This window comes from Ptychodera flava, chromosome 7 (assembly GCF_041260155.1).
Source record: "Ptychodera flava strain L36383 chromosome 7, AS_Pfla_20210202, whole genome shotgun sequence".
Classification (NCBI taxonomy): domain Eukaryota; kingdom Metazoa; phylum Hemichordata; class Enteropneusta; family Ptychoderidae; genus Ptychodera; species Ptychodera flava.
The window spans coordinates 19,803,668-19,875,756 of NC_091934.1; the positions used below are offsets into that span (position 1 = coordinate 19,803,668).

Below are 72,089 nucleotides of genomic sequence, written 5' to 3' on the forward strand. Positions count from 1 at the left end.
CTGTCCCTGACTTAGCAATTAGTTTTGTTTTCGTAATAAATTTTGTTTAAACGTTAACTGCTGAGTTCACCCTTTTGTTCGTTTTCTCTGCACGTAACACATGCACTGCATGCAGTAGAGTTGCTATCATAAGTACTAATCCATAATGATCGATATGAACAGAGATCACTTCTTGTCGCCATATGTTCTCAACTTCTCAAAGAACAGTGGTTGGTTTGAAATAGTCCCCTAAGGTGTGGAAAGTGTCGAAGTAGCAAACTCTCAGTTGAAACGTCACGAAAAGGCTGGAAAATTCAACATGTCCACAGCCGGCCATTACACTGTAAATAACGGACATCCACTGATCGAAGTTTAACTTACATAAACTCTAAGTGTCTAACGCAGGCAAAGTCCTTTAAACATTACAGTTGTTCTCCTAAACCTCTTCTGTGTTCCCTTCATCGTCGACTGAGAGAAGTAATCGACGATTTCTCCCAAAAACCGTGGGTTAAGTGGAGTGATGATTATCCAGACTCACATATTCCAACACTGGAATTCAAAATGGCAACCTTGGCAAAATTGGCCAATCAGAAGTCTTGTTTTACAACACGTGATGTTGTAAGGTCAAAGTTCGAATACATGATGATCTGTTTGACCTGTGACCTCCTGGCTGCTGCCGCTGCCTTTTCAAACATTAGTTTTGCGAGAATGGGAGAGTATATTACTTTTATGCCAACTTTTATACACTATAAATCAGTCAGTGTACCTCTATGGCCTTCCGACATGTATGATTATGCAAGTAACGATCGTGAGTAGTCAGATTTTAAGCCAATTACCCTTCTAAATGTGTTTGCATGTAGTAGGACAGTTACACTTTCTGATCGACACATGACTGAGGCCTTATTTAGTGCTCGTTGCTCCACGGCAACACAGAAAAACCTTGAACAGGGCCCATGGGCTACATGGCAGCTATTCAGTGGTATGACTTGTAAACCAACAAAAAATTGTAGTTTCTTTCCTGAAATTCGTCACGGCTTTTTTGAAACTTATCATTTAAAAAACATTAATGTCCAGCGAAATAACCTTCATGCATTGATGTTTTTCAGTACATTTATTTCATATTCCAAGGTAATGGTTGATAAATTTGTGCATTCCACAAATTGACCTATCTAATTTTTTTTTCAAAAAATAGTATTTCTCAATCATTAATCCTTTGACTTTTCTTTTTCTTAAGGATAATGTGGTAATTTACAGTACATACCACCTATACTTACTTCGATTTTGTTATTTATTGAGTGATTATGATATTTGGTATCCTGTTGTCTTCATCGTTGGACACATGTGTTAAATTCTGCCTGAAAATATTCTTTATGATTTGTTGAAGAGAATTTTGCAATATTACAATTTAACCAAAATAAAAATTAAAATATGGTCATCCAGAAAATTGGTCATTCTAGAACAATGGTCAACCATAAGTTTATCATTGATAACGATGGTCAGAAGTATAATCATCATCAAACAACATGGTTGACCATGGTTGCCGACAATCATGAACAGATCAGCGATGATAGACCGTGGTCAACTGTGATAGACCAAGGTATTTGACTGCTACTGTGGTCTCATATCATAGCCAACCATGGTAGTTCATGGTCAAACATCAAATACCATCAAATACCCTGTTGATCATGGTACATCACGGTTGACATTTCGCCGGGGAAGTTTCACACCAAGATTGCGAACTGTAGCAGAAGGGGCAATATCTGACTCGCCAATCCTTAGACTTGAGAGTTTCACTGCATCGGATCTGAGACGAGACGAAAACTGAACAACCTCAGTCTTCTAATCATTAAGAGTAAGCATATTGGATTTCATCCAGCAGCGGATTTCGTTGGCGCATACCTCTACAGAAACTCGAACTTCATCAGATCTGCTACAACCACATAAATCTGTGTATCATCCGCATACATCATATGATTAAAACCATGCTGGACGATGATGTCTTCAAGTGGTGATGTGTACAGAGTAAAAAGATTCGGGCCCAGAACTGAGCCCTGAGGAACACCATACTTCATGTGTGTACTAGCTGATGCTGCAGAGCCAACTTTGACGCACTGATTGCGATGGTTGAGATAAGACTTGAACCACGATAGAGGAGTACCTGTGATACCAATACGAAATTGAAGTCTATTAAGTAGTATCTCATGATCAACTGTGTCAAAAGCCGCATGATCAGGAGAACGTCGTTTTTGTCGTTGACAGCAAGCATGATGTCATTATGGACACGCAGAAGGGCAGTCTCTGTACTGTGATGAGCGCGATATGCGCTCTTGAACTTGGAAAACAGAGAGTGATCACTGAGGTAACTGCTCAACTGCGATGCAACAATGCGCTCAAGAACTTTAGATAAGAATGGTAGATTTGATATCGGTTGGTAACTCTTCAGGATGTTTGGGTTGAGGTCAGGTTTTTTGAGCAGTTGTCGGATGACGGCAGATTTAAAGTGACTGGGCACACTTCCAGATGACAGCGATTCATTGAAGAGATGAGCCAGGAATGGCGATAGACCACTGGCAAATTTCTTGATATAGTTTGCTGGCAGTACACCAAGATCACATGATTTCGGCGCTGCTCGTTTAATTAGGGTATAAACCTGGTCTGCAGACACATCACTGAAAGCTGGAAATGTATGGGATGGTAAAACGCAGTCACTGTCAACACTGACACTGGGTAAACCTTCGCGAAGTTTAGAGACTTTTGTGTTGAAGTAGTTCATGAATTCAGATGGAATTTCCTTCGATGGAATTTGCCAAGGTAGCTCTTTGGCGTGAATTGCCTTCGCATCAGTCAACTCAGCGATGATCTTGAACAGCCTCTTATTATCTGCCTCTTCAAAGCGAGTCCTATGGTAGTTAGCCTTCAAATCATCACAGCGGCGAAAGTATTCATTCCGTCTTGTCAGGAAAATCTGACGATCAATCTCGAGGTTTGTGGAGCGATATTTTGTCTCCAGTCGTCACACAGTTTTCCGTAGCAATAGTAGCTTTTCACAATACCATGGAGCTCTTACTTTATCAGTCACAACTTTATGCTTGATGGGGCGAGAGTGTCAAATATGTCCGTGACTGAGTCGATGTAGAATTTTGATAGACGCTCAATGTCGATGTCATGTGGATAGGTGTAGAACTTAGCAGCGATTTCGTCTCGCAAGTCATCGTTGCTCATGTTACGGAAATTTCGCCGTGAGATCCTAACCTTACTGTTTGCCGGACGCTGAACGGTCAAACCGAACCGTACAAGACTGTGATCACAGTTCATTGAATTAGTGATATTGACGGAGTGGAGAATCTGGTCTGCTGAACGTGTAATAACTAGGTCTAGGATGTGTTCCTTGTTATGTGTAGGCGAGAGAATGTGTTGACGCAATCCCATAGAGTGCAGTAGGGTGGTAAACTTCACTGTATTGGGCAAGTTGCCGTCATCAAGATGAAAGTTGAAGTCTTCAGCAATGACAATATAGCCTAGTGACGGTACAGCAGATTCCAGTAGTGTGGAGAACTCGGTGAGAAAATCATTTGTAGTCGAACCGTTTTTCTTTGATTTCGGCGGGCGGTAGATGGTGATAATACACACTGTCTGACTTGATGATTAAAGTTTGATGTCCAGAGATTCAAAGGAATTGAATGAACCAGATTGTTTTTCTGTAACACGCAAATTGGAGCGAGCGATCAAAGCGACACCGCCGCCTCTTCAACTTGAGCGAGACTGGTGGTGAACATTGTAGCCACGGACCGCTGAATGAAAATCGGCGATTACTTGTTCGGTTTGACTCTTGAGCCATGTTTCCGTTATGACTAAGATATCGAGATTATCTTCGATCAGAGTTGATGCAATGACGCCAATTTTCCAGTCATTGAACGTGCTTTCCAAAGGGCAGCGTTCAGTTGCAGTTTTTGAAAACATGTGGATAATCAATCAATAATCAAAATCATAGAAGGTGATAAATTAACAGGTCCTTTGGTATCAAATACCAAAAGAAAATATTTACGGGATAATGAAGAACTATTTTGAACCACGAATACAATTCATAAGTGGTGGTACCAGGTGTACCCTGCCTACCCTGCTACACCCGTCGTGCATGGCTCTGAAGTATCAAAATCATAAAAGTACGTTATACGGCTTACCCTTTAGGATGTGTTCGTATGGTAGCATTTTAAATAACTTAATTATTAATTGTCATTCAATATCAAAGCTGTATTACATTCATAAGCTGTCACTGAAAAGCTAGTAATATTTTAATTGTACCTTGCAACATTTGTACTAGCGATCATAGGAAGCTAGAGTTCTTTTGCAATCAAATCAACCCTTTGAAACCTGAAAACCCTTTGTTGGCTATTGTACAATGATACCATACGTTGTCCTGACATATATATACTATATGTCCTGACCATATATATACATCACCCCTATATAATTTGAAATTCATAATAGTGCTGCGGAAAAAACAACTCAAAATGTATCGATTGACCTTTTTGCAGTTTTTATTTAAATCCTCTATTGTGACATAGAAAGTATTAGTACAAAAATTTTGTTCTTTCTATATTGTTCATTGAAAAACTTATATTGTTTGTTGATTTAAACTATTCTATCTTGATCGTACTGATCGTTCAAAGAAATCTTCATCTTTCATCAAGCCCAATTAACTTATATTATCATAACTAATAACAAACATTCCCAACTCATGTTGAAGATTTTTCGTGAATGTTTTATACCATAGACACACAATTATTATGTGATTAATTCTTGTAATGACACATGGTTCGTTCCAAGCAATATGTTGTATTTAATCTTGCCTATTGCAATTATTTCTGACGTGGACAAATGTAGCTTTGCTTTGATTTATATTGTCATACGATGCAAATCAATATTGATTACTAAATCAGGGAATATGTCCTTTATTATAGGAAACTTAGAAGAGTTTTGTTGCCAACAAAACATTGCTCTGATCGGGTCTCAGTTTCACGGAAAATCATCAACTATCAATACAATTAGCAAGGTAGATTTAAAGTCTCAACATATAGTATTTGTTACATATATTACACTTACCTAAGTGCGTGTGCACTTGTGTGCGTGTGTGCGTGCATGAATGCATGTATGCATTCACATCTCTCATACACACGTACATACATACATACGTACATACATATATACATACTTTCATATGTAGATACATACACACATCAATAAGAGCCTTTAAGTTAATAATAATGATTTATATAAGTATTATATAGAAATGATAACGCTAATGAAAATAGGTCAGATTTCCGTGAAATTTTAACTATAACGATATTTTGGGTCGAGCAAATACGATATGGATTTCATTGGCCCAGGTTTCCATGATTACCATATTAGGGGTTGAAAATCTCAGTTATCCCATTAAAAATTTCTTTGATTGATATGAAAATTATCTAGTGGGAGAGTTTGGGTCAGAGAAAAAAAAAAAACAGACTTATTTTATGTTTCAAGCTACCATGGTAACTATTTTGGGATTGAAAATGTTATTTTTTCCCTAATCCCTATTAAAGAACTATTGGTTGATGTAAAAAATTGATCATAAGGGTTTTTTCTTGTTAGCACACCAAAAAATCACACTCATTTTAATGTGAGATATTCCCGTGGCAACCATTCAGGAGTAAAAATTACCCGTTTTTAAAGACTCCACCTAAAATCCTGTAATCAACAGAATGTATTAAATTAAAGGGATATTATGGGTAACAAAGACCAAATATCTAGTGTAAATATCGAGTAATCAATAGAAATATTATACTAAAGGGATATTGTGGGTTAGACAGACAAACTATGATATCCATTTTTACTGCCCTGTTTCAATAGTCACCTATTTTAAAATTGCAATTTTTTTTCCAAATTCCATAAAAAGTAATCCCAGTTACTATGCAAATGCTATCCTAAATGTATTTGTCACAGCATGAACTCAATGTTCATTTTTGTTTTATGTTGCCATGATAACCATGTTGGTGAACACATTCTTTTTTATTTAAACATAATTCACACTTTTTACTTATATTTATGGATTTCTAAGTAACAACTAGTATCTCAAATTAATGTTATGAACCCAATTCCCCTTATCACCCAATGCATCATTATTTATCACAAGCAGTAACAGTAGTGCACAGTTTTTTTTGTTTTGTTTAAAACATAATTCACTGTATTTTTTTATTTTATGAGTTTATAATGAATGACGTATTAATGTTCATTTTATAAGAATTTCTTTTGATTTCTTTGCCTCATTCCAGGAAGAATAATGAAGACAAATTATTTCTGATTGTTTAACTAAAGTAAAATTGTGGCCCTGTAGTGGTTCATTATTTTTTGTATGACCTGGTGTGACCCCGTAAACTCTATGATTAGCTAGATCTCCCCTTTCCATGGTAGCAATGGCTAAATTTGCACATGGTGCCTGTATACCTTTAAACATTTTGTTTTAACCCAGCAGGCCAAGACAAGGGGAAAATATTACAAGTTAAATGTTTCATGTTAAATACTGCCCAGGGCCTGCCCTGGTAGGCCACTCGGGCTACCAAAATGGCCACAGGCGGCGTGAACTTTAACTGGAAGGATTTCCTAAACATCCTACTTGTTACCTTACAGACTCACATGTGATGTCCTGAAAAGTATTCTCTGCAGTAATTCCAGTTTCTGTCAACATGCAAAGCTCAACGACATGATATTGCATGAGCGAGACGTAGTATACAGACTACACATTCACGCGCACGTTGACTCGATTGTTCATGCTCATATTGGCAGACTACACTGACAAACGAGTGCGCATGCGTGAAGTTATATTTGCAGCACAGATTTCGCGAAAAAACTTGTGCCTTTGTTCTATTTCCATCCCAAAACTTCCTCGATTGCTTACAGTTAATGCACATGAACAAAACAAAAAAAACCCGTCAGGACAGGGAGTGGGTTTATGGTTTTCGCCACAACTGCAAATGCCACGCTGAAGATACGTTTACAAGGCATTCATTCCAAATACTCACACGTGTGTTTGTTTCCACGCTTCTCAAGTTGTTGCGCATATGCGCACTACGTTTTGAAGCGATGTTACAATGGCAGAGACTCTCCACAGTCGCTAAGCCTTGTTCCACAATGGGCCTGCATTCGAACACCTATTTTTCAGAATTCCCACAGCTTCAATGAATACAAATTTTTTACTATAACCCAAAAGGGATTCGAACCCCCACACACTCACGGCAACATCGCCTAGCTGATAGGCCTCACACAAAACCAGTCGGCCACTGCTTCCAACCCAAAAGAGTTGGTCACAGTAACCGACTTAGATGTTGCAATTCTGTGCGCGACCGAACAACACGGTGTGCGTGGAGCAGACGACACACAGACACAGTACACACACAGACACAGTACACACACATATAGTAATCGGAAAAGCACGAAGCTTTTTACTGAGCTATCAGAACTGTTATTAGATTTCTATATAATACTTATAGCCCCTAAACTTGTAATAATTAATATAAGTATTATATAGAATTATATTATAGCTTTGTCAATACCAGTGAATTTTGTGACGTCATACCCATACATTATTACTGATAATGTATTCCATTATTCAGCATGTCGGCCCCACAGCGAGCAAGTTTTGTTTTGGAAACGAAAAAAGGACTGCGCATTTCAAATTAGGGAAAGTATCGGATAAACCATGTAATACACAAAACTATAAATCTTGATAATGGTGCACAATATTGATAATAATGTCTTACTGTACGATTTATCACATTATTTTGAGTCCTCACGCATGCACTTGTCGTCTGTCTGGCTGGCGCTCAGCATGCAGTCCCCGTCCGATACGCTGGTTGTACTACTATGTTTGTTTACAACATGGTTCGCTTCGTTGCCGTATAGGTGAAACAGAACTCAGTACGTTTGCAAACTCCTAGACGATACTGGGTTTGACACATGGCATATTATGTATGTCAGTGGCCATGTAAACGATGCAAGCGTGAAAGGCTACTCGAACCAGCCGTAAACGGGCCAACAACGGCAGCTTGCTGTCATCAACCTTGACCGGAAGTGTCTACAGAAATTACTACGGAGCCATTCAAAGTCTCGGTCCAAGGTCAGCTACTACCAACAATCATCACTGCATGAAAACCCTATAATACTTAATGTATTTGCATGGATTATTACCTGTATTTTAGCTGAAGAGTGCATATACAGATGAATACAGTCAATAATCCATTGCTTGTATTCAGCAAGCCTGTATTCATATGGATTCATGTGAATTCACGTGTATTATTCTATAATACAGTCAACTTATTAGTGTGAATTTGTCTATATTATTGCCTTTTCATGCAGTGCATGACGACCATGGACTCTCCGTTGATCTAACATCTCGGCCACCTAGTTCTGATGTACTGACTGTAATCGGAGACAACTTTCATTCATCGTTTTTTTTCACCTTGTCTGTGGTTTTACCTTGCCTTGTTCTAGATATCGCGACGGTACAGAAACCCCCCAATATGTTTGTCAACTGTACCTTGCAAGCACCGTTTGCATCAAGTTTTCTCATTTGCCAAAATAAAATAGCTCTTCTTAATAAGCCATTGAAATTAAATATATAGACACAATTATTATTGAAATATAAACATTTAAATGACAATATTGAACTTTGTTGATATCGTTTGCAATGAATGCTTTACTACTAGCGACATAATAATGATCGTATTGATCAGCTGATACCATGGCATGCAGCTCGATGATCATGCTGATGCTGATGTCGATGCATTAACTTTCCGTTTTCTTCATCTCTGGCATTTCACCGTGTCGGCTTTTTGAATGGCATGATATTTAAAGGTGATGTTTCAAGTTTGATATAGACGGTAGGGATGCAGTTCCTTTTAATTTCCTTCGAAAATACATCGTTTTTCAATTCAAAATTGAACCGTGAAAGTGTTGGTCATTTTTTGTGCCGAACGTGCGTGTTCAGTGCAGTGCAGTGTGGAGTGCATGTGATGTGTGCAGAGTCAGGACGCTCACTGGCTTCAAACTTAGTTTAAAAGTTTAAATTTCTTTTTTTATTCGTTTTCTACAACTACAAATTCACTGGCATTGCCAAAACTATAAAATAATAGCAATAATGCACCCCCTCCCGGCCCATAATGGACTCAAGCAAACTTTGCACTCCATAATGTACTCGGCTTTGCCTCGTACATTATGTCGTGCAAAGTTTGCTTTCATCCATTATGGGCCGGGAGGGGTGCATTATTGCTTAAATAACAACGTGAAGAATAATAGGTTCAATTTCCGTGAAATTTCACCATAACACCAAATATGATATCGATTTCACTACCCTATGTTTCCATGGTAACCATTTTAGGGGTTGAAAATTTCAGTTTTTCTAATATCCAAAGGAAAGTTATTTTGATTGATATGAAAATTATCTAGCAGGGGAGTTCGGGTCAGAGAACAAAAAAAAAGACATATTTTAATGTTTTGAGTTGCCATGGTAACTATTCTGGGATGGAAAATGTTACTTTTTCCCTAATTCCTATTAAAGAACTATTGATTGATGTAAGAGTTGATAATAAGGGTTTTTCTGGTTAGCACACCAAAAAAATCACACTCCTTTTAATGTGAGATGTTTCCATGGCAACCCTTCAGGAGTAAAAATTACCAGTTTTTCAAAGTTTCCATCTAAAATCCACTCTGCATGAAACCCTATAATACTTACTGTATTAACATGGATTATTGCTTGTATTTTAGCTGAAGAGTGCATATACAGATGAATACAGTCAAGAATCCATTTTTTGTATTCAGCAAGCCTGTATTCATGTGGATTCATGTGAATTCACGTGTATTATACTATAATACAGGCAACTCATTAATGTGAATTTATCTGAATTATTGGGTTTTCATGCAGTGCCAGGAATCAACAGAATTTGTTATATCAAAGGGATATTTTGGGTAAGAAAGACCAAATGTCCAGTGTAAAAATCCAGTAATCAACAGAAAATTATACCAAAAGGTTATTTCGGGTTAGAAAGACAAAATATGAGATCCATTTTTACTGCCCTGTGTTTCCATAGTACCCTATTTGCGTTGTAAAATTTCATTTTTTTTCCTAAGTCCATTAAAAGTAATCCCAGTTACTATGCAAATGCTCTCCTAAGTGTATTTATAACAGCATGAACTCCATGTTCATTTTCGTTTTATGTTGCCATAGTAACCATTTCGGTAATTACAGTTTTTTTATTTAAAACCATAGACCCTCTACAGAGTCTATGTTAAAACATAATTCACAGTTTTTTTATTTTATGGATTTCTAAGTAACAACTTTTAACATTTGTTCTATAATAATAATAATAATAATAATAATAATAATTGTAATTTCTTTGCCTTCATTCTAGAAAGAATAATAAAGATAATGTATATTAGGGCCATTTTGGTCAAAATTATGTTTTCCGTTAATTTTAGTGTGTTAGAATTAATTTTACATAGACCAGAAATAATTTTTCAAGCATTTTTAATTGTGTTTCATGCAGTCATCCCAAATAAGTGTTATATAGTATATTACTAACTTATTATGCATTTATCGAATTAAGTTTATGCCTTCAAATTAATTTTATGTCCTGAAATTAATTCTACTAGTATCCGAACCCAATCCTCCTTATCACCTAATGTACCATTATATTTATCACAAGCAGTAACAGTAGCGCACAGTTTTTTTGTTTTATTTAAAACATAATTCTTGGTACTTATTTATTTTATGGATTTATAATTAACAACGTATAATAATTTTCATTTTATAATAATTTATTTTGATTTCTTTGCCTCTTTTCTGAACAATAATGAAGACAAATTATATATTTCTGATTTTTAACTAAAGTAAAATTATGGCCATGTAGTGGTGCATTATTCTTTGTGTGACCTGGAGTGACCCCATAAACTCTATGATTCTGAGTATTAAATTTGAACATGATCCCTGTATACCTTTAAACATTTTTTTAAACCCAGCAGGCCAAGACGAGGGGAAATATTACAAGTTAAATGTTTCATGTTTAATATTGCCAAGGGCTCGAAATTAACTTTTTTCCCCTGGTAGTCCACTTTGGCAACCATATTCTGAAGTTGGTAGCCCGGTGACACTGGCTGGTAGGCCATGCATATTTTAGATCAGGGGTATCTTTTTTCGTTAACCAGACAAGAAAGGGCTATTTTACAAGGTTCTGCCCATGAAGTGAATTTTCTAGTCTTTTGATGTGTATACTTGCACACCTTTAATGCCCAAGGAAACAGGTGTAATGGACGACAGTGGGACTCAAAAGTTTTGTGACCTATAAACAACCCGTTTCACTCTCACAGTTGTATGCAAATTTTAAAAGTCGCCATGACAACATGACAACAATATGGCCTTTTCAGCACTGAGACATACTGTAGCAGGGCTAAAATAGACCATGGCCCTTCTGTTGGGAGGAGGCATAATTTCCGTGTCATTGTGATTGATACTTATTATCAAAATGCAACGAGAATGCGTTTTTATTGGCCATCCTGTGCCTGTCATTCAAGTACGTCAGTTCAGATATGGAAACTTTGTTGCAAAGTTCCACCGCACTGCCGTCGTCTCCAGAACAAGTCATACTATGGCAAATTTCTATGCCCAGCTGGGTTTGACTGAATTTATCTAGCTTCACCAAAGCTCAGTGACTTTGAAAAAGATTCTTTGGAGGGAATTTTGACCGAGGACGAGTGTAAGCAAGCCCTTTCAGCAATTTCAAACAACAAGTCACCGGGTACAGACGGTTTCCCCGCAGAGTTTTACAAGTTTTTTTGGCCGGATATGGGTTGTTCTGTTGTTGATGCTATAAATGATGCCTATCGCTCTGGCCATTTGTCGGTTTCTCAAAAACAGGGTATTATCACTTGTATTCCCAAGCCCGATAGGAATAGATTTTGTTGAAGAACTGGCGGCCTATCACCTTGCTTAATACAGATTATAAAATTGCTTCTGGTGTCATCGCCAGTCGCATGAAGAAGGTTTTACCAAATGTTATTCATTCCGATCAGAAGGGTTTCTTAAGGGTAGATACATAGGTGAGAACACAAGGTTAATCTATGACGTGTTATTGATGTCACAATTAGATAATGTCCCAGGCTTGCTCGTTTTGTTAGATTTTGAAAAAGCTTTTGATACCTTGTCCTGGAAATTCATAGAAAAAGTTCTTCTCCGGTTCAATTTTGGTACTTCATTTCGTAAATGGGTGGAGGTTTTTTACGTAAACATAACAAGTTGTGTTAATGGTAATTTCTCTCATTTCTTCTCTTAGAGCGAGGTGTTCGTCAAGGTGATCCCCTTTCACCTTATCTTTTCATTACATGTGTGGAAATTCTCGCACATGAAATTCGAGCAAACCTAGGCATTAAAGGTATTAGGTTAAGAGAGAAAGAGTTTTTACTTGGTCAATATGCAGATGATACGTTTTATTCTTAGATGGTTCTAAAATTCTTTGAGAAACTTTTGTATGTTTTGGAGTCCTTTTCATGTATTTCTGGTCTCCGTATAAATTATGATAGAACTAAGTTAGTATGGTTTGGCTTCAAACGCCACTCTAGAGACGTTCTCCTTCCAGACAGAGATCTAACATGGACGGATGATTGTTTTAATGTATTAGGGATAAGATTTAGTGTAGATATTGAAAGGTTGGAAGAGTTAAATTTCTCGCAAAGGGTGAAAGATGTGTCACTGTTGCTTGATAAATGGTCATGGCGTCCTTTCACTCTGTGTGGGAAAATAACCATTGTGAAGACGCTTGCATTATCTAAGTTGATTCATATTTTTTTTATTCTCCCCCACATGCTGGAAAACTTAATGCATTCCTTAATTCGTACCATTTATAAATTTATTTGGAGCTCAGGACAAGATAAAATTAACAGATTAAGGCTCTGCTCTGACTTTAAGCAAGGGGGTTTGCGGATGACACATATTCCAACTTTTGTACAAGCTATTCATGCTTCTTGGATCCATAGATTAATGCATAATCAGGATTGTCAATGGGCTCATCTATTTCAAGCCTTGACGGGGATTAGCCCTGATTGTCTTGTTTATTTCTCAACAGAACAAGTGGGAGAGTTTGCTAAGAAACGTTTTATTAATCATAAATTTTGGTATTCGGCCTTATTCAGTTGGTCCAATACTCTTTCTAAGACAAGCAGTGTTGGTGTGCAAAATCATGTATCTGGTTTAATCCTGAAATCAAAATTAACAATAATACAGTCTTTTACTATAATTGGTACCAACATGGGGTTATTTAACTTTTCCAATCTAGTAGATGAGTCTGGTTCATTCTTGGGATTTGCAGATTTTTGTAACAAGTATAATTTCACACCAAATTTTCTTGAATACTACGTTTGATTAGTGCCATACCAAGGTCTTGGGTGAGAGAGATACGTGGGCCGGGAGTTTTAAATCAACAAGTAACATCGCATCTAAACGTTTTCCTTCCAAGGGGTTCTTGCAAAAAAAGCTATGTAATTTTATTGGAGAAATATATGGATGAATTCCTGAAGCCTATGAGGTGTCTACACAAGTGGGAATTGCTTTTTGGTAAACTAAAGTTTAACATGTATTTTGCTCTGCCTTTTGCCATTACAAGAGATTGTAGCTTGCGTAATTTTCAATTCAGAATTCTCTCTAGAATCCTTACAACCAATAGGTTTTTGAAAATTAGACAGATTGTCGACTCAGACAGGTGCAGTTTTTGCGGAATTTATACGGAGAGTCTTATTCATCTGTTTTTTGAATGTGAACATATTCTCGAGTTCTGGCATCAGATAGAGTTAAAACTTCGAAATTCTTGTGGTATCACCAGTGAATTCTCACCGTTAGAAGTTCTCTTGGCCATAACTTCTAAGCCCAATTCTCCGTTCACAAAGTCACAATTGTATGCGGTGAATTATTTTCTCCCGTTAATTAAAAAAATTCTATTTAAATGTAGATATGCAAAAGTCACGCCTAATTTGGCTAGTTTAGGTTTCTACTTAATTACTGTGCAAAAATCAGATATTGTACAAAAGAATGTGATGGAAAATGATCTTCATAGTCAATATTGGGATATGTTCATTGGATTCTTGTAATCTGTAATAAATGTAATGTACGCCTTAAAAAAAAAGTTCCACCGGCCAGTCGTTTCCAGAACAAAGTCATACTATGGCAAATTGACTGCATTTGTCTAGCTCGTCCCTAAGTGACCGACGCATCTGTCAACCTTTCAGCTTGGTGTAAAACGCATTTATTGATTCGCCAAAGGCCTGTGGACTCAGTGAATCCGCCATGATGAGAGTTTCTCAAATCAAAAAAATATTGCCGAGCTCGAATACAAAGTCTTCAACGTCATTGTTATACAAGTGTTAGCATTCCAAGGTCTGTCACCCTGATTTTTTCAAAGTTTGGAGAAGGCCGGCATTTCCATCTGAATGATTGAATGATGTGAAACGCAAAATTCCATCGCATATTATCTGGCAATATGTACAGTAGAAATACTGTATACCGTCGCTCCAGGTACGTATAAGCTTATACTCCACAAAATGGCCACAGGCGGCGTGAACTTTCTGAAAGGATTTCCTAAACGTCCTACTTGTTACCTTAGGGACTCACTTGTGATGTCCTGAAAAGTATTCTCTGCAGTAATTCCAATTTCTGTCAACATGCAAAGCTCAACGACAAGATTATAGCATGAGACGTAGTGTACAGACTACACATTCACGCGCAGTAAACATAATTGCGCACGCTCATATTGGTAGAGTACACTGGAAAACGAGTGCGCATTCGTGAAGGTGTATTTGCAGCAAATAAACTGGCATAGACTCTCCACAGTCGCTGTGCCTTGTTTTGTGCGCGCCCACGACTGCCACGATGGGCCTGCATTCGAACACCTCTTTTTCAGAATTCCCACAGCTTCAATGAACTGTTATTAGATTTCTATATAATACTTATAGCCCCTTAACTTGTAATAATATAATAATAATAATAATAATAATAATAATAATAATAATAAAACAAGGCAGTATTGCTGAAGGCAATGAGTACTTGGGCCGTGATAGAGTAATTTTGAGGACAATATATACTACTATTCAAATATGGTCTTGAATTTCCTCCTGTCAATTAGGCATTTGATTAACTGGTTATTAAACGAAGCAATGGCATGACAACGGCAAAATATGTCTAGCAACTTTTGTGGAGTTTGAGGCAGGGGTTCTTTATTTATAATGGAAATTGCTTAAACTCCTTAAATATTCAAATTACAGCAAATTTCTTTTGTTCTCGATGGTAGATGTCTAATAAATATTAGTATGTGCACAAATAACATGGTGTTTGTTTAACTATATTTTGGTGGAGATTTCAGAATCCGATCGTGACCACCCCCTCACAAAGTCTAATGGTGCGTCCCTAAGTGAATTGTTCTGGCATTGGGAAGCAAACTCAACATTACAGGATTTTATTAGAGCCAGTTAGAGGGCCCTGAGAGGTAACTGCAAAATATTCATTATCTATACAAGTTGAATAGTTGTTTGAATGGAAATTGTCAGTGAAACATGGTTAATTTGCCATTCTATTGAACAATGAGATGAACTGAAAAACACAACATAATTGGCTTTTAAGGTTATTTTTATTACAATTAGCAAAATGTCACCACAACAGACACTGCATTTTTACAATTGGTAGACTTGCTTTGTTTAACACTGCAGGATTACCGATTAATATACTGTCAAGAAAATGGCCGAGTTAGCACTAATTTGGTGTATCCAGACGCAGATTCTGAAGTGATTGCATGCATGCATGCAAGCTGTTGTAAAACGATTCACTGACAATGACATAGTCCCCACTTGTAATAGGAGTTAGTCTTGATGGGGCAGGGAAATGTGGTCATTAAGAAGTATCACTGAAGTGTACATGTTGAGATCTATGGGCACGTAGGTCTGTGTTGTTGTTCCCATTTGAAACATCAGGCATGTCTAAGTTCTGGTTCTAAATCGGGAAAAAAGATCAGACCTCTAGCTGTATTGGCCAGCCAAGAAATACATATGTGCGTAATAAATGAGGTACAAGATGTGACATATTAGGGTCTAATATCTTATCAAAATTGAAGGGTATAGAACTTGTGGTTACTGAGTTATGCATATATATGTATAATCAAGGTCAAAGGTCATCAACACTGGACAAAATGCTTGATATGCGTTTAGCATATTTATGTATATTGACGTATATGGAACACAATACTAATTGCATATGCAGCGTATATATTTTTGTATATGGAACATTCCAATACGTTGATATGCGTATCGTATTTCTATGAAGATCATGAGTATACGTAATGCAGATCTTTGCACACTAAGTGTACACTGTAGTTTTGCATTTTATTAGCATACGTACTGTATACTTAATGTATTTAACACATGTACAGAATCAGTATTTGTGTATATATATTGTTGTATATCAAGCATTTTGCCAAGTGCAAGGTCACGTGACATTTTGAAAAAAACATTGTATTGCTAATTAATCCCTATATGCCAAAAATCAGACTTCTAGCTCTATTCGCTTGCCCAGAATTAGATATGTGCATAATTAATGAGGTGAAGCGTGTGTTGGCATAAGGTCTCCCATCCTACTAAATATAAAGAACATAGCACTTGTGGTCACTTATTCATTGGCATAAACGTATATTTAAGGTAAAAGGTCATCGAGGTCACATGACATTTTGTCAAAAAATTTCTACCCTATAGTTATCCCTATATACCAAAAATCGGACATCCAGCTCTATTGGCTTGCTCAGAATTAGATATGCGCATAATTAATGAGGTATAATATGTGGTGTCATAAGGTGTCCCATCATACCAAATATGAAGGGTGTAGCACTTGTGGTTACTGAGTTGTGGACAAATATATATATTTGAGGTCAAAGGTCATTGAGGTCACGTGACATTTCTCAAAAAAAAATGTATTGCTAAGTTATTCCTATATACCAAAAATCAGACCTCTAGCTTTATTGGCTCGCTCAAAATTAGATATGTGCATAATTAATGAGGTACAATATGTGGTGTCATAAGGTGTCCCATCATACCAAATATGAAAGGTTTAGCACTTGTGGTTACTGAGTTATGGACAATAATGTATATTTGAGGTCAAAGGTCACCAAGGTCACATGATATTTTGTCAAAATGTCTGAGATATCTGCGTGAACCGATGGACTCACTGATGGACTCACGGACGGATATGACCCAATCTATAAGCCCCTGGACTTTATCCGTGGGGACAAAAAACTGTGTCACTGCATCCTTTAGGCAATATGAATACGATGAGAAACTAAATTTTTATTTTTCTTGGCCTTATACATGGGAATCTATGGAGAACTGCCTTATACATGGGAGTCTATGGAGGTTTAAACTAAAAAGTCCTCTAACACGGCCAAATTCGATCGCATTGTGAAACAAATCGACGTGCATCTGTATGGGGTTGGGTACTATTCTTGTGCAAAGTTTGAAAGAAATTGACCGGGGCATGTGTGAGATATCTGCGTGAACGGACGGACGGACGGACGGACGGACTGACATGACCAAACCTATAACTCCCCCAGGACTTCGTCCGTGGGCACTAAAAACAACGCAACAGTTATTACAGCTACACCGGCGGTAGGTTCATATCCAGATCCCCGTACGGTCTGTCGCCGTCGCTTGAAAACAATCTCATAAACCTGGCCATATGGGCAATTGTGTATGGGCAGCTAGTTGCTGCGAATCCGTAGCCTCTGCCACTCGGGTAGCTTGGTCACTGGAGTGGTAGGCCCCACTCCCAGCAGAACACGTCAAGGAGTGGCAGGGCTCGATTTCGCAGCAAGGCAGCTGCATGCTTGACTTCCCGGAGAAGGCGAGCTGTCACGTTCAAGCTCAGGATTATTTGTCGATCAAATTTCAGTAAATTTACCTTACCTAGATGAAATTTTGTCTATAGGGTGAAATTTTGCCGAAGTTTGACAAAATTACATCGATTTTTAGGTTCATATCCGACATTTTGATGTTTGAGTGCAGTACAGAAATAAGTTTTGAGGCAACATGGCTACGACACCCATGTTGACCCCTAGCCCTGCGTACGATGCTATTTGCTACAGCTAACCACGGTCCCTAGCAAGAGAGTTGCCGACATCGACGGTTATTTACGAGAAGTGAATAAAAGACTGTCATTTTTGGAAGCGATCGAGTAGCTGAGGTAGGCTGGGATACGACTTGGGCCCAAGAACGCTGAATTTCGGCAGTAATTTGGCTTTTTACGTCAAGTCCCAAAATGGATTTGAAGTCACCGACCTACGTACGTATGGATCTTTGCAGGGCTGTGGTGAGCGGGGCGATTAGCTGTAGCGGAACACACAGCATCGTACGCAGGGCTAGTTGACCCCAAGTGAAAATGTGTTCGCGATCAAATCTTCCTATATTTTTTTCAGAATTTTCGACAAAATCATTGCTTCTTAAATCTTTTGTAAAATATAAAATACTAAAATAAAAATGCGATGTGCCATGTCTCCAGATTTCTAAAATATCGTTCGTTGACCGTTCGACGGAATACTCATTTTGCAAACTTGTGACGCTTGAAATTCAATACTGACCGCCAAATAATCTTAATGAGACGAGATCCAAATTATCCAACCATTCGCGTTAGAGTTCAGCTTGCTTAGAGTATCATAACATTCTTCGGCCTTCGTTTAGATCGACCCTAATTCTCCCATTTAGGAAATAAATACACAAGCTACCTTGACAAAACTTCGTGCACCATCCAGGACCAAACGCACTACAAATCTGTCTTGACGTCACATCTCCTTACATGGTAATCGGCATACCGTATTTTTTAGCAAAGGAGACACAGAATACGTCGGAGTATTCAGTTTCAAAACGTATTACATTGTGTGATGTTGTCAAAAAAAGGTAATGTTACTGCAGTGGTATAAATTACAAAACACAAAAGTTCAAATCAGTTTATTTTGGACTGGCTTTACCCAACATTTCATATTGTTTCTTATGTCAGATTTGACCACGTGCTTACTGGCGACCCCTTTACATGCAAATTTTGTGTCAAATGGTGTGTTCTCCTGAAAAAACAAACGTACGATTTCTAAATGAAGGAGGCGAAATTTGCCCTCAAAACTCGAAACCACCCCGTATGGGGTGTACCTAGCTATTTTGAACGAGCTTCTCGAATCTGCAGCTCTATTTCGAAATGATGGTCTGGTTTTCTCAGCTCAAGGATAAGTGTTCTCCATCGCTGTGGGCATTACTATTCTCAACTGGGGGTACAGTTTCCAGTCGTAATGTTTTTCATCGTGTCCGGGATATAAAACCTCTCCTTTTCCAATTTTACTTTGATTAACACTAGTCCACATCTTGTCAGCGATTAAACATGTTTCAAGTTTAAATGTTAAATTCTGGTCTCGAGCCCTCTTGTTCGACCAAACTGAAATTACCCCTCCCACTTTGGCTCGTCCAGTGGGTGTAGCAAGGGTCGTGCCATCGCCTAGGAAACGGAGGGTGCATTAATTGTTGCATTTCGATGCACATTTTGATTATATTCAGAAGATTTTGTGGCAAAAACTCAGATAGAGAAGCATTATATTCACATCTCACTTATTCAAGACTGGCTGAGAGCAGCACTTCCATTCAGTTAACATCATTACGCCATTTATTATGCCAAGAAAGATGAAGCCAAGACATTTTGCCCTCCCTGGTCTCAGCCAGAAATGGTTATACCTTACAGTTTTTTCCCACGGAATGAAAACAAATGTACTTGGGCTGAGGCCCAAGTACAATAATAATAATAATAATAATTAATATACGTATTATATAGAAATAATAACGCGAATAATAATAGGTTCAATTTCCGTGAAAATTTCACCATAAAGGTATTTTGGGTCGAAAAGACCAAATATGATATCGATTTCAGTGCCCCATGTTTCCATGGTAACCATTTGAGGGGTTGAAAATTTCAGTTTTTCTAATATCCCATGAAAAGTTACTTTGATTGATATGAAAATTACCTAGTGGGGGAGTTCGGGTCAGAGAACACAAAAACAAGACTTATCTTAATGTTTTGAGTTGCCATGGTAACTATTTTGGGATTGAAAATGTTACGTTTTCCCTAATTCCTATTAAAGAACTATTGATTGATGTAATAAATTGATAATAAGGGTTTTTCTTGTTAGCACACCAAAAAAATCACACTCATTTTAATGTGAGATATTTCCATGGTAACCATTCAGGAGTAAAAATTACCAGTTTTTCAAAGATTCCACCTAAAATCCAGTAACAACAGAATATGTTATATCAAAGGGATATTTTGGGTTAGAAAGACCAAATATTCAGTGTAAAAATCCAGTAATCAACAGAAATATTATACCAAAGGGTTATTTTGGGTTAGAAAGACAAAACATGATATCCATTTTTCCTGCCCTGTGTTTACATAGTAACCTATTTGCATTTTAAAATTCCAATTCATTTCCTTAGTCCATTAAAAGTTATCCCAGTTACTATGCAAATGCTCTCCTAAGTGTATTTATCACAGCATGAACTCCATGTTCATTTTTGTTCATGTTGCCATTGTAACCATTTAGTAACCACAGTTTTTTTTTTATTTAAAACCAGTGCGTATTTTAGATCAGGGGTATCTGTTTTCGTTAACCAGACAAGAAAAGGCTACTTTACGAGATTCTGCCAATGAAGTGAATTTTCTAGTCTTTTGATGTGTATACTTGCACACCTTTAATACTCAAGGAAACAGGTATAACGGACGACAGTGGGACTCAAAAGTTCTGTGACCTATTAAGAACCCGTTTCACTCTCAGAGTTGTATGCAAATTTTATTTTGATGCCGTATGTTGTGGGTTCGAATCCGATTGAAAACTATCCGTATTTAAAAGTCGCCATGACAACCTGACAACAACATGGCCTTTTCAGCACTGAGACATACTGTAGCAGGGCTAAAAATTGGCCATGGCCCTTCTGCCGAGAGGAGGCATAATTTCTGTGTCATTGTGATTGATACATTATTATCAAAATGCAACGAGAATGCGTTTTTATTGGCCACCGTGCCAGTCATTCAAGTACGTCAGTTCAGATATTGAAACTTTGTTGCAAAGTTCCACCGCACGGCCGGTCGTCTTCGTAATTTCCAGAACAAAGTCACATTATGTGCCCAGCTGGGTTTGACTGCATTTATCTACCTCGTCCCAAAGTGACGGACGGATCTTTCAACCTTTCAGCATGGTGAAAAACGCATTTATTGATTCGCCAAAGGCCTGTGGATTCGCTTATTTTTGCACAAGTGCTACATGGACATACGAAAAAGTTCGACTCACCCTTGCCCTCTCGATTGTTGAATACAAGCCACGGTCCATCATGATGAGAGTTCTCGAATCAAAAACTGTAGCCGTGCTCGAATACAATGTCTTCTCATTAAATTACGTCATTCTTGATATATTACAATTGTTAGCATTCCAAATCTGTCACCCTGTTTTTTCAAAGTTTGGAGAAGGGCAGCATTTCCGTCTGAATGATTGAACGACGTGAAACGCAAAATTCCATCTCATATTATCCGGCAATATGTACACTGTACAGTAGAAATACTGTATACGCTCCAGGTACGTATAACTATAAGCTTATATACTCCACAAAATGGCCACAGGCGGCGTGAACTTTCTGAAAGGATTTCCTAAACGTCCTACTTGTTACCTTAGAGACTCACATGTGATGTCCTGAAAAGTATTCTCTGCAGTAATTCCAGTTTCTGTCAACATGCAAAGCTGAATGACATGATTATAACACGGGACGTAGTGTGCAGACGACACATTCACGCGCACGTTCACTCAATTGCGCATGCTCATATTGGCAGGCTACATGCTCATATTGCAGGCTACACGCACCAAATTCACGCATCACTGGCAAAAGAGTGCGCATGCGTAAAGTTATATTTGTAGCACAGATCTCGTGGAAACTCATGTCTTTGCTCTATTTCCATCCCAAAACTTCCTTGATTGCTTACAGTTAATGCACATGAACAAAATAAAACCAACAACGTCAGTATACGGAGAGGGTTTATTTTTTTCGCCACAACTACAAATGCCACGCTGAAGATACGTTTACAAGGCATAGACTGTCCACAGTCGCTGTGCCTTGTTTTCTACACACGCCCACGACTGCCACGATGGGCCTGCATTCGAAGGCTACGCTGTGCAGCTCAGCAGCTGTGACTCGAGCACGCGCTGCCAGACAGTTTGCAAGTATATGAATATTCATAAGGGTAGTGATGTCAAAAGGAACACCTAACTGGGCGGAGAGAATATATGTACGACAATTAGAAGTCACCCCTATTGACAAAATTAAAATAAACAACACCTCTTTTTCAGAATTCCCACAGCTTCAATGAACTGTTATTAGATTTCTATATAATACTTATAGCCCCTAAACTTGTAATAATAATAATTAATATAAGTATTATATAGAAATAATAACGCGAATAATAATAGGTTCAATTTCCGTGAAAATTTCACCATAAGAGTATTTTGGGTCGAAAAGACCAAATATGATATCGATTTCACTGCCCCATGTTTCCATGGTAACCATTTTAGGGTTAAATTTTCAGCTTTTCTAATATCAAATGAAAGTTACTTTGATTGATATGAAAATTATCTAGCGGGGGGAGTTGGGGTCAGAGAACACAAAAACCAGACTTATTTTAATGTTTTGAGTTGCCATGGTAACTATTATTGGATTGAAAACGTTACTTTTTCCCTAATTCCTATTAAAGAACTATTGATTGATGTAAAAAATTGATAAAGGGGTTTTTCTGTTAGAACACCAAAAGAATTACACTCATTTTAATGTGAGATGTTTCCATGGCAACCATTCAGGAGTTAAAATTACCAGTTTTTCAAAGATTCCACCTAAAATCCAGGAATCAACAGAATGTGTTATATCAAAGGGATATTTTGGGTTAGAAAGACCAAATATCCAGTGTAAAAATCCAGTAATCAACAGAAATATTATACCAAAGGGTTGTTTCGGGTTAGAAAGACAAAATATGATATCCATTTTTACTGCCCTGTTTTTCCATAGTAACCTATTTGCGTTTTAAAATTTCAATTTTTGTCCAAAGTCCATTAAAAGTAATCCCAGTTACTATGCAAATGCTCTCCTAAGTGTATTTATAACAGTATGAACTCCATGTTCATTTTTGTTTAATGTTACCATAGTAACCATTTCAGTAACCACAGCTTTTTATTTAAAACCATGCATATTTTAGATAAGGGGTATCTTTTTTCGTTAACCAGACAAGAAAAGATTCTGCCCATGAAGTGAATTCTCTAGTCTTTTGTTGTGTATACTTGCACACCTTTAATACCTGAGGAAACAGGTATAATGGACGACAGTGGGACTCAAAAGTTCTGTGACCTATAACCCGTTTCACTCTAAGAGTAGTATGTAAATTTTAAAAGTCGCCATAACAACATGACAACAACATGGCCTTTTCAGCACTAAGACATACTGTAGCAGGGGTAAAATAGGCCATGGCTCTTCTGTCAGGAGGAAGCATAATTTCTGTGTCATTGTGATTGATACATTATTATCAAAATGCAACGAGAATGCGTTTTTATTGGCCTTCGTTTCCTGTGCCTGTCATTCAAGTACGTCAGTTCAGATATGAAACTTTGTTGCAAAGTTCCACCGCACGTCGTCTTCGCAATTTTCAGAACAAAGTCACATTATTTGCCCAGCTGGGTTTGACTGCATTTATCTAGCTCGTCCCAAAGTGACGGACGGATCTTTACACCTTTCAGCTTGGTGAAAAACGCATTTATTGATTCGCCAAAGGCCTGTGGATTCGCTTATTTTTGCACAAGTGCTACATGGACATAGGAAAAAGTTCGACTCACCCTTGCCCTCTCGATTGTTGAATACAACAACAGTCCATCATGATGAGAGTTCTCGATTCAAAAACTGTAGCCGTGCTCGAATACAAATGTCTTCTCATTAAATTACGTCATTCTTGATATACAATTGTTAGCATTCCAAATCTGTCACCCTTCTTTTTTCAAAGTTTGGAGAAGGCAGCATTTCCATCTGAATGATTGAACGACGTGAAACGCAAAATTCCATCGCATATTATCCAGCAATATGTACACTGTACAGTAGAAATACTTTATACGCTCCAGGTACGTATAACTATAAGCTTATACTCCACAAAATGGCTTCAGGCGGCTTGAACTTTCTGAAAATATTTCAACGTCCTACTTGTTACCTTAGGGACTCACTTTTGATCTCCTGAAAAGTATTCTCTGCAGTAATTCCAGTTTCTGTCAACATGCAAAGCTGAATGACACGAGACGTAGTGTGCAGACTACACATTCACGAGCACGTTCCATCAATTGCGCATGCTCATATTGGCAGATTACACTGGCAAAAGAGTGCGCATGCGTAAAGTTACATTTGTAGCACAGATCTCATGGAAACTCATGCCTTTGCCTTTCCATCCCAAAACTTCCTTGATTGCTTACAGTTAATGCACATGAACAAAATAAAACCAACAACGTCAGCATAGGGAGAGGGTTTATGGTTTTCGCCACAACTACAAATGCCACGCTTAAGGTACATTTACAAGGCCAATTACACTGGCATAGACTCTCCACAGTCGCTGTGCCTTGTTTTCTACATGCCCACGACTGCCACGATGGGCCTGCATTCGAAGCCTACGCTGTGCAGCTCAGCAGGTTGGAGCAGGCGCTGCCAGACACAGCGACTGTCGTTTTTGCAAGTATATGAATATTCATAAGGGTAGTGATGTCAAAAGGAACACCTAACCGGGCGGAGAGAATATATGTACAACAATTAGGAGTCATCGCTATTGACAAAATTAAAATGAACAACACCTCTTTTTTAGAATCCCCACAGCTTCAATGAACTGTTATTAGATTTCTATATAATACTTATAGCCCCTAAACTTGTAATAATAATAATTAATATAAGTATTATATAGAAATAATAATGCGAATAATAATAGGTTCAATTTCCGTGAAAATTTCACCATAAGGGTATTTTGGGTCGAAAAGACCAAATATGATATCAGTTTCACTGCCCCATGTTTCCATGGTAACCATTTTAGGGGTTGAAAATTTCAGTTTTGCTAATATCCCATGAAAAGTTACTTTGATTGATATATGAAAATTACCTAGTGGGGGGAGTTCGGGTCAGAGAACACAAAAAACAGACTTATCTTAATGTTTTGAGTTGCCATGGTAACTATTCAGGGATTGAAAATGTTACTCTTTCACTAATTCCTATTAAAGTACTATTGGTTGATGTAAAAAAATCATAATAATGGTTTTTCTTGTTAGCACACCAAAACAATCACACTCATTTTAATGTGAGATGTTTCCATGGTAACCATTCAGGAAAAAAATTACCAGTTTTTCAAAGATTCCACCTAAAATCCAGTAACCGACAGAATATGTTATAGCAAAGGGATATTTTGCGTTAGAAAGACCAAATATCCAGTGTAAAAATCCAGTAATCAACATAAATATTATATCAAAGGGTTATTTTGGGTTAGAAAGACAAACATGATATCAATTTTTACTGCCCTGTGTTTCCATAGTAACATATTTGCATTTTAATATTTCAAAGTTTTCCAAATTCCATTAAAAGTAATCCCAGTTACTATGCAAATGCTCTCCTAAGTGTATTTATCACAGCATGAACTCCATGTTCAATTTTGTTTCGTGTTGCCATGGTAACCATTCGGGTTTTTTATTTAAAATCATGCATATTTTAGATCAGGGGTAGCTTTTTCGTTAACCAGACAAGAAAAGGCTATTTTATGAGATTCTGCCCATGAAGTGAATTTTCTAGTCTTTTGATGTGTATACTTGCACACCTTTAATACCCAAGGAAACAGGTATAATGGACGACAGTGGGACTCAAAAGTTTTGTGACCTATTAACAACCCGTTTCACTCTCAGAGTTGTATGCAAATTTTAAAAGTAGCCATGACAACCTGGCAACAGCATGGCCTTTTCAGCACTGAGACATACTGTAGCAGGGCTAAAAATGGCCACGGCCCTTCTGCCGGAGGAGCATAATTTCTGTGTCATTGTGATTGATACATTATTATCAAAATGCAACGAGAATGCGTTTTATTGGCCATTGTTTCCTGTGCCTGTCATTCAAGTAGTCAGTTCAGATATTGAAACTTTGTTGCAAAGTTCCGCACCGCACGGCCGGTCGTCTTCGTAATTTCCAGAACAAAGTCACATTATGTGCCCAGCTGGGTTTGACTGCATTTATCTACCTCGTCCCAAAGTGACGGAGGGATCTTTCAACCTTTCAGCTTGGTGAAAAACGCATTTATTGATTTGCCAAAGGCCTGTGGACTCGCTTATTTTTGCACAAGTGCTACATGGACATAAGAAAAAGTTCGACTCACCTAACCCTCTCGATTGTTGAATACAACCACGGTCCATGATCATGAGAGTTTTCGAATCAAAAACTGTAGCCGTGCTCGAATACAAATGTCTTCTCATTAAATTACGTCATTCTTGATATACAAGAGTTAGCATTCCAAACCTGTCACCTTTTTTTTCAAGTTTGGAGAAGGGCGGTATTTCCATCTGAACGATTGAACGACGTGAAACGCAAAATTCCATCGCATATTATCCGGCAATATGTGCACTGTACAGTAGAAATACTGTATACGCTGCAGCCAGTGCAGGTACGTATATACTCCACAAAATGGCCACAGACGGCGTGAACTTTCTGAAAGGATTTCCTAAACGTCCTCATTGGTACCTTAGAGACTTACATGTGATGTCCTGGAAAGTATTCTCTGCAGTAATTCAGTTTCTGTTAACATGCACACATTTATAGCTCAACGACATGATAGCGCGAGACAGTTCTACGGTACTATACACATTCTCGCGCTCCCAGGCTCAATTGCGCATGCTCATACTGGCGGACTACGTCACCTGTGTTTTGCTTCCGGCGCGGCCGACTTGGCAACTTAGGTTGAGCAACAAATAACGAACAGCCGAACGCACTCTCAGTGATGGCGGCCACCGTATTGTGTGCATACCGAGACGATCGCTCGCCGTGCGCGTGTTGATCCTCGAATTCTGACCCATAATCATTTAAAAAATGCATTCAAATGTGATAGTGAAAGCTGTTCTCAATTAATAAGGTGGCATACTCAGCATAGCTGGATGTTTATCGCTAGTTTACCTTAGACCTCGCGACATTTGCAGGAGAAGTTTCTTAGCACGGACAACTTGATAACATAAAGCATGGCGGTCTGTAAGTATTTTCATTAATGTGTTGTGTAATTTACGAGGTTCAAATTTAAGTAAATCAATTTTAACAAGATTGAAACCGATTTAACCGTGTCCGCAGTGATTTAATCTGTACATTTCATGGCGTGATTTGTCATGGGTTATTTTTTATGCGTGTGGGTTTTTTATTTACGTCCATATGTGCGTTGCAGTTGAGCATAGTTTTTCGGACCATCACGCATGTCTCCCTGGTAACGGGTTTGTTTACACACTGACATATTTTCTGGCGTCTTTTCAATCGTCTGTTGGCCTAGACTGAAAATGTCATTCGAATTTCATGCTCGTGTGCTAAAACACCGGTGTCGTATTTGTGCACGGAAAATAAATGGCACAAGTTATCCATGCTCCAATTTTATCGTGGAGTTAAAGAATTGTTTCAGAGTACAGTTTTAGTGAAGACATTCTGATGTTCACCCGTCTAATTTTTGTTGTCTCTGTAAGAGAGTCATTGCTTCATGGCAGCAGGCAGAAAGCAATAACAAAACCTATCGGCCAGGGACACACGTAGTGAAATGGTCCAGACACTGTAGAGTACGGAGATGTGCGGTGTGTGATGCATTGTGTAAGGCAGGAAAGAAAAAGAAAGACAGTAAAAACAGGGCAGACCAAGTCAGTACCAAGGCAGTGACATTTCTGGTATCACTGGCAAGGAGACAGGAAAGACGGGAAACTACAGAAACACAGATTGAAACTCATGGCAGTACAAATCTAACAGCAGCTGGTAAAACAGAGGGCAGGAAAAAAGATGAGAAGATTCATTCCCTTGCAGAGACAGAGGTTCAATGATCTCATTGAAGAAATGGAGTGTCCCATTTGAAAAGACATAATAGATGGATCAATACAACTTTTGTGTGATGGACCACATGTGTGTTGTGCTGAATGTTTGTGTCAGTGGTTGCAAGTTTCTTCATCCTGTCCTGTTTGCCGTCTCTCTATTATGTGTGAATCTATTGTAAGTCCCCCCATTGCCTTTGCAAACATGCTATCAAATGCCACAGTCACATGTGATTATGGGAATGTCGGTTGTAAGTCAGTTGTGCCACTGCAAGATCTGCAACACAACACGGAATGGTGTGTTTACCAGTCCATTGCTGGAGACCACTGCTTCTCGTCAGTGAGCCCATTTCCCATCAGAAGCCACCATACTCCAGTCCCCATTCCTGACCAAATCAATACCGAGACATCAAATGATGAAACATCAAGGGATAGGCAGAACAATATATGTGCAGTGAAGGCCGCAGAAATTGTGTTGCAGAATGTATCAGCGGTGCATATGCTGCTACAGTATGAAGAAATGGCAACAACACTTGTCAAGAAAAAAATAGAAGCAAACAGAAGTGATGATAGTTTGATAAAGGTTAAAACCAAGGGCCAGGTGAGTTTTTTACCGGCATTACTCTTGCTGATCTATACCCACATATCAATATACAGTTAGATTTTGGAGTAAATTCTTCTGATAAAGCTATCATGGAATATGATAATTTGTAAATTTGTATTTGTAATAACATTTATTTGGTTTTGTAGTACATGTGTGACCTGGTAGTGGTTCAACAAATTAAACAAATTAATTTCATCAAGTAATGAGCTAGTCCAATTTCATGAATTTATCACCCACATATACTTTTGAAAGATAAATTTGGTTTTTTCAATTTTTGGTGTGATTTTTTTCAGCCATTGTGTTTAACATATACACCAAAGCCACGAAAAACAACCTCAGAAGCTAGCACTAGGACAAGACGTCAGAGGGTGTTGCAGTTAAGTCAGAGGAGAGACATTGTCAGTGGTGGTGATGCGATGCTGCAGCTGAGTGAGAGGAGGTGAGACACCAACAAAAGGACAAGGAGGAAAATCCTCCAGATCTTGGGACTCACTCCTGACATACCTCCAGGTGCTGGCCTTCATTTGGAAGTTGCTATGGGAACAACATGGGCTGCCAAGAGGAAATTACGGCGTTACTTCAAGGCATGGCATGTGAATATTGGAAGTGAGGTATGTTATGCAGGTCATTTTCCCCCACACTCATCAAGGTCACTGTCCTTCTTGACCTCACAACCATGAATTTAATAAGTCATGTTTGGAATTTTCTGGAAATTTAATTAGTTGTGTAAGAGAGAGAATTTTAGAAGAGTAATTAGCATGTCAATAAAAGTTCTAGATTGTTCTTATATGCTCTTATATAAGCACATGAGTATTAATATTGGGACAGCAGGCTTGCAGTCAGACTTTTGGGATTGTGTGCAAACTCTATTATGATCATGTAGAGAAAGACTGTGGATAAGTAATCTTGTTATCACATATTACTGAATATATGTGTTACTGTTGTTTTTGCATCTTGTTCATATTTGTCTTCAGGTCTAGCAAACTTACCCGGCATGGTACAATACCTACCAGTGAAATTTGGATAAAGTTAGGTGGGGACAAGGGTCAGGGAACCCTGAGAATGGTTTACCAAGTTGCTAACATCAGTAATCCAAATGTAGCAGATAATACAGTGATTTGGAGTACATTTGCAGCACCTGATTCCTATTACAATTTAGAAATAGCTTTAGCTGTTAACAGAGGTCAGGTAGACAAACTGGATGGCACAAAGTGGAAGTAAGTCTAAACATGCATACTGTGTTTTACAAAACAATGAACAGATTGTACCATATATCTATTTTGGTACAATATTAGGAAGTTCAGATACATACATATTGGTTATCCAAGTTTAATACATGCATTATACTGCTGATCCAAAAATCTGAAAAACAATGTGCAAATCTGACCAAACTTATGCAGCATAAATATGATACCTACATTAAATAGTACAAAGGGCAAAGTTGTTTTCTTGCATGTACAAAATGCATTGATGTGTAGAAACATGGGCATTAATTTAGAATGGTGTGGACAATTGTCTTACATTCCACTTTGATTTATTTCAGGGACAAGACACTATTAGCACGGATGATGGGAGATTATGAGTATCTGGCCCAGAGTTATGGATTGTCTGGACCAAATGGTATGAAATGTATACTTGCATGCTATGATTTATACGTGAGAAAAGTTGAGGCACTGACAGGACAGGCAGTTTATTGTGTACACTTCAGTTTTACCTATGATTTACATGTGTACATCCTTGACCTATCAGTTTGCAATATGTGCGACTGTTAATAATCAGCATGCATTGTGTATGATATGCTGTAGAACACAATTATGATAATTTGTTGTAGTTTTTCGTTGACTTAAGACATTCACAGCTAACATTGATTAGTCAGATAAATTTAAAGGAAGGGGTACACAATGGGTCAGATCTTGATAAATATTTGCAAGCTATTGACAAATGATTGTTTTCCTCTGTAGAAATTCTTGTGTTTATTTCTCAATTTAATTCTTACACATAGTATTAATATGTATACTGGCAATGCAAAATGTAGTAACCATGAATTTCTTTGAAATAAATATTTAAATTGATAAGTTTGCATATTACAGGTACATCCTCTCCAAGAGTTCACACATGCACATCAAATTGACTTCATGAACACCAGTCATGTCTATACCTACTAAGGTTTTTAAGTAATTATGTCAGTTTTTGTTCCTTGTCTTCCTCACATTGAAATATTTTAGGGAAATATTTTTGCGTATGCTGTGTGATCAGCAAGGAACAAACACAGTTGCTGAAGGAGGAACAGCCATTGTCATCAATGAAGAAGAGAACCCTTGATGATATCAGAAAATGTCACAGTGAATTTCTTTCAACTGGTGGAAACCTAAGGCATGCCATGCAGCACTACAATAGTGTCAGAAAGCCACTTTTCAATGTACCACTGCACAGAGTATGTACTAATAAATTCAATCCACTATGTTGTTTGCTTCCATTGACCAACTAAACATATAGCTCTGTTCTGTTTCAATCAGTTCACTTTACCTTTCTCTGAACAGTTCAACAGACCACACTGTGACCTATCTACATGTGTGCATGCCACTATGTCCATAATGGTGTAGACAAATAGAAGTTTATTAGTGAAGCTATATGCGAAAACAAGTTGACAATGAAGCCAGCACATATGTCAGTATTTGTGATCAATCTAGTTGTTGTATATTTGTATGTAGTGTTTTCTTCATAAATAGGTAGGTATGAATTAAAGTTACAAGATATTGTCATACATTAAAAGTAAAAGATACATGTGCTAACCCTTATATTTTATCACAGGTTGCAGTGCCAGGGTTGCACATCAGTTCTGGCTTGTTTTAAAAGTTTTTCACCATGATGGAAGCTAGCTGTGCAGTACTGGATATCAAGATCATCACGACTCTGGAGAGAGATGATGACATTGATGAAACCCGTGCTGAAGCCTGCTGGATTTGACACATATGTAGCCATGTTGAAACAAGTCGAGACATTACAGTGTGAAGCGAAAGAACTCCAAGAAGAAGCTAAGACCTTGGCTGATAGTGTTGAAAAGGCTCTCCTTGCTGATGATGACTGTGACAATGATGATGATGATGACGACAACAGTGAAGATGATGGCAGACCGCCACTAATGACCTTGGGCAAAGTTAAAAAAGCCCAGGAGAAAGTGCAGGAACTCAGTGAAGAAGCTGACAGGAAGGTTAGTATTTATGAATAGAAGATCATAGTACATTAACAAAATAAAAATACATGATTTTGTGATAATTTTGAAATCTTGTGAGACACAATTAATTTAAGTGGCAGTGAGTTGCTAGCCAAGTCACTTTTTATCAAACTGGAAAAGTTGCCATGTTAAATAAACTGTAATGTTTGTTTAGCATGGTGTTAAATTTCCTGTATCATGTGAGAACACCCACAGATAACCTGTCTAGCAACCTGAGATCCCAGAGGGTCTCCTTCATCTTTGAAAATGGCATATTGAGAAGTAAGATCATTTTTGTGATGATAAGCAATAACATTGTCAATCTCAAGTGCACAGTCATGTCTATGCTGCATTTTCAGAATTTTGGCTTGTGCACATTTGTAGTGCAGTCATTTCCAGACAACACAGTGTTTATCTTTGTTTTCTTAGATATCTGAAGCTACAGACGTAAAAGCGAAACTGCCAAAACAATGTGGTTTTGTAGTCTGCGGTATTGACCAAGCTCTGCAGTCATTTGGTGTTGGACGTCATTCTTACCACGGGCAGGCATTCATTGACAATCATGTGAACAAGTGCTGTAAAGTATGTGTTTTACAACTGTACACTGTTTTGTTGCTAAAGTCATTAAAGGTTCAGTATTCTGCTTGTCATGATTTTCAAGCTTTCAGTGTTAGATTTATTGTGTGTTATATATATACTACAGAAGATGTATTTCGTCTACATTATTTTGACCTACTTTCAGTGAAACAGCTCTGTTTGCTTCTTTGAAAGAAAGTTATCATATCCTTTTTTTTATTTTTGTGTTTCAGGAAGAAAACATTCAAACGTGCAAGAGCGTCATCAGGACCACAGCAAGAATATGCCCACAGCTGAATGAACAGGCTGCACACATTTGTGGTCTGTATAAGCCAATATTTTCAAAATTTGCAGCCTGCCATAATCTTTAGAGTACAAGCAATAGAATGTCAGTTGAACATATTAGCAGTTATTCTCAGTTCAAACATATCACATTTAATGGCGTATTACAGAGAACACTTTCCTTATGAAAGTGTACCCCAAAATGCATATGTTAGAAGATCATATCGCCCCTCCGATTTCAGGGTTTGGCTTTGGTTTCCTCACAGAACGGTGTAGAGAGTATCCATCATGAGATTAGGAAGGGAAACATATCACATTTAATGGCATATTACAGAGAACACTTTCCTTATGAACGTGTAACCCCCAAAATGCATATGTTAGAAGATCATGTCATCCCTCAGATTGAAAACACAGGGTTTGGCTTTGGTTTCCTCACAGAACGGTGTAGAGAGTATCCATCATGAGATTAGGAAGGGAATGGACCGGTATAGTAAAGTACCTGGCCATAATGGTTTAAAGAAATTAGAACTTATGGTAAGGGAGCATCATGTGATGACAATCCCAGTCATGTGAAATTGCCAAAAACACAAAGGGGTTCATACAGGACCAAATAAGCAACCTGAAATAATGATGGCCATAGTGATAAAAGTAAAGATAAATCATGATAAAATAAACATGTAAAGAACAAATTAATTAAGTCAATAACAAACCAATATGTAAATAAAAACAATGAAACCTGGTTCTTTCTATGAATCATATTTTTACTAAATTGATGCTTGTATTTTAGTCCCCACAGATACCGTCCTGGGGGACTTATAGGTTTGGTCATGTCCGTGCGTGTGTCAGTGTGTGCGTTTGTCTGTCCATGCATCCGTCCGTTCACCCAGATATCTCAGAGATACATGGAGCGATTTCATTCAAACTTGGCACAAGGATTACTTGATATGTTATACATATGCACGTCGATTTGTTTTGTGATATGATCCAATATGGCCATCGTGCGACCATTTTATTACAATTTTTTTATGTACGGCGCCATAACTCGGACATGTTTCAACCGATTTTATTGAAAGTTGGTACAAGGACATTGACCTTCATCATACATATGCACATCAATTTGTTTCACAACATGATCCAATATGGCTGCCATGGGGCAATCTTATTACAATTTTGTCATGTAAGGAGCCATAACTCAGGCATATCTCAACCGATTTTATTCAAAGTCGGTACAAGGACATTGACCTATGTCATACATATGCATGTCAATTTGTTTCATGATATGATCCAATATGGCCGCATGGCAGCCATTTTGTTACAATTTTTTCATGTCCTTAGCCATAACTCAGGCCCGTCTAAATGGATTTTATTCAAACTTTGTACAATGACTTTGACCTATGTCATACATATGCACGTCGATATGGCTGCCATGCCACCATTTTGTTACAATTTTTTCATGTACGGAGCAATTACTCAATCATATCTCAACCGATTTTATTCAAAGTTGTTACAAGGACATTGACTCATGTAATACATATGTATATCGATTTGTTTCACGATATGATCCAATATGACCACATGGCAGCCATTTTGTTATGTTTTTTTTTCATGTCAAAAGCCATAACTCTGGCAAGTCTCAACCGATTTTATTCAAGGTTGGTACATGGACATTGACTTATGTCATACATATGCATGTAGATTTTTTAGACAGTAAGATTAAATATGGCTGCATGGCGGCCATTTTGTTACGATCTTTCCATGTTCAGAGCCATAACTCAGACATCTTTCCACCAGTATCATTCAAAGTTGGTATAAGGACATTGACTTACGTCATACATTTGCACATTGATTTGTTGAACGGCATGTAGCAGTATCATGTCAATTACCTAAGTTTCATAATTAGACTGATATGTCGAGAAATACTGCATCGGATTTCATGAAACTTGGTACAGATGTTAAGCTTACATTGCTTTAACAATGTCAATTTGTATTTTTTCAGTTTCTATGTACCTTTCTTTTCGTTTCCTATATTTTTTTTTGTTTAGCTCTTTATTTCTCCCTTTTTTTTAAATGCAACTTTGTGGGATAAGTTACTTTTGATATTCAGAGAGTTTGTAAAAGATGTTTGCCCGAAACTTTGTTTATTTGTAATTTATTTGAGTCTTGTCACTTCAAGAAATAAAAAAAAATGTTTTATTCTATATGCACGTGCCTGTTTTGATCATTTATGTTATGGTTTGAAGTAATTTTTAATAACATTACAGTTAATTTGCCATTGTGCTGTTAAAAAATCACCGTACAATACAAATAAGGCAATAATACATTGATTTCTGCCTATATGATGAAAAAGGTGCCTCTCTAATTTTTGCCGTTTGTGGCGCTGTTCTGTGGCTTCCGATTGAATGTGTATCCGTAAAGTTCGCACACAAGTTAAAAGTCTGGGCCTGCTGGTATCGCTTTAAACTGCTTAGAGTCACTTTTCCGACAAGCATCTAATTAATTACTCCTTGGCCTAATGATATCCCTCTCTCCGTACAGTATGATGCATAATTCTGCGCTGCACGTACAACATTAGAAGAAGTCACCCCTTTTGACAAAATTAAAATAAACAACACCTCTTTTCAGAATTCCCAGACTTCAATGAACTAGTGTTATTATATTTCTATATAATACTTATAGCCCCTAAACTTGTAATAATAATAATAATAATAATAATAATAATAATAATAATAATAACATAAACAACAACAGCAACAACAAGAAATTCTACAGCTGCAAGTAGCTATGACCTAGTTTCATGACATCTCCTTGCACAGGAGCATAAGTAGAAATACATTTTTGCTCCCAAACGTATCCCTATGTACCAGGAATCAGACCTCTACCTGTATTGGTTGCCATGAACTAGATATTCAATTAATTAAAGAGGCATAACATGTGGTTCCGTATCGACTCTCACAGTCCGTGCATAGTAAGTATGACTATCTTATCTCTGATAAGCTTTTACTGAGATATTATCCATTTCTTATGTCAGTGACGTACATGGTACCACTTCATGGCTTGACCACTGTATTTCGTCATTCTCTACTCACCAGTGTATTAATTCGATGTCTGTTTTATATGATGTTAATATCTTCTGATCATTTTCCACTCAGCATAGTTCTCGATACTGGTACATTGCCGTCATGTGAAATCTCAATAACAACAATAAGCAGTACTCTGGGAAATCTGTAAATTGGTCTAAGGTAAACTGTAATCAACGTAATGAATATCGTAATATCTCTGACATGCTTCTTGCTGAGGTTCACATTCCTACTGATAGTCTTTGCTGTAAGGATGTACAGTGCCATAAAACAAATCATGCTCGATGTATTTCTCAGTTACATGATGATATTATTGATAGCTTGTATTCAGCAGCTCTTCAGATTTCACCATTTATTCGTGATAATGTTGATCATACTTTGACAGGGTGGAATTATTACCTCGAAGACATCCTTTCTGTTGCTCGGGATGCATTTAAACTGTGGCGTGAAAGGTGGAAAACCAAGGAATGGGCCCCTTTTTGAATTCAGGCGTCGTACGCATGCGATATTTAAATATGCTTTAAGAAGTTGCAGACGTAATTAGGAGCAAATCAAAACTGATGCGGCTGCGAATAGTTTATTTACTGGTAATTGTAATGCATTTTGGCAGTCAATCAACAGAATTAATGCAAAGACTCCGCCTAGAACCAACACTGTAGATGGCTGCAGTGGTGGATGTCATTATCTCTGAAATGTGGCGGAAACATTTTAGTGATCTCTTAAATGTGGTGCACTCGGTTAGAGACAAAGAATTCGTGTTAAATAAGGTTAACGATTGCATCCTTGATCAAATTAGTTTTGTATCACCTAGTGATGTTCGTAAAGCCACTCTGCTGGTCCAGATTCTCTCTCATCTGAGCATTTTTCTATATGCTAGTAATAAGTTATTGTGCTTTCGAGCATGTTTCTCACTTCAATGCTTACTCATAATGTATGTTCTCCCAGATTATCTGAAGTTTTGTTAGTGCCCATTGTTAAGGATAAGAACAAAAACGTAAGCGATAAGAACAATTATCGCCCGATTGCTCTGTCTTCTATTACTTCGAAAGTTTTTGAATTAGTCATTTTGAATAAGATTGAGTCGTTTCTTGGATCTTCACCTTACCAATTTGGTTTTAAAACTTGTCATTCTACTGATATGTGTATGTTTGTCCTGAAAGAGGTCATTAGCTATTATAGAAGTCATGGTAGCAATGTTATCGTTACTTTTATGGATGCTTCTATAGCTTGGATCGTGTGAATCACTGGTCATTATTCAAGAAGCTGATCAACCGTAATGTTCCTATTTGCTATGTGAGATACCTTTTAAGCTGGTACAGAACGCAAGAAATCTCTGTTCGATGGGGCTTCTGTATTTCAACATATTTTACTGTTAAAAACGGTCTGAAGCAAGGTGGTTGTATTCTCATTAAATTATGTCATTGTTATACAAGAGTTAGCATTCAAAGTCTGTCATCCTGTTTTTTTTTAAGTTTGGAGAATGGCGGCGTTTCCACCTGAGTAATTGAACGACGTGAAACGCAAAATTCCATCGCATATTATCCGGCAATTTGTAGAGCAGAATACTGTAAACGCTCAATGTACGTATAAGCTTATACTCCAAAAAATGGCCACAGGCGGCGTGAACTTTCTGAAAGGGTTCCCTAAACGTCCTACTTGTTACCTTAGAGACTCACATGTGATGTCCTGAAAAGTATTCTCTGCAGTAATTCCAGTTTCTGTCAACTTGCACATCATTTTAAAGCTTAACGACACGCACGAGACGAAGAAGTTCCAGACTGCACATTCACGCGCACATACACTCAATTGCGCATGCTCATATTGTCAGCTGCACTGGCATAGATCTCCACAGTCGCTAGCGCTGTGCCTTGTTTTGTGCGCGCCCACGGTGGGCCTGCATTCGAAGGCTACGCTGCTGTGCATGTGAGCATGCGCTGCCAGACACAGCGACTGTCGGGTTTTTGCAAGTATATGAATATTCATAAGGGTAGTGACGTCAAAAGAAACACCTATCTAACTGGGCGGAGAGAATATATACTAGCTGGTAGACCTATAGTATACGCTGTATGTTTTTATTTTTAATTTTTAATTTTATTTGGCTATGGTACTTGTCATTTCTTTTTGATTAACGGATGTGTGCTTTCATAAAGTACCCGGATCAGGCTGAAATCCGACCGGTCACTTGCAAGAACGTCCAGACCCTGGGCTTTGCGTCGCGATTCGCTTCACGTCAATACCTGCTGGGATCGCTTAAACTGCTTAGTGTCACTTTTCCGACCAGCATTACCCCTTGGCTTAACGATATCCCCCTCTCTCCGTACAGTATGCCGCATAATTCGGCGCTGCACGTACGACACTTACAAGTCACCCCAATCGACAAAGTTAAAATAAACAACACCTCTTTTTCAGAATTCCTACAGCTTCAATGAACTGTTATTAGATTTCTATATAATACTTATAGCCCCTAAACGTGTAATAATTAACATAATATTATAAAGAATAATACGCGAATTAATCCCTAATTTCTATTAAAGAACTGTTGATTGATGTAAAAAATGAAAATAAGGGTTTTATCCTGGTTAGCACACTAAAAAAAATTACACTCAATTTTATGTGAGATGTATCCATGGCAACCATTCAGGAGTAAAAATTATCAGTTTTTCAAAGATTCCATCTAAAATCCTGGAATCAACAGAATGTGTTATATCAAAGGGATATTTTGGGTTAGAAAGACCAAATATCCAGTGTAAAAATCCAGTAATCAACAGAAATATTATACCAAAGGGTTATTTTGGGTTAGGAAAGCAAAAGATGATATCCATTTATACTGCCCTGTGTTTCCATAGTAACCTATTTGCGTTTTAAAATTTCAATTTATTTCTTTAGTCCATTAAAAGTAATACCAGTTACTTACAAATGCTCTCCTAGGTGTATTTATAACAGCATGAACTCATGTTCATTTTTGTTTTATGTTGCCATAGTAACCATTTCGGTAACCACAGTTTTTTTATTGAAAACCATAGACCCTCTAGAGGGTCTATGTTAAAACATAATTCACTGTTCTTTATTTTATGGATTTCTAAGTAACAACTGTTAACATTTGTTCCATAATAATAATAATAATAATTTTAATTTCTTTGCTTTCATTCTATAAAGAACAATAAAGGTAATGTATATTGGGGCCATTTTGGTCAAAATTATGTTTTCCGTTAATTTTAGTGTGTTAGAATTAATTTTACATAGACCAGAAATAATTTTTCAAGCATTTTTAATTGTGTTTCATGCAGTCATCCCAAATAAGTGTTATATAGTATATTACTGACTAATTATGTATTTATCAAATTAATTTATGCCTTCAAATTAATTTTATGTGCTGAAATTAATTCTACTAGTATCCGAACCCAATCTTCCTTATCACCCGATGTACCATTATATTCATCACAAGCAGTAACAGTAGCGCAGGTTTTTTTTGTTTTATTGAAAACATAATTCACTGGTACTTATTTATTTTATGGATTTATAATTAACGGCCTATAATAATGTTCATTTTATAATAATTTATTTTGATTTCTTTGCCTCATTCCAGGAAGAATAATGAAGAACAGTTATTCTGATTGTTTAACTAAAGTAAAATTATGGCCATGTAGTGGTGCATTATTTTTTGTGTGACCTGGCGTGACCCCATAAACTCTATGATTCTGATGATTAGCTAGATCTCCCCTTTCCATGGTAGCAATGGCTAAATTTGAACATGGTCCCTGTATACCTTTAAACATTTTTTTTAAAATCCGGCAGGCCAAGACAAGGGGAAATATTACAAGTTAAATGTTTCATGTTTAATATTGCCCAGGGCTCGAAATTAACTTTTTTTCCCTGGTAGTCCACTTGGGCAACCATATTCTAAAGTTGGTAGCCCGGTGACACTGGCTGGTAGCCCCATCTTTTTCGTTAACTGACAAGAAAGGGGCTATTTTACTGGGTTCTGCCCTAGCTTTGATATCACAGTGGTACTTGTGGCGTGTATTCAGGCGCCAGGTCATTGGGGTCATCGCCACAGTCCCCAATGACAGAGCCACAAGTAACCGCTGCAATATCACAGCGAGTTCTGCCCATGAAGTGAATTTTCTAGTCTTTTGATGTGTATACTTGCACACCTTTAATGCCCAAGGAAACAGGTGTAATGGACGACAGTGGGACTCAAAAGTTTTGTGACCTATAAACAACCCGTTTCACTCTCACAGTTGTATGCAAATTTAAAAGTCGCCATGACAACATGACAACTAATATGGCCTTTTCAGCACTGAGATATACTGTAAGCAGGGCTAAAAATAGACCATGCCCTTCTGTTGGGAGGAGGCATAATTTCCGTGTCATTGTGATTAATACATTATTATCAAAATGTAACGAGAATGCGTTTTTATTGGCCATCGTTTCCTGTGCCTGTCATTCAAGTACGTCAGTTCAGATATGGAAACTTTGTTGCAAAGTTCCACCGCACGGCCGGTCGTCTCCAGAACAAAGTCATACTATGGCAAATTTCTATGCCCAGCTGGGTTTGACTGAATTTATCTAGCTCGTCCCAAAGTGACGGACGCATCTTTCAACCTTTCAGCTTGGTGAAAAACGCATTTATTGATTCGCCAAAGGCCTGTGGACTCGCTTATTTTTGCACAAGTGCTACATGGACATAGGAAAAAGTTGTTGAATACTCACTGTTTCAGTGAATCCGCCACCATGAGAGTTCTCAAATCAGAAAATGTTAACGAGCTCGAATATAAATGTCTTCAACGTCATTGTTATACAAGAGTTAGCATTCTAAAGTCTGTCACCCTGATTTTTTTCAAAGTTTGGAGAAGGCCGGCATTTCCATCTGAATGATTGAACGACGTGAACGCAAAATTCCATCGCATATTATCTGGCAATATGTACAGTAGAAATACTGTATACCGTCACTCCTGGTACGTATAAGCTTATACTCCACAAAATGGCCACAGGAGGCGTGAACTTTCTGAAAGGATTTCCTAAATGTCCTACCACAGTCCTACTTGTTACCTTAGGGACTCACTTGTGATGTCCTGAAAAGTATTCTCTGCAGTAATTCCAGTTGCTGTCAATATGCAAAGCTCAACGACAAGATTATAGCACGAGACGTACATTTCACGCGCAGGTAAACTCAATTGCGCATGCTCATATTGGCAGACTACACTGGCAAACGAGTGCGCATGCGTGAAGGTATATTTGCAGCAAATACACTGACAAAAACTCTCCACAGTCGCTGTGCGTTGTTTTGTGCGCGCCCACGACTGCCACGATGGGCCTGCATTCGAACACCTTTTTTTTAGAATTCACACAGCTTCAATAGATTTCTATATAATACTTATAGCCCCTAAACTTGTAATAATAATAATAATAATAATAATAATAATCTCTGTTAAAGTCCGAAACATATGGTTTTGCCCTTTTATATCACCATGGACTGAATACTCTGGCTGTAAAGCATACAAAGTAGATGATGTATCGAAAACTGTAAGTCAAAACGTAATATATCATGACATGTCCAAAAGTTACAGTCATGAGCTCTGAAATATATTTGCTTCTTTATGTCCTTTTTTTCTTTGATCACAGGGTCTTAGAAAATACGCAAAGCACCTGTTGCACAAACATTCACACCAGCAGTATCAGGCACAATAAAGTACACACCACACGAAGTGTATGTCAACAAATCGTCATTTAAGATATGGGATGTACCCGGAAAGGCTTTGACTGTGGACGGTAAACAAAACCTTAAAGTAACTTTCTATAACATATTTCAAGGCAAGGAAATGCCAGAAAAAGAGATTGGGGAAAGCACAAGATGGATAAGTCGACATCATCGTAAAATTCACGCCGTGGTCCTTATTCACAAGGGAACGGCAGAAGTTGATAGGTTACCTTCAATTGTGCTGTCATCTACAAGGTACTCAGGTAAGATGAAGAAGGTATTTTTGTTTGTCTACATGATAGTTAGGCCAAGAAACTCCTATGGGCACAAACAAGACGTCCAATGTCGGAAATTGATTTTGTGAATTTTAAGTTTCGTAAATGAGCAAACGCAACAAAAGGTAACACTCCAGGTAAACCCTATAATACTTATTGCATAAGCATGGATTAATGCCTATATTTTAGCTGAATAGTGCATATACAGATGGATAGAGCAAGATTCCGTTGCACGCCAGTATTCATGAGGAGTAATGTGAATTCAAATGTATTATCTACAACATAGGCAACTCATTAGTGTAAATTTATCTGTATTATTGCTTTTTAATGCAGTGTATTATGTGGCATAATTACAATACTTACCTCATTCTGTCACAGATAAATCTCTTAGTTTATGTTGGCCGTTGTTGGTGTTGCTTTAGAATTTTGACAACAATATATTTCATTTTATCCTTTATCGAACAACAATTCGATCATCTTATAGGATAAATTGATGAGGATCAATAATTTGTTTCGATATGAATATCTGGATAGAAACTATTCAGAAATATGAAGATTAACAAACAGTAACACGGATAACATTTTTCGGAAGATTTCTTCTAGAACACAAAAATAATGTAATCTTTTAACTATTCCTGGTCTTGGTTCAAAGGGGCTTATTAAATTTCCAATGCATGTCTATATCTTTTTCCCTAACAGGAAGAGGAATACCATTTTCATTATCATCACTCACGTCGATAAATTGACCAAGTCGAATTGGCGGACATGAAAAAACAGCTATCTATAGCCATTGGTATCGATCAAAAATATTATTTATGCCATCGCAAATAATGATAACAGCGAAGAACCGAAGGAGATGAAGACGATGAAGATCCACAGAGGGAAAATTATATAATCTCAATGCTGGAAAAAATATTGGCATCAGCAATGTTATATAGAAATACCTTGGAGAGGCAGAACCTGTGAATATCAGTGACATGTGTAAACCTATGATTCATGCCTACTAATACTCTGTTTTTTCTATTGATGAAGGGTGCACGATTATGTATAAACTAAGGCTGTAGAAATATAGCTTTGTTAAAAGTTTGTACTGTAGCTTGTAAATGTTTCTTAAATCAGTTGGGCTTGTTTTGGTATAATCTAAGTATTATAACTAACCCTGCATAGGACTTTCTCTTCAGATATCAAGATAATGCTCTAGAAAAGCTCCTTTCTTCGGGTGCTATGAAAGAGATATCAGCTGATTGTATCTAATTCCAAGTATTGTTATTTTAACTAAAGCTCCTTCCAGGAACAACAAGTAAATTTTCATATGCGATTGACGATTAGCAAGTGACCGTTTGATATTTAGCGTAAATTCAGTTGGACATCTGGGAATAGTTGCATGTTGTAAAAATATAAGATTAGATGTCTGGCTATCAGACATTCATTAAGATATAGAAATCATGAAAGGGGATTCTCTGGCATTGATAGGGTTTGATGGAAGATCGAAATATTTCTACTAACACTAATGACGGACTTACGCGTATATTGTCGATCTATTCGAGTACACTAGCGGAAAAATCCGTTTCAAAATTTCTTTCACGAGATTCATTTTGAAGTAACTCTGAAGGATCCCAAGATAGGAGGAGCAGACTTGTACTCAGTTTCGATGACATAAAAAAACCATTAGAGAAATGTAACCTTGAAATGTGTAGCATCTGTATTTTGTGAACGATTCTCAATGACTTATTTGGCAGTAGTGTTATGCATTAAAAATTTTGACGTGATTACATTACAATGCCAGTGTATGTGAAGAGGGGCAATTGACAGCAAATATTTTTCAGAGTAGTTTCTTTGAATGTTGAAATACATGTACTTGAAGCTGTAATTGTTTTTTAAATGTGGCAAGCATTACTTTGAGTTAACAATTAGTGTTAAAGCATAACAATCAAACATTGTCAATATTTTTCATTGGCTTGTAGTCTTTAGAATATGTATTAGATCAAAGACGGCTTATATTGCATATCGCTAATGGCTGCTTGTCAACAAGTGTGTCTATCTGTAAGTGTGTGTGTATGTATGTATGTATGTATGTATGTATGTATGTATGTATGTATGTATGTATGTATGTATGTATGTATGTATGTATGTATGTATGTATGTATGTATGTATGTATGTATGTATGTATGTATGTATGTATGTATGTATGTGTGTGTATATGTGTGTCTGTCTGTCTGTCTGCATGCATGCATGCATGCATGCATGCATGCATGCGTGTATGTATGTATGTATGTATGTATGTATGTATGTATGTATGTATGTATGTATGTATGTATGTATGTATGTATGTATGTATGTATGTATGTATGTATGTATGTATGTATGTATGTATGTATGTATGTATGTATGTTTGTGTGTGTGTATGTGTGTATGTACCAATGTACCAATATATGTATAATACGGACACAATCGAGATCTTGGTCATCTTGAACAACATCCCAAGCAGTGTTGTGATCTTTCACATCTTATGTGTTATTAGTGGTCGGATAGCTGAGATGCAAGAGCCTGCCAAACGGAATTTGCTAAAGCTCCATTGTTTCCCCAATTAGAAAAAATATAGTAGAACAAACATAGTAGCCATCATAGGTGCAGCACTGCCTCTAAGGTGTTCCCCTTATTTTCGAAGGTCTTATTTGCTACGGCTGCTTTTTGGGGCAGTTGCTTACTCAGCTCTCACATGACCGTTGGGGAGGATGTCTAGGCTATTATCGGTGATCCAGCACTTCCTGATGAAAGGATTTTCTTTTTTTTGGTCGATCGATAAAAAGAGTTTTCATTTTTTATATTCTGTATTAAATTGACCAATATAGTATCCTAGCTTCATGTAAAGGGTTCCTCGCAAACATACACAGAAGTGCTAAAAGCAATAAACAAGATATGGACGAGATCTTCTGCAAAACGGTGAAGAAGTAGCTGAAAAAACAACTATGTGTCAGTCAATATGGCCAAGAGTTATCTGGGGCCTTCATTCTGACTGAGGACAGAGTAGACACAAACGAAAACGAGGATGCTAAGGAAAGACATGGTGTATTTTCAAAATTGAAAAAAGGTTAATTTTCGTTGTGTGTGTATATAAATCGAAAAAGAACTCTCGCTAAACAAAGATGTTACAGAATTAACCGTTTATTAAGTAACCAAACTCGATTTTTTTTACGAAAAGTTGGCTAGAAAGTCAATTTTTATATATACACTTAACTCTCCCATCCGAATAATTATACATCCACAGACTTCATCTTCTTTTTCTGCCTTCCAACATTGCACAACAAATCAGAGGTTTCGGATGTTAAATCTACTTGCCTGAAGGTAAACGAACAACACCTTCCGATCTAAATTGGGAAATTTCGTTGTTGATCAAATCATGTTATTGAATGTCAAAAACTGCAATTTCGCACACTCTATGATTACCTAGCATTTGTAGGCATTACAATCTGACAAATAGAAATACTTGAACTTAGACTTCAAAAATGATACTTTTGCAGGAAAGACCCTTCTTTTTCTGTTAATTTCAAATGACTTCTTTAAACACAAAATAACCTGAAATTGCTGTCTCGTAACTTTAATTTCAAAATTTCAAAAAATAATACGTATATTGTTGGAATTCCGGAGACCCATTTCCACTTTAACTGACGTAAAATTGTCATCAATGGGATCCTTGATTTTATTGGCAGCCTCGGTAGCTGACATTCTTAAACACCGGCGACATAGGTCAGTCAACGCTTTAAGAAGAACAATTAAGGTTTCGATAAAGGATATATGATTGTTGTCGGACACTATTCAAGTGACGCTTACAAGATTCAACTGGCATGGTGTGACTGTACCTTGACCCTCTTTTACCAAATATCTGATATGAGTTGACCTTTGGTGCCTTTCACATTCGTTGTTGATCAAATCATGTTATTGAGTGTTAAAAACTGCAATTTCGCACACTCTATGATTACCTAGCATTTTTAGGCATTGAAATCTGACAATAGAAATACTTGAACATAGACTTTGGTATCTTTCTCTGTCAGATTTCATTATAACTTCTTTAAAAAACAATATAACCTTGAATTACTGTCTCATAACTTTAAATTTCAAAAAATGTCATCAATAGCATGTATATTGTTGAAAACGAATTTTGGAGACCCACTTCCATTTTAACAGAGGTAAAATTGTCATCAATGGATCCTTGATTTTATTGGGAGCCTCGGTAGCTGACATTCTTAAACACTGGCGACATAGGTCAGTGAACGCTTTAAGAACAACAACTGAAGGTTTCGATACAGATATACGATTGTTGACGGAAGCTACTTAAGCAACGCTTACAAGTTTCAACTGGCATAGCGTGACTGTACCTTGACCCTCTTTTACCGAAAATCTGATATGAGCTGACCTTTTGTGGCTCTTTTTTCTTTTGGACCCCGTTAAGTGCTCAAATATTCAAAGCAATAATTTTGCTTAGAATTAAAAACTATTTATCATGATATAGTATCCTAACGTCTATGGCATGAAATCGAGCGTTTGCAATTTTATAAGCTGACATAAATGCGCCTTATCCACTTCCTTTCCCACAGATTAAGCAGGCTTAAATTCGCTAGGGGTGTGACCGGCACAAACTTTCACATCCTAAATTCACATTTGCACTGTTTATAGGTCATGAATGTCAAATCTACAAATACGTCCTGATGCGTGTTTCAGGAGGATGATTTGTAGCAATTTTGAAAGTGGGTACCCTACATAATGATCTACGTTGTCGTTAACATACACTTTTGTGGTTTATGGAGCTGAAGCTAGAGAGAGAATATGTTATATGGGTTTCGAGCAGGGTTACTCAACTATGTCGAAGTTGCTAGCAAGTGGTGTCATTCAACAGACTTGGCCATTATCACCTCTGCCAGTTGTCAGTTTGTAAACGACTTGCTCTGGTAACATACAGGAAGTATTCCTAACCAAAATTGGGTGCACGCAAAACACATCTCAGTGACCATAAGCAGGTGGCATGTAGGTGCACCCTAAATACACCTTCCAATAAATCCAAAACTTCCTTAAATTGGCCACCTTTGGTGTCTTTTGGGAGCCTTTTTGGGTGCATTTAGGTGTGTTAATAGGTGTGGTTCAGGTGCACCTAAAAAGCACCCACTGGAAAAAGTACAGCTGTCTTTCGGGTGCAGCTCAAACTGACTTGAATTGGCCACTTCAGTGCCTTTTTGGGTGCCTTTACAGGTGTATTGGAGGTGTTTGTATCAGGTGTGTTTGGGGTGTCTTATCAAGATAATTCCACGGCAAATTTGAGTTTTGATCAAAAACCCACTTAAATTTGCTATGGAAATTTTATGATGCCCTTCACTTATGACCCCAGATTCTTGTATCATACTAATTTATTGCGCCATTTTGCCTTCTAAAGTACACGGACCTGTCCGCCTGACAACAATATTAGATCGGTTTATTGATAAAACGTAACCTTATTTCAACACAGATAGACTGAGTATTATATTTGAAAAAGTCCATGTACACCATGTAGTCACAAGTGACAAGGTACTTTGTTTTTCCTGAAATGTTAGTTCAAGCTACTTTGTTTTCTGTAAATGGCTGATCAAGCTACATTATATTTCTGTAAATGGTAGTTTCAAAACAATAGTTGTGATAAAAGGCAATATCGGAAATACACAGAAAAGCAACCTAGCAGCCAATATAGCTTCACTGTGTTATGTAGATAACGGCTATTTGAGACAAATGTAATGATGAGGGTGAGAATCTTTGATACCTAATTTTAGAATGGTCTGAGATAAAATGGCAAAAATAGCTGCAAAAATACATAATTGAAGATTTTAGTATACTAAGATCATCCCTATGAACATGTCAATCAAAGCTAACAGACAAGTACTTTTTAAGAATATAATTTATTGACCATAAATGGCAAATATTACTCCGAAAGTACCAAAAGTACCATTTCATCATAATTTCACTAGATCATATTAAATTAACTCCTTTAAACCTGTATACGAAAATTTCAGAGCTATCAGATGGGTAACTTTGGAAATACACATTTTTGACCAAAAATGGCAAAAATTGCCCAAATAATAAAAAATTGCAGATTTCATCATTATGTCAAATATTATCATTAAGATCATCTGTAGAAACCTGTATACCAAATTTCAAAGCTATCAGACGAGTAGTTTTTGAAGTACATATTTTTGACCCGGAAATGGCAAAAATTGCCAAAAAATACAAAATTATAGATATAATCAGAAACTCAATAGATATTACTACGTTCATCTGTAGAAACCTGCATTCCAAATTTCAAAACTATCAGACCAGTACTTTTTGAGAAAAAAATTTGACAAAACTAGCAAAAATTGCCCAAAAATACAAAATGATTTCATCATAGTTTCATAATTACAATTTAGTTTATCTATAGGAACCCGTATACCAAATCCCAAGCTATCAGATGAGTAGTTTTGGAAATACACATTTTTGTACCAAAAATGGCGAAAATTGCTCCAAAAATACAAAATTATAAATTTCATAAGTTATTCTATATATATTACTAAGATCATCTGTAGGAACTTGTATACCAAATTTCAAAGCTATCAGATAAGTACTAGTAGCTAAAACATACACTTTGGTTTCTCAGGAATACACCTGGTTTCTCAGGAAGTTAACAGTTTCTTCTTGACTTGCTGCAATCAATCGTTCGCAACCATCAAAAGAATGATTATTATCTTGGTAGTGCAGGCATGGTTTCTGTTGAGCTTTGTGTGATTTGGAGTTTGAAGTGCTGCTCTTCTTGCTCCCTTGGTTTGTCTTCTTACTGGTGCTTGTGACACTGGTGGCGAAAGATACTTCCACTTTATCTTTGGTTTTATTCTTTTTCACTGGGTTGTCGAGACTAGCCATTGCCTGTCTGCTGTAGTCCGGGCATGGCAATCTGGTAGCCTCCGACTTCACCAGATTGACGAGGTCTTCAAAACTTTCTTTCTTTTTGGCTTGTCGTATCTTCGCCGTTCTCTTACTCCAAGAATCTTGCATAAAGTTAGGAAGCTTCTTGACAATTTGCTCCATATTTTCTGAATGCTCTAGTACTTCTAGTCCATCAACACATCGGGTTGCTGTCTTACATCGATTCAGGAAGACGGCGAATTGCCTAACGAGGTAACGTTGTCTAGCTTGATTGGAAGCCAGTCTAAATTCTTCCTAAAGTAGGCGTTGGCTATCTTGTTCGAATCACCATAACGCTCTTCCAGCTCCATGGCACCTTGATATGCTTCACTTGCATCTATACCCGCATACCCTTGAACTATTTCATGGGCTGTACCTTCGGTGAACTGTCTAAGAAGAGTGAGTTTGTCTTTGTATTCTTCAGCAGTTGGTACAAGTTTAGTTTCAAACTCGTCTATGAATGATCTGTACTCCATGATGTTGCATTCAAACTTCTTTATCACTTTGGACATTTCTTTGTTGCTCTAATCATTGCCCGTTGTGCCTCATCATGTGTCATCTTGCTTCTGTCGGAAATTCTGGAAGCAGCTACGCTGGCTGCATCTTCTGAAATGTCAGACCACTGTCACTCTCACTTTCTTCTGGACGGTGACCCCTTTCATTCTTTTCTTTATCCATCATTCTGTCATGAGTAGCTTTATTCGTCTTTAGCCGAAGCTTAGTATGCTGTCCCCCAAGTAGACCTTTTCTTTGGGAGTATCAGTCGTACGATTTTTGCCTCTGTCGCTGGAATGCCCACCAGTTGCTATTCTTTCTTCGAACACGGGGTAGTCATCTGGTGGTTCATTCTTAATACTATGCGGCAGTGGTCGATTTCCATTCAAACCAATTCGTACCTGGAAAGGACTTTTTTCGTGCCTCAGACATAGTTATCTCGATGTTTAGGGCAGCTATTCTTCCTTTGATTGTAGATCTAGCTCCGCCTCTTCTATGGCTTGCCTTTTGGTTCCTAGATTTAGCTGTGCTCTTTTTTAATGCTTGCTTCTCCTTTAGTATCGCTGCCTTTGCCAAAGGCTCTGCTTTCTTTTGTCTTCTTCCATTTGTCTAGCAGCACTTTCCATGGCTTAACTTAGGTGAAGATCGCAAGTCCGATGGAAATATCCATTAATGAGAAATGTAGTGCGCAAACAAATCCTTTAAGGCTCAAAATAATTTGTCTGCGACTACTGTGCAATTGTCATTTATAAATGATATTCCGTAATACGTTCCTCCATACATAAGACGAAGCAAATATCCGATCTAATCATCACGTAGTTTATTCAAATACAAGCAAGTCTTCTAGAGAACGTATAAAAACGTAATGGAACGATTAACTGAAATAAATCAGAAAATACAGAAAAAACAATAACTAGGCTAAATTCACTCTCTGTAATGACTCAGGCGTCAAAGGTCAAGTCAGTGGGTCAAGTCATATGACCTGTCTCATTTAGCGCCCTCTAACGGTGACTGAACTCTTATTTGTTTACAATATCTCATTTGCATAAACAGTCTTGACTTACAGAGCATAAACAATTTGACTGCTTTGCAGCCGTTATAACGAAATCAAAGTTGCAAGAGAATACATTCACTAAAGCAACTAAACTACTAAGTCTTAGATCAAACATGAATTATTTCCGATCAGTGTCTGTACGAGTGTTCTTTGTCCTTGGTCATTGTCCGTATAGATTTGCCTTGCAGGGGCGACACCCTTGTATGCACAAGGCTAATAGAGTTCCTTGGAAAACTCATTCTGCTGTTAACTCAATATACAATAAGATAGAAACTCACCGGATATTTTTGTGGGTTCATAGACAACTGTAGCACTGAACAGGCTGAAATCTGTTCCACAAAAACGTCTTTACAAGCAATTCTGACGAGGAAAAATGTGCTCCGATTTCCTTGACTTAAACCTTTTGAGGAGGCGTTTCCCACACTAATGGATGTTAGGCCACCTAGTGTCTTTCTATGAATCACGTTGTGTAATTAAAGTAAACACTGATTATCAATGAACTCAGTCTTCAAAACGTGTGATGGGTCAACACACTCTGCACTGATATCAATTGAAATGTGTAATCTCTTACTCCAGATATTGAACAGAGAATTTTGGCCAAAATTAAGCTATGACATTTGTAATTACGACATGCCTTTCGCAATTACGACATGCCATGATGAGATGCAAAATGCGAAAATATGCCATTATGCGATGCAAAATGCAGACATGCCATTATGCGATGCGAAATGCAGACATGCCATTATGCGATGCAAAATGCAGACATGCCATTATGCGATGCGAAATGCAGACATGCCATTATGCGATGCAAAATGCAGACATGCCATTATGCGATGCAAAATGCAGACATGCCATTATGCGATGCAAAATGCAGACATGCCATTATGCGATGCGAAATGCGGACATGCCATTATGCGATGCAAAATGCAGACATGCCATTATGCGATGCAAAATGCAGACATGCCATTATGCGATGCGAAATGCAGACATGCCATTATGCGATGCGAAATGCAGACATGCCATTATGCGATGCGAAATGCGGACATGCCATTATGCGATGCGAAATGCAGATATGCCATTATGCGATGCGAAATGCAGACATGCCATTATGCGATGCGAAATGCGGACATGCCATTATGCGATGCGAAATGCAGACATGCCATTATGCGATGCAAAATGCAGACATGCCATTATGCGATGCGAAATGCAGACATGCCATTATGCGATGCGAAATGCGGACATGCCATTATGCGATGCAGAATGCCGACATGAGGAGTAGAAGCTTTGAATTAGGCTACCTTTTCCAGCAAACTAGGGGGTCACCTCATATCCACAATGCACCGGTGCATTCGCAAACATGGTCGGCCTCGAATAAGAGTTGTTGATTTGTACGATCCTACGGTCCCTTGAGCTCCTTGAAGGGTCTATGGTATTACGAACGAGCATCAGAGAAGTGCTTGTGTGGCCTTCTGTGGTAAGCTAGCAAGGACACCAGTTACTCAGAGTATACATATATGCCTCCATGTCAAAATCAAGCAATCCGTTGAACTCTGATTTTATAAATCGCCATGTACGCTCGAGCATGGAGGTAGTAGGAGCATTCAATCTCTACTTCTCGATCTCAATTCATAACGTATGGATGATCAGTTTCACGATTTCTTCCAAAGAAAATGTGTGAATGTCCATCGTCTTCTTTCTAACTCGAATGCTTTTGGAATAATCGACGACGATGTTGTCAGCCCTGTTCAGCTTGTCATTGGCGCCATTGATGTTCTGGCTAGCTCTGTGAATGATGGTTTTTATTATTATTATTATTATAAACTTTATTTCGGACTTAAAAGTCCATATAAATGTTGTGAAATGTTATTACAGACTCTTTGAAGAATTAATTGTTCTCTTGCATACTGGTTGAAAAGAAAAACAATCAGTCAAACAAAAAGAAGCTTATTCCAAACCTTAACTATATCAGACTTGAAGAACAATAAGTCACATGTACGTACAATTGTATTACTACTGTTCAAAAGTCGCTCTCTCAAACCATAAATCTGTTTACGCATTTGAGCGTCAAAGTTATTGATACTATTAGATACAAACATTGAACTCGCACTACTCCGTTTTTCATAACCCAATAAGAGTCGTGCAGCATTGTTGTATGCAACTTCAATTTACGCATAACAGCCACAGAGTAATTACTCCAGAGTGGTCCTCCATATAGCTGGTAACAATACGCTTTAAATAGAACACACTTAACATGAAACGTACACTTGCAGAAATTTCTCATCAACATATTTGCTGAAATGTAAAGATATCTCGTCTGTCGCTCGATGTCATCGTCATCTCTAAAGCGATCAGATAAGACAACACCAAGGTATTTTTTCTTAGAAACAACTTCTAATTTAACACCGTTGAGATACACAGAAGGAATTTTACATATCCTACTGTGATTAGGAAAAATACACATGCAGTTAGTCTTTTTGCTATTAAAAATGATGTCATGTACACCACCATAGCAAGTGCAAACATCTATCAATTTCTGTGTACCTTTTGCAGAAGGACTAATTAAGCAGATATCATCTGCACACAGTAAGTGATTTACAAAAACACCACCGATATTACAGCCTGTATTCGAATTTGTTAAGAGAATACTCAAGTCGTCCATATAAACATTAAAAAGCTTAGGTGACAGTATACCACCTTGCTTGACACCATTTGTCACAGTAAAGCTATTCGATGTAAGAGCACCCCAGCGAATAGCAATAACTTGAGTAATATACCAACAAACAAGGAATCTAACGATAAAAACAGAATATTACGCTGAATTAACTTGAAAAGTGTCCAATGGTTAACTCTGTCAAAGGCCTTAGAGGCATCCATGAAGGTAATAAATACATTGCTGCCATAACTTCTGTAAAAATGAATTATTTCCTTCAAAATAAAAACACACATATCAGTGGAGTGACCTGATTTGAAACCAAACTGGTAGTCTGTCGTCCAAAGATATGATTCAATATGACGCAATATTACTAACTCAAGAATTTTAGAAGTACCACTACAGAGAGCAATAGGTCACAGTTGAAGCCTGAGTACCATTATTGAAACCAGCAAATTCCGAGGACGGCCCTCGTTCAGCATTACCAAGGATCAAGTTCCAACTGTGTAATCAAAATGTTTTGAGGGCTGCACGTGACATTTGATGGCATATGTGTGTGTTTGCAGGAAAACTGAAGCATGATACGTGCTGCCCTTAGATGTGAACAACTAACATGTTATCCTCCTGTTGTTTGTGGCTGATATTAACAGTGATGGTCACAGTTGTTTGTAAAGGTAGCTTACTGTATTCAAGCGATGAAAATTTTGTGTAGTTCATTAAGTGAATTAACATGACCAGTATGCAGTCTATGAATTTTGATGTGAAAAAAGCGCCTGGCATATTTGAACAAGGAGCAATGTTTGGGACCATCTCTAATGAGACATGATTGTACCTGTTGTGTACACAGCGAATAAAGTATTAATTGATGTGCAAGTGACAGCACTGTGTCTGATCCATGCGTAGTATTTTTGCTATATATTTTACAAAGGGTGGATAGCCACAGTTATTAAGACTTGGAAGAACAGTACCACACAATTTACAATAACAATAAATATATGCATTTATTAACAATCGCTTAAACTTCATTCAATTTTCACAATACTCATACAAGTATGAGAACAGATGGCATTTGTGACTCTACCTCAGTGTAGATCTATAAACATAGTCTTTCATGTATCATTGTGTAGCAAATAACAAACATAACTACATGAAGTCATACTGTACTGTTCCAAGGGTGAAAAAATTCTGACCAGTACAATAGATGGTTAAATGTAAAGTATTCTCGTATATTTTAAAATTGAGTGCTGTGTCATGGTATCAAAATTATCACACACTTTACATGCAGTAAATTTGGCTTGTGTGTACTTATCATAAAATTGTACAAAGTGTGGTATTGTCTTTCTTTAGATATAGTAAGTGGTTAGTCTCTCTTTCCCAGACTTTGTTTGCTGCACTGATATTGAAATCCAAATTTAATCTTTAAAAATCTTTGTCCTAAGTGAACTGAGTTTCCTTGTGTCATCCTTACTTTGAGCACTTTCAAGTTGGCAAAGGCATTTACATCGGTTACATTGTTTGGCAACCAGTTGGGTTTTGCGTTACACCTACCATTACCAGCGAAATCTAAATAACCATGACATGGTGTTCAGAATTCATCTTTAGAAAAACCAAAAACCATTTAAAACTTTGCTCATAGTATCATCATTGCAAGCATCTGAAACCATGGCAACTGCCTGGGCCTGCCAACGCAGCTTGCAGCTTTAATTTTTTATATAAGTTGTCGTATATAATATGAGTATGATGTGTACATTGCCAACAAAACTTTTATCTACTGATTTTTTGGCATCTTGGTCTTTTGTCAACAATAAACGCACTAGCAATGGTGATAATCTAATGACAGCAGCCACAGATTAGCAACTTACAACTTGCTTGCTTTCCTTAGTGCAATAGGCAGTCACACTCATCATGAAACAGCATGAGATTATCACAGGACAAATACATGACACTATGCATGCAGTTATAGCCTGTATAGAGGAAACTAGGGTTAATGATACAGTGTCACAGAGTGAAGAGAACAACCTCAACAAGAAATCTTCAGAAAACCAGTTTTATAAGACCAAGACCCTTTTGGTTGATGGTATAAATCTTCATTGGCAATACATATCATACCAAACTATCAAAATAAACAACAACAACAAGAAACTTGTGGTGGGACCCATACACCCCCAACTCTGGTGGCAGTATGGGCCACACTTATACCCAGTGATATGGACTTAATAAGTTTGACATGTGTAGTGATTTTAAACCAGGCTTAACTTATTCAAGGGGAAACCTCATCAGTCTTGTTCTGCAAGCATAGGAAGCACATAGTATGTAATGCCATAAACTGTCAATCACTAAAAACCTAGCAACATGTGTGAATTGATAGATGTTTGCAATTTCTTTGTATCAGATATGGTTCAAATATATGTTTGCTCTTTACCACAAAATGCTAAGAATAGGGATAGTATAAAGTGTATGATTTACTAGACTTATCACAAGGCCCGAGTAATTACATTCTTGGATTTGCATTCACACATGCATATGTTTTGGAGGTTTCATGAACAAAGAACACTGTATTTGAACACCAGTAGGACTTTACCCTTAGCTTTTTGCCTACAAATCTATGAATTTTAGCTACTACTCTGTGAATATGTGACAAGGTAACATATTGTAGGTACAGTATCTGTCGTAGTTATATTGGTATGCTTGTCTGTCTGTCCATCAACTGTGAAAGTTGAAAAGTGCTGTATTCATTACTCTGATAGTTGCTGTGAAGGTATGTAAGGGGACTGGGACAGATTATTTTGTGTAGCATTGGAGATATGCAAATGAGCTGTACAAACTGCAAAAATAGTAAATATAAAGAGAGATTTCGAAACCTGCTCAAATAGCCTCGACATTTAGTGTCTATAACCTCAGGGGTGATTTGAGCCAGATTTGCTCAAATTGCAATGAAACTACAAATGTTTTAAATTTTTAGGCAATTTTCTCCATTCTGAAAATTCACTTTCTTAGGAATCACCTGTGTGATTAATTAAAAATTTTTATGCACCTCAAATGCAAATAATTGACATGATATTTCTACATATATTTGCATGACATAACCCTACTGGCAGATCGACATCTGTTACACATGAATTTGATACAGCATTTCTAGACATATCAACTAATTATGAAAATTCATTAAATATGCAACATAGCAATCATTGACTTGATACTGCTTAATGACTTCTCACAGTATTACAGTACTGGAAGATCAACATCTGTATCATGTTTCATCAAATTTGATGCAGTATTTCTGGACAAAGCCCCTAATTAGGAAAGTTCATTAAATATGCAAAATAGCAATTAATTTGAATGACACCACAAAGTGTCTTTGCAAACTTATATGACACTGTGTGCTAAAGATCTATACCAAGTTTCATCAAATTTGCTGCAGTATTTCTATACATATCACCCTAATTACAAAAGTTCATCAAATATGCAAATTAGCAATTAATTGATGCAATACTGACTGTGTGCTATCAGAGCTCTGTGTGACAAACATCTTCACAAAGTTTCATCAAATTTAGTGCAGTCGCTTTAGAAATAGAGCTCTTTTTCAAAATGTCATTGTCAATGACATAGTCCCCGCTTTCTCAATAAAATGACCGTCACACGGCCATATTTTGTCAGATCGCAAAACAATTTGATGTGCATATGCCTGACATAAGGAGTAACCCGTGTACCAAGTTTGAATGAAATCACTCCAGACGTCTCTGAGACATCTCCATGAACGGATGCACGCATGCACACGACCAAAACTATAAGTCCCCCTGGACAGTATCGGTGGGGATATAACACAGAATCTTTCCGCACAATTTAGCAGCATTCTTCAGCAGTGACATGAAACAAAAGTTCAGCATTTAAGTTTGCAACAATGTTACTAAACATGAAACAATAGAGTGCAAATGCATGTGTTACATGTAATTGCAAGACATTGGTGTCATATCAGTTTTAATCCATGTGCAATTGCTTTACCAACAAGTTCAAAAAGTTCCTGACTTATAACTGATTGTTTTAGTACTTGTAACAGATGTTCCATTTTTCCCTCATACAAAGGTTCCTCTGTGTTTCTTGTCAGTGTTTGAAATGTCAGGTGGAAGAACTCTCTGAATGGATCCCAAACATCCACTGCAGCCGCTTCCTTAATACCAGAAATTAATGTACAGATGGATGAACGAAAAGATCAACTTTCTTCTCATAAATGCCAAACATTTGTTGAAATGGTGACTTGGCATCTTGGATGTAGTATATCTTTGGTGGTCTAGCATGCCCACTGATAGTTGTTTTCCTCCATTCTTCAAGTGTTTCCAGGGGTGTCATAGCAGATATGTGTTTTGCAGTGTCTGAAGAAAGAAAAAGACAAGTAACTTTGATTACATAACATTTGCACGATCTAAACTATTCCTACTGATCATGATCCTAAATTGACTGTCTGAGTGACAAGTAATCGTTGATGACGCAGCCCCGGTTGTTAATGGCTACTTCGATTACATGATTACATTTCATGGTTTGTCACAATTTGCAATTGGACATACTTACCAAGGTTTACCCCTGTGAACATTCATACCAACTTTCAAAAGAAGTGGACAAGCAATTTCAGATAAAATGTTTTTTTTTTACCAAAAATGGGGAAATTTGCCTAAAAAATACAAATTATAAGACTCACAACTAAGGTTACCCTTAGGTACATGCATACCAAGTTTCAGCCAAATCTGGCCAGTAGTACGGAGCTTCAGCACTTTGCAGGATTTTACTTTTTTTGACTCGATCATTAGCAAAATTTTTGACATTGACATTTTGATATTTTACCAAATTCAAATCTCCACCCCAGGGCCCACCTGTACACAGAAGAATAAGATGGCAGGTGCTGTGGTTTTGAGGTTTTGATACATACATACATACATACATACATACATACATACATACATACATACATACATACATACATACATACATACATACATACATACATACATACATACATACATACATACATACATACATACATACATACATACATACATACATACATACACACAGACATACTTACAGACATACGTTGTTGAAATGGGTAAATACCTAAATGCGTAACTGCAGACAGACTGACAGATAGATAGACAGACAGATAGTACATACATACGTACATACGTATATACATACATACAGACACATACATACAGACATACATACACATATACAGGCACACAGACAGACATTTCATGACATTTCATGGTCAATTATTGACGAGCTACTCTAACATAAGCAAGCAATGCAATCTCTGCATATCAGAAAAGCTGCACATTATCAATACTGAGAAATCTTTGCTGTTAGTGTTAAACAAACAATCTGAGTGGGTTTCAAAATGTCGCCACCAAAACAAATATTATTTATCAAAGTTTAACACCACATACAAATAGAATGGTATGTCCCAAAGATTTAAAAGAAAGTGGGGTAAGGATCCTTTAACTTCATTTGTCTGATGATTGAAGGATGCATGGACCTTAAGTAATAATCTTTACCGCCCTGATACAAGTTTAGCAGGCCAAGGTCGTACGGCGGAAGGGCTCGAGTGTGAGGGCCCATATGCCGTGTGACTATGGTCCGCAAAACTTGTATCTGGGCCGTAAAGGTTTTATCATATACCGTATGGAATGATAAATATGTACTTAACATAATATTAAGATTTGTTCAGAGGTAAAAATTTGTGCTATATCAAATATTCATTGCCATTTGTGTCAATTTTTCAGAAAAGCAATGGCCTCTTCACATAGTTGATTTACTTACATAATGACATTATTTGTTTACCTGCAGAAGAACACGCAAAGCTTCATACATGAGCAACAGAGATCCAGGTTGTAATCAAGGTGTATTAAAGAAGGACAAATGCGTGATGTAAATTAGTGTCATTTGGCACGCACTTAGGATAGGGCTACGATGGATTTCACTTGACTTTAGAAATATTAAATGTCACCAGCCCGACTCCACTGTCGCCACTATACAATCTTAGCGAGCAGACGTTTTCCTAATCTCGCTTTGACTTTATGTACAAATATAACATTCCCTGATAGCAACACGCGTTGTAACAAGTATTGAAGCAGTTCATATAGTTCAACAGTGAACACGATTGCCCATATTTGGACGTGCAGAATTCAACGCGTTCATCCAAAATTTGGGCACTGGGCTGGGGCGTGATACGTTAAAAAATGCATGGATGTGAGGGTGCTTTCTCACGAAGCTTATATAACACGATTGGAACTGATTTGGGAAAATTGGATGAGAGTAATTATTAAGAAAATGTAACGAAATCGAAATTTTTACAGCCGAAATTTTACTAAATGATAGAATAGTGTACAATTTGAAATATTGTTCTCATCGAACAAAACTATGAAAACACAACGATTATTTCATATCTCTTTCATCGGATTCATTTTCATGAAAAAAGTCCATTTTTGTGTAAATTTACTAAAGAAATGAGACAAAATGCTTAAAATTTCTCTAATTGACGACTTTTGAGTCAGGGCACTTTTGAAATGCCCCTGACTTTTTCGTGAATTTAAGGCTTCATAAACATTAAATTGAGTCAGGGCACATTTTTAATGACCCTGACTGACTTAAATGTAAATCTATCAAAAAGCGTCATTTTGGTCGAGGAAAAGTGACAAACTGAGATGAATGCTAGTGTTTCAGTAATGAAGAAACTATAGACAAACTCACTTATTTTAATTCAAATATGAATATTGTTCATAAGGTTTGAACAATATTGCATTAGATACTATGATGCACTGATTCTTACTCACAACATTTCAACAACTTCGTAAACTTTGAATAAAATTTTAAAGATGGTAAGCAAATATGGTGTAATATTAGACAAATTTCTAAAATTCATGAGAAATTTTGCCAATCCAATTATCCCAATTTAGTTCCAATCGTGTTATATAGGCACGTGAATGTAGGTATATGATAACAGATATTATTACTCTTACGCTGTACTTTGTGTACAGGGAAATGAATCATTTAGCTTACCACTTGTAGGTCCATGGTCTGTTGATGTCGATGCCATGGATGTAGAACTCTTCACATCTTGAACTGAATTTGTCGCTTCATCGTGGTTTTCATCTGGAATATAAAATGGGCAAATGTCAATGTTTTTGATGATTATTCTTCATTTTTCAATTCTATGTTGTACAGTATCTCACTGTCTATTTTACTGAGACTAAAAGTCCAATTTCAACCCAGTGTCATACTCAGCATAACTTTAGTTGGACACATACAAGAGGTTTGAACTGGTAAAGTCTACCACGTAGTCATCTTTGCAAAACTTGCATCATATGAGGAGTGTGAAAATAAACTTTCTTTGACATACATGTCGATGCTGGTAGCTGGTCCTGTGAGTGCTGATACTGGGTATATTGTGTTGAAAGCACTGTGTGACTTTTTTGAGCTAATTTGCATATTTTCAACAATATTAAAAAATACCGCAATTATACGGTGTCGCTCAAATTTGATCAGAATTGGTATATACCAGTTTGGGTACCAAAGATCAACAATAAATGTTGCTTCTATCTGTTCAGTGCAGGATAATTCTACGTTGATGTTATGACAATGATTTCTGCACAGTACAACCAGGAAAACAACAAGAAGTATTTAAACCAGAAAAACAAGAATAACAAAAGTAAATAAGGTCTGAAACTTTAGGTACTGGAGGTCAACTTTAGCAACATGCATAGCAGAAACAGCTAGCCCCTCTTAGTTTGAGCATAGACAGTCTTCCCCCCTCTACTGTCTATGGTTTGAGCAGGTCTGTTAATATGTAACAGTTCATAAACAATGACAGGATATGACTCAAGGTCAGTGGAGTTAGCCTGTCTTTAACTGGCATGCCATCACTCCTGCACATTTGCAGAATTTCCCTTTTTCTTACCTCATTTGCACATTTTTGACACTGACGTGTTCATTTGAACAACATCGCATCTCAACCCCTGCATCTACCTGTACACCAAATACTGAGATGGTAGCTTTGGCGGTATGGTAGCCTTTGTGTGTGACGGACATACATCCGCACATACATTTCCACATACATACATACAGACAGACAGACGCCACCGACTCATCATGTAAGCTCTTTTTGGTATTTATATACAAAACCGAATATGAGCTAAAAACTAAAAAAGATATTTTGTCAGAATCATATGTTCATCAACACAGGAAATATCAAGTCTGTAAGTACTACAGTTCCCCAGATATTTGAGTGGACGGACATCCTCACATACATACATACATACATACATACATACATACATACATACATACATACATACATACATACATACATACATACATACATACATACATACATACATACATACAGACTGACAATGGATGCCGGACGGATACCCATCCCAATAGCTTCTATAGACTATTAGTCTATAGTAGCTAAAAAAATAGTATGTATATGTTTTGCTTACTTGCCACTTATAGCTGACAAATCATAAAACACTTGATTGGAATCACGATGGTGATGTCTAAGCCTTCTTATTACTTCATCTCTGCCAACATCCCTGCCAAACTTTCGATTAAAATATCTGCTTTCATGTTAATCTGTAAAAAGATGAGGAAATGTATGTCGGTGGTTGTCACAATCAAAACACTACACAAAGAAAATCTTTCTGTGTAATCAGTCAAAACATTATGATAATGTTCTTTGGAAGAGCAACTATAAAAAGAAAAACTTTCAATGGCATTCTTTAAAAATCCTTTTGGAATATGATCATCATGTGCCACTGACAAAACAGCATCAAAGTCACCATAGCAAATCTGTATCATGTGTCTTAAAATCTGATGAACCCGTTCTGAATATACATCCGTGCAGACTAGAAAGTAAATAAGATAATAATAAACAATTGTCACTTCTACTGTATTGTTGTATAATCAACATCTGTAGTATACCCAATTTTATGTTTTGAGCTCGATGGCAATTTACGTCCAATTCTCAGATGACTGCGGTAGTTACTGTACTTTACCTAGCGCTGTGGACCGCGTTGCCGTCTCCGAGTGGCGTCGCGGCGTTGTATAAGTATAACTAAGAGAATGTCGTCGCAAACTTATAAAGACCAGCGACTGTTTTAAATCGAAATAAAACTATGCAATACAATCTGAAAATCGTATAGAAGTAAGGTTAGGGGCACAACACCTGCTCTTCAGCCACTTGGCGACTCGGCGTTGGGTCCGATTGACAGCTACCTGCCGACCGATACTAGCAAAACACCAGCAACAGATTTCAGCTTTGGAAATTGTTTTCCAAATTTTTTGGACGTGATTGTAGTCGCCATTTTCATCCGTGAAACGGGCCTTTTTATACCGAGTCCGTATCTTTGTAAATTCAACTTCTCCATGGCAGTAGGTGCTTGCAACGCACTGCGTTGTCGCTCATCGACCTCACTTGTACCAGCTCCAGGGCTCGGAGTTCAAAACTCGTCGCCTTGTTTGCAAATAGTTGAAAGACAGATGCATTGTGGATGTAAGGTGACCTCCTAGCTTGCTGGAAAAAAGGTAGCCTAATTCAAAGCTTCTACTCCTCATGTCGGCATTCTGCATCGCATAATGGCATGTCCGCATTTCGCATCGCATAATGGCATGTCTGCATTTTGCATCGCATAATGGCATGTCCGCATTTCGCATCGCATAATGGCATGTCTGCATTTTGCATCGCATAATGGCATGTCTGCATTTTGCATCGCATAATGGCATGTCTGCATTTTGCATCGCATAATGGCATGTCTGCATTTTGCATCGCATAATGGCATGTCCGCATGTTGCATCGCGGGTCTTCATTGCGCATGATCAAATGCAACTTCGCATTGAATGTCCCCATAGCAAATTATCGCATTCTTCATGTAAGAATGTCAAGTCCGCATATCCAAATATTCGCATTTTGTACCTCATCATGGCATTTCGTAATTATGAATGTCAAGTCCGCATGTCCAAATTTTCGCATTTTGTACCTCATCATGGCATGTCGTAATTATGAATGTCAAGTCTGCATGTCCAAATTTTCGCATTTTGTACCGCATCATGGCATGTCGTAATTAAGAATGTCACGTCTGCATGTCCAAATATTCGCATTTTGTATCTCATCATGGCATGTCGTAATTATGAATGTCAAGTCTGCATGTCCAAATTTTCGCATTTTGTACCTCATCATGGCATGTTGTAATTACGAATGTCAAGTCTGCATGTCAAATATTCGCATTTTGCATCTAATCATGGCATGTTGTAATTACGAATGTCAAGTCTGCATGTGAAATATTCGCATTTTGCATCTCATCATGGCATGTCGTAATTGCGAAAGGCATGTCGTAATTACAAATGGCATAGTTTATTTTGGCAGGCATTCAACGCCATAAAACACGCGAAAGTTGGGTGAAATACCGAAAAGATATAAATATGTATATGTTTACAGATTTTTCCTACTATAATGAGCCGTGCAAACAAACTTCTTGAACAGCTAAACTAACGATGGAGGCAGTCGATTGTAAGCTTCATGCAAGGCATTGCACGTTGTGACCGACGGTACGGAGGTCAAGTTTGCTGAATGAATTGAGAGAGAAACAGAGAAAAACATATATGAATAAAAAGTCAACACTTCACCATTGTAATCATTGAACTAGTCGTTTCTTACATTATGGAGTATAATGAAAATTCCGTTGGTTTCATTCTGCTCCGTCTACTTAAACGAAGGTTTCTGTAAGGCCAGGCTACGCTGGGTGCTGCAGGCAACACAGCCTATCAACTTCGCATATCGTTGCCGTAATTAGAAGAGGAAAAATTATATCTTGAATACAGTAAAAAAGTCTTACTTATTAAATTTAATAGTATTTCCAAACGATATCGAACGTAACGGGCATTTAATCCTCACAAGGACTACAGTAGTATAATTATCGGCTAGCTGCGATGCGATGGAGCTCCAGGCATGGTAGAAGTTTGAACTTAAGAGATTCCAGCCTCACTGCAAAGTCGTCTCCTGCGCACCCGGCCCGACAGCAAACTAACCTCTTGGTTTGATTATGTTGTTTACATATTTTTTGTATGAAATTCATGAAACATATATCTGACTTTCACAACTGTATAATTTGCTTAGGACGGTGATTTTGGCTGTAGTCTATAGACAATCGGAGGGAGCTAAAGGCAGGCCCAAAATTTGCATGGACAATGCCCGGGACAATTATACACGCAGCTCGATGAGAAAGTCATTCACATAAATAATGATCAATAAAAGTTTTAAACATCACTGGTTCTGAAAATTTATGATCAATGGTTCTGACCTACGGATTTTACACTGCGGCGTTGTTGTTTTTTTTGCATTTGGCCGGCTACTAGTCCTGTAAGGCTGTACTATTTGAGATAGTAGACTGTACAAGTGTAGCTGGATCGGGCCGAGATTGCGTGGGGCGCGTCGTGCAGCAAGGTAAAATTGACAGCGTCCATTGCAGAATGCCCGCGTGTTATCCTTTCGCGTTTGGGAGGAAATTTACCGCTGTATTCAGAATGTCTTTTTACCAGTATAAAAGCTCAAGAATTGATGCATCAAAAGCCAAGAGTCTGTAAATTCCTTAACAGTAGCTCCAATTTTTTTTAAATTTTCGCTGAGATATAGCCGTGCGTATACTGGTCCCGATCGTTCTGACTCGGTTGTTCACAGCTGTTTATGGAGGCGTCATTATCTACTACCTGGGGGTTGGAGGAATTACATTAAAACTCCGAAATTTGAGTCACACCTAAGCCAACCATAATGACTTTGAGTAACCCCCTCTCTAACATAAATTTTGGCTTACCTGAGCCCATGTAACAATATGTCTAGATATAAAAGCTCACCTAATAACCAGTCTCCAACCATATGGTATTGTTAAATTTTGGATGGGTAGCATGTCATTATGGTATGATTATATGTCCAAATGGTTGTTGAACTCAAGTAAATAAAAATCTACATTTCTATGATAATATAAAGTATGAACTCACAACAGTTGAGTTTTGTCCTAGATCGTGTGCACGTTTTTGGATATCTGTCGAGAACATTTCTCCATGACCCAGCCTCTCCTTCCACCTCTGGTAACGACTGTAGAAAACTACTGTGTGACATCATCATCACCACTGTCGATCTCATCTTTACTGTCGCTGGTGCCATTGAGTACACGAACAACGATATCATTCTCATCGTCACTATCTTCTCTAAGACTTTCATAATAAGTATTGCTAGTAGTAGCAGCTACTTGTAGTTTTTTTGCCTTGCTTCATCTAGTTGATATTTATTGTTCTGTTAGAGTATTTATTTTCTTTTATTTAACATGTGTCAGAGTAAAATATATTGCAACTTATCATTATGTCATAGAGGCACAGAGTAAGACAAAGAACAAACATTTTGAGCACCCCCTTATAGCTTTAAATTTTAGATGACCCCCAAGTCTTAAATACTACTGTTCCCTTACTTGCTGCCAAGGCCATCGCGTTCACTGCATTCGACAGCCTACCATACATTGCCAAACTATGTGTTGTTTCGATTTCGCAATCAACTTGCCGCTAAAGCAACAATCAGCTGAATTACTTCAACTTACTCAATTTTGATAGCTATTTGCCTACATAAGTGAGCTAAGTGTATATAGTGTCGTCTTAATTTTACATCAGTATCGGGAGTGACCAACTGCAGGGTGCGCATCGGTGCACTGCCGACTGCAGTTTGAATAATCCGTATATAACGCACATGCTTCCAGAATAGAATGTCAGCCTCCTCTGCCAAAGTTCTGTATCCTCTGAAACACAGTAGCAGTACGTATTTGAACAGAGGAGAACAAAATAAAACCATTCGCAAGTCTTCAGCGGGCGACCATGGGCGAATACCCAGGCAGTGTGGCCTGCATTGCCCCAGGAATGTTGCAGGCTCAATGACGTCATCAGTATCGGCGTTCTCGATCACGTGCACAGCCTACAAGCTGTCAACAAACCTGCGCGGCAATCCAACTCGATCAGGCAATATTTGGCGTTTATATGTCACTACAGGAGCACAAATTTGGCTTATTTCTTTACGGAACAATATTTCACGATGGATGTAAGAGAATCACATGTGATTTCGAACATTAAAAAGTTAAAGTTACAAATATTGGGCTTTAATATTTACACATGGCTTTTTTCTTACATATACCGTTTCAAGTTGCAAATGGTCATTAAATAATAGTAATGGTGAACTTTTATCCAAAAATATGCAGTCTTTACACGTAACACCTCTTTCAACTGAAATGGTCTAAAAAGTGGATTCCAGTGTACCAATACAATGTTACGAATTCCGTTCCTGTTCCCATGGCAATCTACTGTTTGTTGACACTGGACTGAAAATAACTGCCTAACTTGTTACAGTTTGAATTTGGAATTCAAGCTTCAAAGTGTGAGCATCCTGGGAAGACTGTATGTAAGCATTTACTAAATTTTATGACAGAAATTGATACAAAATGACTAAAACTTACATCTGAACGCTATTGCCTTCATTCTAGTTCATTTTTATCTGTCATGGGATTCCGTGGATGAATCTTGGTGTCCGAAACATCATGTCCCTCCGAAGAGTGGGCAGTTATCGGTGTATGATAGAAAGATCAGAATTTATACAAAGTACTATGATGGCAAGCCTTATAAAATGACATTACAACGTGATACCTGTCAGGCTATGAACGACTAAATCATGATTGTTCTTGTCTGAAACGTGACTTTCCTCTCCTAAGAGCTCTTCGGAGGGAACGAATCTTGCATATTACTAATACAGTCTCAACACCATAGTTGATATTTTCTTTCTTCTGTCATTGCAAATTTTAATTGTGCGCTCATAAGGTAATAACTAACTGTTGCTTTAGAAAGTAATGACATTCTTAAATAAGATTACTTTATTCACAAGAGTAACTGCAGTTTATTTTTTGAAGAAATGATTCACTAAACTTTCCCCTATGTTACTGATAAAATACTTGAAAAAGATTAACCACTGTTTGGTCGACAGCTTGATACCATCATAGCATCATTTTTGAATACTGCACAAACATATGTATTCAATGTAAGGGAATTAAGTTTATATTTTCTTTTTTCCATATTTGATAAAATCCTATCAATATGAAAACCAGAAAGGACATAAATTTAGACCGATTGAGAGAAAACCCTATCAATTGTGAAACCTAGAAAGAAAATAAATTTAGATCGATTTAGAGAAAAACGTCATGAACAAGGGATATGCTAAAGAGCCAAATTATAGTCAGAGAAAGAGAAAATATAGGGACTTGATAATAAAGGGAAAGTGGCTTCACACATCAATCATCTTGTCTTGAATGTGCTTTAAAGTGTTTTGTGTCTAAATTGCGTTTTGGCTGTCAATGTGAACATAAACAAACGGATTGCCAATTTTAAAAATAAGCCATGACTTATTTTCAATTATTTCAGCAAATGAACCAATAAAATGTGTTGCTTTTTGACATGTGATATTGTGTTGGGGTCAAAGGTCTTACTGCAATTACAATACGGACTTATGACCTTGTCTATTGTTGTTATTGAATTCTCTACTGCCAAATAACGGACAGGCGTGCATATTGAGGATTTAACTTTTCGCAAATTTGGCGAACTTCATATCAATAATTTGAAAAAGTTCAATGTGGATGTGGGTCCAAAATTTTATGAGATGACATGACCTGGAATGCTCGTGACCTTTCAATGAGATGGATCGTACATGGAAAACTGGATCCCAAAACATACTATGTGTACTCATTGAGATAGCAGAGACCTCCATGGTGTACTCTAGCTCAGTCAGTGAAGTTAGGGAAGACTGTCATCGTTTTGAAAATCTTTGGCGAATTCAGTTGTTTTTTATGAATCTGAATAGTCGGTACGATTTATAATTTTATATTGATTAATAATTTGCAAGTTCACTAACAACATCGTGGACTTTGCAACAGACAACCGCTAAATGCAATTGCAACGCGAACACCATGTACTGGAGACTTGAAATTTGGCACATAGGTAAAACTCCGCAAATACTTTTTTGATCACATGACCATAACAATAGGTCATTTATTAGACAAACATCTAATCTTGGTTGGCCAATAGAGCTGGTGGTCTAGTTTTTGGTACATAGGGAAAACTTGTGGAGCAAAGTTTTTTGACAAAATATCACATGACCAGCCATTTCATGTACCTTATTAATTATGTGCATACCTGATTCTGGGCTTAAAAATAGGGCTACATTTCTCAATTTGGTATATAGGGATAACTATTGGAAACAATTTTTTGAACCAAATATCAGATGAACATAATTAACCTTCGACCCCAAATATACATTTATATCCATACTAACTAACCACAAGTTCTACACCCTTCATATTTGGTATAATGGGACACCTTATGACGACACATCCTGTACCTCATTTATTATGCACATATATGCTTCTGCTAAAGCCAATAGAGGTAGGGGTCTGATTTTTGGTACATATAGAAAACTATTGTAAAGATATTTTTTGACAAAATGTCAGGTGACTTCAATGACCTTTGATCTGAAATATATAATGTTCATAACTCACTAACCACAAGTGCTCTAGCCTTCATAGTTGGTATGGTAGGAGACCTTATGATGCAACAACCTGTACCTCATTAAATATGCATATATCTTATTTGAGAGTAAAAGAAGAGTTGGAGTCTGATTTATGGTATACGGGGATTACTATGGGATACAATTTTTTTGATAAAATGTAACAACCTCAACCTCAACAACCTCAACGACTTTTGACATCGATTTCACAAATTTACTTCATGGCCTTTTATCTTTTTGCATGTCTATTTCTCTTATTGCCCCTAAGCATCAAAACACATCAAATTCCAGTCACTGCTAATTTGCACAATTTGTAATTTTACAAAATTGAGGTTTTTTTGTGAAAAGTTTTATTTCTCAAAAACTACCCGTCTGATAGCATTGGTAATTTTTTTTTTTTTGTTTTTTTGGCACCTTTTTGTCATTTGTTTTGGTCAGGCCACTGAACACCACATCAACATGTGTCAAAATAGTTATTCTCTACATGACACACAGTGGGGCTATATCAGCCACTATAGGTCACTTGTCAGATGCAGTGAATTACAAAGAAAATCTCAGTCCAGTTTTGATGTGTTTGGGGTGTATTAACCATTTCAGAAAATTTCAGTCAAAAGTAGGTGTGTTGGGGTGTGTTATCATGGAAATGAAATGGCAGTGAAAATTCCGAGTCCTGTATTGGTGTGTTTCATGTGGGTTTTTAAATGATACATTGTGCTGAGGTGTATTACGGGTGGACTCAGCTACAGTATACACTCCAACTACCCACTTTCTGACGTGGTGCCTTTGCTATGTGTATAAAGTGTATACAATACCATATGGTGTGTTTGTGGTGCTTTCGAAGTACACCCTGGATGCACCCAAAGGCTAAATATTTCGTAAGGGTATGAATCGCTTCGGTTACGTGCCTTATCACATTCTTTTAGTTCTGTTAGTATGCCCAATAATATATAAAGGAACATTCATATTGGAGCAGCCTCAGTCAATTTTAGCACAGAATGTCTCCCAGTAAATATGTAGTCTTCCCAGTAACTAATGGCTGACAGTAGCCAGCTTCACTTGGACACCCTGACCATACCGACAGGAGGTATTCGACCTCTAGCTTTGCCGGCCACATTGATTTCGCCTTTTAGTCACTCCAACAAAAGAAATTCTCATTTCACTCCTTTCCTTCATGTTAACACACTAGTCCAGTAGTTTTATGCCAAAAAAATGGAGTAACCCACCACAAATTGCAACAAATTTATTTTTCCACCATTCATCTCAGAAAAACCCATATAAAACATATCAAAATCTTACAAAATCCAAGGAGTCGAAAACCGCCTAATTTGCATGAATTCAAAATGGCCGCTCCGGTATTATAGGTTCAATGCTTTTGGCCACTTACTACCCGATATTGGTCCGATTTTGATAATTTTTTTTTATTTCCATATACCTTGTACGTTTCTTTCATTTTTTAGACATATTGACGATAATTCCATCGTTATTATTTACAAAACAGGAACATAAGTCTGAATTTTACGGTAAAACAATGGTATTCTCACACACTATGTCTTGTAATCAATACTTGTTTCATTTTATACGATACAAATGTCTGTAATGTGAAATAAATAAATAAATAAATAATAAATAAATAAATAAATAAATAAATAAATAAATAAATAAATAAATAAATAAATAAATAAGAAAGAAAGACAAGAAAGACAAAATTATTCATCAGTTGTTGCTTCGTCTTTGGTAGTAAAGGGAAAGCAACTCCACACATCGTTCTTATTTGGGTTGTTTGCGTTTTGTGTATCACGATATTGTGTATAATATAAGTGAATATATGTTTGGCTGTTTTATGTAAAATGTTGCTTAGCCATTGCGAGACATACCCGTAATCTAGGTGTCTTGTGTTAATCCGCACTGGAGCGGAGAGATTGCTGTGACACTACGATACTTTGGCGCTACGTTTCGAAAACAGAGTTTTCTGGGGTACACACTGGAGATAGGTTCGGGTTAGAGAGAGACAGAATGGCCGGAGACAGCTTTGTATTGTGTCTTAGTATGACCAAGTTCAAAGCCAAAAAATGAAACACAGAAACAAGAATCATAGTATGACAAAAATAACGAAACGTCGCAATAGAACAAAATTGAGCACTGTATCAAACAACAATCTCAGATTCATTAAGAACCTATCGACACACAAACTCACCAACATTGAAATCAACGTACTTAGCAAAGGCTTAAAATTCATTCCCACACCATATCGTCCTAACAGAATCCACCTGTTAGGGGACATACAAATACATTCGGAAAATGAGACTCCGATATATCATGAGACACAAACAGACCGTACAACACCCATTCAAAATGAACTCTAAATGGATCCCACATACAACCGAGAACACAAAACTAGAAAATTTGGAAGCGACAAAATTGGCTATTGTTAACACACCTATTCGAAACACAAAAAACAACATGACACATGCAGAACAAATAGCGTTGAAAACGCTATCAAAAAACAAGAACATAACCATCGAACTTTTGATAAAGGACGGGGACATCAATTTTAAACAGTGATGATTACATAAGAAAATGCCAACGTCAACTTAACGATCAACAATACTACACAAAATTGGCAATAGATGACACAAAAAATACAATAGAAGACATACACAATCTCATAACAGAAATGTACAATACAAAAATATTGACCATCACACATATGAATATTTGAATCCAGTCAATAGAAAAATAAGAACACCACTTTGGTACCTTCTACCGAAAATACACAAAATGCCGCCACCAGGAGCTATGTTGTAGGACAGCCAATCATAAGTGGATGCTCCAGTCCAACATTTCACATATCAGTATTCATTGACCATTTTCTCAAACAAATCGTCAAGAAACAACCAACATACATCAAAGACAACAGACTTTATACGGAAAATTGAGACAATCAAAGTTCCGCCAAAGCGACATGTACATGAATACATCCACATGATGAGGCAATTGAATCAGTCGGCAGAGCATTAAATCAGGAAAGACCATCAAACAATTACATAATCAAGCAACCACCAACGAAACACATGATAGCTCTGCTAGAAATAATCTTAAAAACAACACATTCGAATTCAACGATGAATTCTACCGGTAAATATGGGGATGCTCGATGTGGTCCCCGCCTTCTCAAGAAATAGTAGATATTACATTTCACGAGACAGAAACGAGAATAATACAGAAACACAAACAACAAATATCGACCTGGCTGAGGTTCAGGGACGATGTTTTTCTGATTTTCATCAGAACACAACACGAACTCAATGAATTCATATCAAACATCGACAAAATGCATCCTACTTTCAAATTTTCATTTGAAAGCTCCTCTCAA

The 72,089-nt window shown here is 37.3% G+C and overlaps 2 protein-coding genes and 1 long non-coding RNA gene across 5 annotated transcripts; 2 read left to right on the forward strand and 1 right to left on the reverse strand.

Moving 5' to 3' along the window:
• Positions 1-28,115: 28,115 nt before the first annotated feature.
• Positions 28,116-31,739, forward strand: LOC139136968 (uncharacterized). Of its 2 annotated transcripts, none has more exons than XM_070704843.1 (6): positions 28,116-28,797; positions 29,094-29,411; positions 29,775-30,017; positions 30,344-30,420; positions 31,026-31,234; positions 31,612-31,739. In XM_070704843.1, exons 3-6 carry the CDS (start codon positions 29,863-29,865, stop codon positions 31,651-31,653), a joined length of 483 nt encoding a protein of 160 aa, XP_070560944.1. In that variant the 5' UTR covers positions 28,116-28,797; positions 29,094-29,411; positions 29,775-29,862; the 3' UTR covers positions 31,654-31,739. Both variants share the same exon structure in this region; 1 of them encodes a protein (XP_070560944.1).
• Positions 31,740-31,745: 6 nt separating this feature from the next.
• Positions 31,746-34,898, forward strand: LOC139136969 (uncharacterized). Of its 2 annotated transcripts, XM_070704845.1 has the most exons (3): positions 31,746-32,011; positions 32,444-32,596; positions 32,824-34,895. In XM_070704845.1, the coding sequence occupies exons 1-3, from the start codon at positions 31,781-31,783 to the stop codon at positions 32,959-32,961; spliced, it is 522 nt and encodes a 173-aa protein (XP_070560946.1). In that variant the 5' UTR covers positions 31,746-31,780; the 3' UTR covers positions 32,962-34,895. The 2 variants fall into 2 exon arrangements, with proteins under 2 accessions (XP_070560946.1, XP_070560947.1); XM_070704846.1 differs by lacking the exon at positions 32,444-32,596 and having other exon boundaries at positions 32,824-34,898.
• A 25,197-nt stretch (positions 34,899-60,095) lies between these two features.
• LOC139136154 (uncharacterized) lies at positions 60,096-62,609 on the reverse strand. Its single transcript, XR_011553127.1, has 3 exons — positions 62,303-62,609; positions 61,578-61,710; positions 60,096-60,228 (listed from the first exon to the last, which is right to left on the reverse strand). It is a non-coding gene; the product is annotated as an uncharacterized lncRNA (long non-coding RNA).
• Between the last annotated feature and the right edge of the window lie 9,480 nt (positions 62,610-72,089).

Bases quoted from the DNA above. Each gene is read 5' to 3' on its own strand.
- LOC139136968 (XM_070704843.1), top strand. From the start codon at position 29,863: ATGGTTTACCAAGTTGCTAACATCAGTAATCCAAATGTAGCAGATAAT. The intron at 30,421-31,025 runs GTATGAAATGTA...GAAATATTTTAG, and splicing joins TGGATTGTCTGGACCAAATG to GGAAATATTTTTGCGTATGC. The intron at 31,235-31,611 runs GTATGTACTAAT...ATTTTATCACAG, and splicing joins TCAATGTACCACTGCACAGA to GTTGCAGTGCCAGGGTTGCA.
- LOC139136969 (XM_070704845.1), top strand. From the start codon at position 31,781: ATGTTGAAACAAGTCGAGACATTACAGTGTGAAGCGAAAGAACTCCAA. The intron at 32,012-32,443 runs GTTAGTATTTAT...TTGTTTTCTTAG, and splicing joins GTGAAGAAGCTGACAGGAAG to ATATCTGAAGCTACAGACGT. The intron at 32,597-32,823 runs GTATGTGTTTTA...TTTGTGTTTCAG, and splicing joins ATGTGAACAAGTGCTGTAAA to GAAGAAAACATTCAAACGTG.